Raw genomic sequence first — 72,089 nt, forward strand, 5'->3', positions numbered from 1 at the left:
ATAGCCAATCCGACATGTCCTGGTAGCTAACCATTGGACAGAAACACCCATTGCGGAGCAAGTAGGTTTAAGCTACAACCCCCTTGCTACTACCTGCTCAACCCAGAGCCAGTGGAATAACCACTACTGCGGCTACTACCCAGGCGGGTGTTTACAAGCTCAACCTGGAGCGAGTGGATTCACCACTACTGCCGCTACTACCCAGGCGTCACAATCTCTGACCTGGAGCAAGTGGGACGAACCACAACCCTTACTACTACCCAGGATCTCAAAACATACATTCATTCAGTTTAGAAACAGTCATCACTATTATCAAATCTCAAACATTAACCTGGAGCAAGCGGAATGAACCACCACCCTTACTACTACCCAGGTATCACAAATACACATTTATTCAAAACTCCATAATTAAACTCATTTATCATAAACATCATTTTCCGTCTCATACCCGGAGCAAGTGGACAACGCCACTGCCTACTACCCGGGGTCACACATCACATTTCAACCTTTTTCATTGTTATCCATGTAACACATTCATTAATCATATATGCATTTATACTCAGCCATAAACAATAATGGCTTTGCCGTAACCCGGCAATAACTCAGCCATCCGGCCCATGGTTCAATCAAGAACCGGCTATTTATCAATAAATATATCCCTCCGGCTCATGGCATACACGGTACTTCCACCGTCATCCTCCATATCTCATATAATCATATTTGATCATCATTGATCATAACTTTTCTCCTTGCTTCACTCGCAAGTTACCACATCCCCTAGCTCCTTTATCATTGCTAGGCATATCATAATGATTTAATACATAAGAGGTGAAATCGGAGGCTTAGAAGTATGAGATTTGGCTTTTAAAACTCAAAAATCAACTTTGGCATGAAAACAGGGCCACGCGTACGCGTACTCCACGCGCACGCGTGGATGGCCACAAAAATCATCGACACATATGCGTCATGCACGCGGATGCGTGGATTGAAAATTTGCCAAACGACACGTACGCGTCAGCCACGCGTACGCGTGGATACATTTGTGCCCCAGGCACAAAACTGGCACAACTCTCGGGAAAATGGCTGGGCATTTGGTGCAGCGCATCAACGCATCCGCGCACACCACGCGCACGCGTGGATGGTGCTTTCTTGAAGAACGGCGCGTACGCGCCAAGTGCGCCTACGCGCGGAGGGTCATTCTGCTAAAAATTTTCTAAGTTAAAAGCTGCAGAATTTACAGATTCAACCCCCAATCTTCCGACGGACATAACTTTCTCATTTTAAATCATTTTTCACCCGTTCTTCGAACGGCATGGACATCCCGGATCCAATTTCATTTCTAAACAAATTTGGCACAAAACAGAGATCTGTAGTCCAAGTTATGTCCCGTCAAAGTATGCCCAAAAACCATGTTTTCATACAAAACCACAAGGTGCCATTTTCAAAACAAGCCATTTTTAACTCTTTTCAAAATCAACCAAAATATGCCAACTTCAACCCTTTTTGAAATCAATCAAAATGTACCAAAATTCACATCAAGCCATCCTCAACTCACACATTGACACTTTCTCAAACTCAAACACATTTACATATCATATACTCTTCCTCATGCCAAATTTCAACAACACTATTTCCAATCAACCATCATTATACATAATCAATATCATACTCACTATCACGTGGTTTCACTCACAAATCAACCTTAATCATTCCTCAAGCATATATCACGACATACATATCTCTAATGCATCATCATAACATCAAGGCATCAATAGTCGTAATCACATATATGACCATATAATATGTCTCAACCAAAACCAAACATACCTCATCTATATAATTTCACCCAAATTTACCAAATTCCACACTTCAACTCCTCAAACCTTATTATTCAATAACCAACCCAATCATTCATATATTCATTATCGGAAATTCATCCAATCACTTGTGTCATCATACAATGCACACATCACTTACCTTTCTTACCTTCTTCCGGCCTCCGGCCCAAAATTCACAGCCTCCGGCCCAATTTTCACAATTTAAATGCATAAACCACAAATCAATACTCATTACCCAGTACATCAAATTCTCAATACACCAAGCATACAAGGTCACACAATTCTCAACCCAATCATTAATTCACATTACATATCAACTATGCATATTAGCACCAACCATTTACACAATCCAAACTTAATCCTAGGGGCATCTAGCCTAGAAATTCTCATCACAACACACGGTACTTAAATGAAACTTAAACCGTACCTCTTGTAGCCAAACTAATTGAGCCTCTTCTTTGGAAGTCTTCACCAACCTTAGCTCCAAGCCTCACCAAAGCTCCTCAAGCAATACCAATCTCCCAATTGTGCACCAACATCACCAAATACACTAACATAACCAATATCACATACATACATCAACCTAGGGCTCATAAAAATGACAAATCACAAGGGTTTGAGCACTTCTTACCTCAGTCCATATGAAGTAGGGATAGAACCCACTTAGAATCCATGTTGGAGTATCCCTAAACACCCAAAATCACAAGATTTCAACACTAACTACCCAAAAACGTGTAACAGTAGAGAATTTCGAAAACTGGGCAGAGATAAATGGAATAATCACCACCAAACTTAGATAGAATTGTAGAGGATAAGAAGAGCGACGCGTGGTCGCAAACGGCTCGTCAATCGGAGCTCCGTAGCTCATGTTATGGTGGTTTGAAGATCAAAGAGAGTTAGGTTTTCTCTCTTCTCTTCTCTCTTCTCAAATCAGCGCCCCAACCCTTCTTTTTAGGGTAAAATGAGCTGAAATGCTCACAACTAATGTTTATATATGTTGGGTCTTGGGCCCATTTAGGCCCGGTTCACTTATTTTTGCCCATTGGCCCAATTTTGGGCCAAAACCTTTAAGATTAGCGCTCTAAATCGCACTTTAAATATTTCTACCTTCCCTAATTATAATTCCTCATTTCTTAATCTCATTTACTCATAATCAATTTCCTCAGCTGTAGTACCAGACAGATCTCAGCCGGTACTGTCGGTCAAAATTCCACTGCGCGCTTTTACGCAGAAAACTATGTTTTCCGACTCGGAAAAATTTACTGAATCCAAATATCATATTTAAATTATCAAATTCTAATTGCCAAATCTTTCAACCATATTCGCTCCTATTTAACTTATTATTTAATTAATTTCGGTTAGACTGGATATTAGATTCTACCCCCCTAACAGAAATTTTTTGCCCTCGAAAATTCCATCCATTACTGCGAGTACGCGAGTGTAGTCTGCCTCTGTATCCAACGCATAACAGTTCCAAGGTCCTTTTACTCTGCGTGCTTCTGTTGCCGCGCTCTGATTTCTCTATATCCGAGGTTCTTGGTCATTCATCCAACGCCGACCAATAGCCTCGTTCCTTACTTTTATCGTCTCATCAACTCACACCCTATTAAATCTCAAATCATGTCATCAATAGTATTACCATCATCGTTAATCATAGCCATCGTCCCACATCACTATAATCAATCAAAGATCATCACCACACCTTAATGATACTCCATCACTATCCCCTCTCTCTGCCAAGCCAATTACCACTAATCACAGCTCAACTCCAAGCATAGCCTCCAAACTTATTTTCTTATTCTCAAACCCTCGAATTTCTACATGACTTGCTGTTATAAAGTCTCTGACTCATCAATCAAAAACCCCTTTCATTTCTAGAAAACAAATGAGTTTGAAATAACAATTTAACAAAAATCATGAGAATCCGCTTTCCTTTAATAATCTATAAAAACATTCGAGACACATCTCTTTCATTAAAGTTACTCATATCAAAAATTATCCTCAAAACCATAACCAGCACTCTTTCAATTTTTTTTTTTTGGAAAAAAATTTTCAACAGTACCTCCCTAAAAATTGGAGTTAACCACCTGTCACGGGCTCCCTCAAACCAATTTCAGTACCGCATCTGTATTTCAATTTAGTGGCTTTCACATTCGTCTTTCAAAACCAATCATTATAAATCTCAATCTAATTCCAAGGTCACTATGACCAAACATCATGGTACTCATCTCTCAAACACGACAACTTGCACTCTCTCATCATCTAAATCAAATTATGCATCAATGATAATTTCCTCATCCGCTTTAGAACCATCAAAGCTCGCAGCCGCAATCAATTCCAACTATTTGGGGATCATTACTTGCAGTAACCCACTTAACCCTTCTAGTATTCAAACTTAAGATATTATAGTAAACTTTTACAGCTCCTATTTGTAGCTATCCTGTGTTACTGCTTCCGCAAGTTTCTGCTGCTTTATTCTGATCTCTCGTCTAGTACGAGCTCTATTACTTACTTCCTCAAGTACTCAACCACAACTTAGCATGACTAGCATTTCAAATCAACGTTTCCAAATCCCTCATTTAGGACCATTCCTTATCTATTTAAATCAAAGGAACTAAAAGTCACGGGTTCAATTCGTTTCACCAAAAATCCAGAAATCAACCAACTACATAACAAACACAACACATCATTCTCAACAGAAAGTCATTTACATCACAGGCATTTATCCATTTGTATTAAGGCAATTACCTCAATCTTACTGTCGCAATCGGCCCGCATCCTGACTCTCTCCTTGTTGGCAATTTCTTGATACATGCCCTGGTAACCCGCACTTGTAACATACACCTAACCCCAATCGGCACGGCCTATTTGGGTGATGACTACCACATCTCTGACAGCTCGAAACATCAGAAGCAGCCGCTGCCCGTTTTCCCTTACCATTCCTTTGGGACTCCTCACTCGTCGCAAAGTTATTCTGTCCTTGGAGAAAGTGTTGTACGTATCCTCTCTCCTTAAACTCTCGACCCCTTGGTGCGAATCCTTGGTTGTGCTCTCTATGACTTTCTTTCTCTGCAACCCTCCTTTTCACACACTCTTCAGCAATTCTGCTCTTATTCACCAACTCTGAAAAAGTTCGGATCTCCATTGGTCCCACTGAACTTAAGATGTCGCTCTGAAGCCCTCCTTCATACTTAATGCATTTCCATTCCTCGAAGTCTCCCGGAGCTCCTTGACACATGCGGGAAAACCTGAATAGCTCCTCAAATTTGTCTGTATACTCAGATACGGACATAACACCTTGCTTTAGCTGTAGTAACTCCAATTCCTTGGCTGTCCTGGCGAAATTCGGAAAGTACTTCTTATAGAATTCCACCTGGAAGGCATCCCAAGTGATAGGATCATTCCCCTGTTGCAGGAGACGTCGAGCCCCTTGCCACCAATGCGATGCTTCTCCCATGAGTAGATAGGTAGCAAATTCAACACACTGCTCTTCAGGCACCAACTGCGCTTGCAGTGCTCGCTCCATGGCCTGAAACCAAGTATCAGCTTCAGTCGGATTGGTGGTTCCCTTGAACTTAGGTGGATTAACCTTTAAGAAGGTTGCCAGTGTCATCGAGCCCTGAGCTTCCCTTCCGCCATTGTCATTATTGTTTATCTGTTGCCCAAGAGCCTCCGCAGTGGCCTGCATAGCAGCAGCCATATTCTCCAACGCCGCCATAAGGTTTACCGGGTTATTCGGGTTGATTTCCGATTTCTGCGTATTAGTACAATCTCTTTCACGTCCCTGACCGGGTCCACGAGGCGCCATCTGATTCCTATACACACCAAACAATCGATATCTAGTTGATCAGTCTCAATATCGGAAGTATAGTACTTCAAAGTACCAAAGGTACACTCATGGACTTCATGCTAGATGTATCGGTTAGATATCCTAACTAGCACAGGCACAGACTCAGAGTATGCATTGAAGCATAAGCAGTTCCATCCCTCAGGCTCACGAGGACGAACTGCTCTGATACCATAATGTAACACCCTAATATTCAAATCCTTATGCTCGAGTCATAAGTCAATGATATTACGGTGGTACGACTCTCAGGTGGATTTTTAATATATATAAAAGTAGGTAATTTCGAAAGGAGTATTAATCGAGAAGCCTGAAAAGAGTAGAAATAAAATCGCGAAGACGTGTCACTCACGTTTCGACAACAAAAGATAAATCGTGAAGCCAAAAGCGATATACGGACAAGGCGTAGAGGAGATTAAGAGGTAGATAACAGGTAGATATATATAACATAAGTAAATAGCCACTAGTCGCGACCCGCGAAGTTTAGGCCGGCTAGGGTACAGTATGAAAGTAGTTGACAACAGTATATCCTAATCTCTCCCGAAGGAAACATGAGAGCCTCTATAGACAAATTCAAAGAGTTCAATACATAATATAAACTTTCCAAAACAAAGGTGGAGAGATTCTAATCAAAACACAAAGTAGAGGAAATAAAGATCTTCGCCGTCTCTCAGACGACCCACAACTCACTTCTGAGCACCTGGACCTGTATCTGAAAAACAAGAGATATATACGGAGTGAGAACCCCGGGCCCATGGGTTCCCAGTACGGTAAAAGTGCCAAATAAATACAATGCACTGCAATAAAACTCACTAAGCATCCTAAGCTTCTTCACCAATTATTCATCTTAGGTTCTCGCTAATCCATGAATAGGCAACTGTCAGAAGGGAATGCTAAATCTAATTCATGTTTCACATGTTTCCCAACTCGCTGACTCTTCCACGAATCAGACTCAGAATCATAAGCAAAACCATCACCAGTTGTTCTATCTCAACAATTCTATATCAATACATCATACTTTCACCTGGAGCTAGTGAAACAACATCACTGCGTCTACCCAAGGAGTTCAAATTATCTCATTCAATAATCATCATCATCATGCAATCGCATCATCAATTCTTCCCATCAAGAACAACCCTCAACACCCATCGACACCAGCATGAGGGGCCTCTCAGTTGTACAAACACAAGCAATACAGGCAAGTAATACACAAATATGGTACAAGTAGCATATAGTATAAAACAAGTAGAGCAAGTAGCATATAGTCAGGTAACATGGAATATATGATGTAGAAGTCCAAAACAAATGGCAAACCCAAACAATTCAAACATATGCAAATGATGAATGCTTGCCCTATAGCTAATGATATCATCTGTCGGTTATATAGCCAATCCGATATGTCCTGGTAGCTAACCATTGGACAGAAACACCCATTGCGGAGCAAGTAGGTTTAAGCTACAACCCCCTTGCTACTACCCGCTCAACCCAGAGCCAGTGGAATAACCACTACTGCGGCTACTACCCAGGCGGGTGTTTACAAGCTCAACCTGGAGCGAGTGGATTCACCACTACTGCCGCTACTACCCAGGCGTCACAATCTCTGACCTGGAGCAAGTGGGACGAACCACAACCCTTACTACTACCCAGGATCTCAAAACATACATTCATTCAGTTTAGAAACAGTCATCACTATTATCAAATCTCAAACATTAACCTGGAGCAAGCGGGATGAACCACCACCCTTACTACTACCCAGGTATCACAAATACACATTTATTCAAAACTCCATAATTAAACTCATTTATCATAAACATCATTTCCCGTCTCATACCCGGAGCAAGTGAACAACGCCACTGCCTTCTACCCGGGGTCACACATCACATTTCAACCTTTTTCATTGTTATCCATGTTACACATTCATTAATCATATATGCATTTATACTCAGCCATAAACAATAATAGCTTTGCCGTAACCCGGCAATAACTCAGCCATCCGGCCCATGGTTCAATCAAGAACCGGCCATTTATCAATAAATATATCCCTCCGCTCATGGCATACACGGTACTTCCACCGTCATCCTCCATATCTCATATAATCATCTTTGATCATCATTGATCATAACTTTTCCCCTTGATTCACTCGCAAGTTACCACATCCCCTAGCTCATTTATCATTGCTAGGCATATCATAATGATTTAATACATAAGAGGTGAGATCGGAGGCTTAGAAGTATGAGATTTGGCTTTTAAAACTCAAAAATCAACTTTGGCATGAAAACAGGGCCACGCGTACGCGTACTCCACGCGCACGCGTGGATGGCCACAAAAATCATCGACACATATGCGTCATGCACGCGGATGCGTGGATTGAAAATTTGCCAAACGACGCGTACGCGTCAGCCACGCGTACGCGCGGATACATTTGTGCCCCAGGCACAAAACTGGCACAACTCTCGGGAAAATGGCTGGGCATTTGGTGCAGCGCATCGACGCATCCGCGTACACTACGCACACACGTGGATGGTGCTTTCTTGAAGAACGGCGCGTACGCGCCAAGTGCGCCTACGCGCGGAGGGTCGTTCTGCTAAAAATTTTCTAAGTTAAAAGCTGCAGAATTTACAGATTCAACCCCCAATCTTCCGACGGACATAACTTTCTCATTTTAAATCATTTTTCACCCGTTCTTCGAACGGCATGGATATCCCGGATCCAATTTCATTTCTAAACAAATTTGGCACAAAACAGAGATCCGTAGTCCAAGTTATGTCCCGTCAAAGTATGCCCAAAAACTATATTTTCATACAAAATAACAAGGTGCCATTTTCAAAACAAGCCATTTTCTACTCTTTTCAAAATCAACCAAAACATGCCAACTTCAGCCCTTTTTGAAATCAATCAAAATGTACCAAAATCCACATCAAGCCATCCTCAACTCACACATTGACACTTTCTCAAACTCAAACACATTTACATATAATATACTCTTCCTCATGCCAAATTTCAACAACACTATTTCCCATCAACCATCATTATACATAATCAATATCATACTCACTATCACGTGGTTTCACCCACAAATCAACCTTAATCATTCCTCAAGCATATATCACGATATACATATCTCTAATGCATCATCATACCATCAAGGCATCAATAGTCATAATCACATATAAGACCATATAATATGTCTCAACCAAAACCAAACATACCTCATCTATATAATTTCACCCAAATTTACCAAATTCCACACTTCAACTCCTCAAACCTTATTATTCAATAACCAACCCAATCATTCATATATTCATTATCGGAAATTCATCCAATCACTTGTGTCATCATACAATGCACACATCACTTACCTTTCTTACCTTCTTCCGGCCTTCGGCCCAAAATTCACGGCCTCCGGCCCAATTTTCACAATTTAAATGCATAAACCACAAATCAATACTCATTACCCAGTACATCAAATTCTCAATACACCAAGCATACAAGGTCACACAATTCTCAACCCAATCATTAATTCACATTACATATCAACTATGCATATTAGCACCAACCATTTACACAATCCAAACTTAATCCTAGGGGCATCTAGCCTAGGAATTCTCATCACAACACACGGTACTTAAATGAAACTTAAACCGTACCTCTTGTAGCCAAACTAATTGAGCCTCTTCTTTGGAAGTCTTCACCAACCTTAGCTCCAAGCCTCACCAAAGCTCCTCAAGCAATACCAATCTCCCAATTGTGCACCAACATCACCAAATACACTAACATAACCAATATCACATACATACATCAACCTAGGGCTCATAAAAATGACAAATCACAAGGGTTTGAGCACTTCTTACCTCAGCCCATATGAAGTAGGGATAGAACCCACTTAGAATCCATGTTGGAGTATCCCTAAACACCCAAAATCACAAGATTTCAACACTAACTACCCAAAAACGTGTAACAATAGAGAATTTCGAAAATTGGGCAGAGATGAATGGAATACTCACCATCAAACTTAGATAGAATTGTAGAGGATGAGAAGAGCGACGCGTGGCCGTAAATGGCTCGTCAATCGGAGCTCCGTAGCTCAAGTTATGGTGGTTTGAAGATCAAAGAGAGTTAGGTTTTCTCTCTTCTCTTCTCTCTTCTCAAATCAGCACCCCAACCCTTCTTTTTAGGGTAAAATGAGCTGAAATGCTCACAACTAATGTTTATATATGTTGGGTCTTGGGCCCACTTAAGGCCCGGTTCACTTATTTTTGCCCATTGGCCTAATTTTGGGTCAAAACCTTTAAGATTAGCGCTCTAAATCACACTTTAAATATTTCTACCTTCCCTAATTATAATTCCTCATTTCTTAATCTCATTTACTCATAATTAATTTCCTCAGCTGTAGTACCAGACAGATCTCAGCCGGTACTGTCGGTCAAAATTCCACTGCGCGCTTTTACGCAGAAAACTATGTTTTCCAACTCGGAAAAATTTACTGAATCCAAATATCATATTTAAATTATCAAATTCCAATTGCCAAATCTTTCAACCATATTCGCTCCTATTTAACTTATTATTTAATTAATTTCGGTTAGACCGGGTATTAGAGTAAGCCGAAACCATATTAGTTGACTTTTAACTCTTTTTTATAGATGTGCATACTTTTGGTAAGCAGTTCTCAATCTGTAGGCGTTCTCACTATACATTTGGCAAAGCTCGGTCAAACATTCAATTTTCATTTACCATTCCCTTTATCCTTTTCAATTTTTGATTGCAAAGTCTTATGGCATAGCCATTCAGTCTGACTTCCATTACTCAGTTATCCTTTCTCAATCTTCAGTTCTCTGTTCTCTGTGAAAGAGATCTTTGCATTTTAGTTCTTTTCAAACATTCGATTAAAACAAACCAGATCACAATTCAAAGTCATGGATATTAATCAATCACACAACAACCATCAACTATTTGCAAGTATCTACGAAACTTTTCAGGCATTCATAATTTAAAGTCTTTAATTTCTAAAAATATTCCCTACCTCAACGTTGTCGCAGTAGCTAGAAATCCCTCGGCGGTGTCCCAACCACTTCTAACCCGTAACGAGACCTTTGTGATAAGGACAACCTTTGACCAGAGATGGTGATTCTGTCAACAGCAACGATGCCAGAGCAGGGTCACGCGTATGCGCAAGGCATGCATATGCATGGCCATGAGTTACTTCAATCCTTATTTCTTCATGAATTCTCCATTTTGCATACTTTTTCTTCATTTCTTCAATCTAATCCTTGCCTTCTAAGCCTGAAATCACTAACAAACACATCAACGCATCGAATGGAATTAAAGTAAATCAATTTTAGTAAATTAAGAGCCTAAAAAGTCTGTTTTCACTCTTAAGCACAAATTAGGGAGAATTTACAAAATTATGCTATTTTATGGAATAAATGTAGGAAAATTTGATAAAACCCACCAAATTCAATACAAGATAAACCATAAAATTGTGGTTAATCATAGAGAGGAGACCAGGTAGTATGGACCAGCAGCTCCAGCAACCTCTTGTAGCAAGTTCTCCTCCTTCGATTGCGACACAGCAACTCGGCGACGGCGACAACCGTGGTAGGCGAACTCCAACGGCAACGACTTTGGGTAGAAGCGACAGAGAAACGATTCTCTCTCACTTCGGACTCCTCGTTTGTTTCTCTCTCTTCGGGTTTGCTCTAATGTGACGGCGGCGACTGCAATCGACAACGAGGCGATGCTACCGGTGATGAGCCCTAGCAGTGGCATCGACAGAGACACGATGGCGCGGGACAACATCTCCCCTTCTCTCTCGCATCCTTCTCTCTTCTAATCGGTCTCTCCCTCTCTTTCTTGCGATAATGTTGACGGTGGTAATGACACCCACCGACGTCGTCTTTCTCTTTTTCTTCTTCTTTGGTCTCTCATTCTCTCTTCTTCCCGTTCTGCATGTGTGTGTATTGTGAGTGCGGGGTGTGAAGGGTGAGTGGCGGCTGAGAGTGAAAGTTAGGGTTAGGATGAGAGTGTCGTAAAAGTTAGGGTTAGAGTTAGGAATTTTATAAATGGATAAGGGTAGAATAGGTAATTTGATAAAATTGGAGGGTAGAATAGTAATTTAAAACTAAATATAATCCATTAAAAATATTTTTAAGGACACTATTTATCAGCTTACTAATTAGTTTAAAATAAGCACTCTAATTTTAGAATTAGAAATAATCTAATTAATTTTTTTAGTTCATAAAATTATACTAAAAATTTTAATTATTCAAATTAAATTATTAAATCCTCATTATATCTTGATTACTAAAACTTTAAATTTAAAAAAATACCCAATTATTATAAAAATTACATATGAATCCTAATTATTTTTAAACACAACGTATCATAAAATTTTATTTAATTACTTTTAGTAAAATAATTTTCTTAAAATAAATTTCTCAATAAATATAATAAATCATAAATAACTCATTATTTAATTTTTAAAAATTCAGGTTGTTACAAAAAGTATTAGTCGCTAGGCGGTAGCTAATCTGTCATAAATTATATTTTGCGTTAGATTAGCGACCAATTATTATAAAAATTACATATAAATCCTAATTCTTTTTAAACTCAAAGTATCACAAAATTTTTATTTAATTACTTCTAATAAAATAATTTTCTTAAAGTAAAATTCTTAATAAATATAATAAATCATAAATAACTCATTATTTAATTTTTAAAAACTCATGTTGTTACAAAAAACATTAGTTGCTAGGCGATAACTAATCCGTCTCAAAAACTATATTTTGAGTTAGATTAGCAATAATTTTTTGACTATTTTTGTGATAGCTAATCGATCTTATTCTTGTAGAGGTAGATTATTATATTGAAAACAAAAAATAAATATAATATATTATTTTTTAAATTTAAAAATTACTGTTTTGTTTATATCTCTTTTTAGAAGTAGATAGAAACGGCTAATTTTCGATTTGTGTCCTTGCTTTTAAGAACCCAGACAAATAACTCAAAACATGAAATAAATACTTTTCTTTTTTGAAACAAAAAATTATTCAGATCTTTTAATTTATCGTCGTAGAAGCGCAAAGAAATCAACCCTAAATTAGTCAATCGTTTTCTTCGTCTGCCGTTCTTACATCAGCTCACATTTTTTTCTACCAAAGATAGGAGATTCGAACTCACAACCTCTTAATTGAGTATGGAAAGACTATGTCATTTGAGGTATAACTCATTGGCTACATCAGCTCACATAAGTATAACAATAAAATTCTTTTAAACTAATTATTGTAATAAGATAAGTTTATCCGAGTGCGTTTTAAGCATTTTTTTTTCTCCACTCACTCACTTATTTGTATTTCCAAGTTGCTGTTATATTTTCCAGCTACAATTTCACCTTTTTTTTTTAATGTCATTGCTCAAAGTCAGAATTTATAACTCAGCAAATTCACTCTAAATACTATATGTACATTAAAAATTAATTATTAAATTATATATATATATATAGTTTAGTAACTGATTTTGTGTGTATACATAATATTTAAAAAAAACGCATATCAAAGTGTTCCTTGAAACAATTCCACAAACAATATATAATTATATAAATTTATTGTGATAACAATGTGAATGACCATGACTTAGGCGGTCAATTTTTTTAAGATTGAAAGAATCAGTTTTCAAGATAGAATCAAATAAATGAAAGTTGAAAATAAGAATCTCATACATGTATAAATAGGGGTTCATATACGAGGCATGAGATAAAAGCAATAAAACACCCTTCTCTCTCTATATTACTAATAATTTTTCTCTCTTGCTTTTCGTTATTGCATATAAATATATGAATAATTTTATTGAGCTAATTATATTAATACTAGAGTGTTCTATTTACACATCTTTATTTTATATATCTTTATTTATTTTACAACACGTTATCAGCACGAGACTCTGATCAATTTTTTAGGAAGACTTAGGTAACAAATTTTCATTATGTCGAAACTATCTCATCTTGAATTCAATGCTCTTGATATATCTGGAAACAATTATTTATCATGAATATTAGATGCTGAAATTTATCTTGATTCAATGGATCTTGGAGATACCATTAACGCTGAAAATAATGTATCCCAGAAGGATAAAGCCAAAGCAATGATTTTCCTTCGTCGTCATCTTGACGTATAATTGAAAAATGAATATCTCACATTAAAAGATCCTGTAGATCTATGAAAAGACCTTGAAGAAAGGTACAATCATCAAAAGACGGTGATACTTCCTCAAGCCCGATATGTTAGAGAAAATTTTCTTAACCTTCCATGCCTCGAATGTGCTCCTGCAACAGCAATATCGAGAAAACGGATTTAAAAAATATTCTGAGTTAATTTCTTGCCTTCTTGTTGCTGAACGCAACAATGAGTTGCTCTTAAAATATCATGAAGCGCGCCCAGCTGGCGCTGCCCCATTTCCTGAAGTAAATGCGGCTAATTACCCCAGAAGAGGTAAATGGCAAGGTTTTAATAAGAAGAAAAATTATGGAAGGAAAAGGAATTATGTTCAAAAGAGAGGATCTCACCAGAATTGGGATAAAGAAAGAAATATTGGGCAAAATAAATCAACAGAGGATAAGAGTTTCCGTTGTGGTGGAAAGGGCCATTGGTCACGTACCTATCGTACCCCAAGGCACCTAGTCGATCTTTACCAGGCATCCTTGAAAAAGGATGACAAAGGAAAGGAAACAAATTTTGTTTTAAATTATGAAAATTTCACCACTCATTATGATGTATCTAATTTCTTTGAGGATCCTGAAGGAAATATTGGCTATTTGATAAATGATGGAATAGTTTAATATGTGTGTTTATTAAGTATTCATGTGAATAATTTTACTGTGTATGTACTTCTACTCATTTTATTATTATTATTATTATTATTATTATTATTATTATTATTATTATTATTATTATTATTATTATTATTATTATTATTATTATTATTTGTCTTTGAAGAAAAATGGCAAGGACATATTCTGAAGATATTTTCCTTGCGGATAGTGCAAGTTCGCACACTATTCTTAAAAGTGATATATATATTTTACCCATCTTGTGCCAAAACAAGAGTATGTTAATACTATTATTGGCTCGGACAATGTGATAGAAGGCTCCGGAAGAGTTATAATTTTGTTTCCTGGAGGAACAAAATTTGTAATAAATAATGCACTATTATCTACCAAGTCTCTGAGGAACTTGTTGAGTTTCAAAAATATTCGCCGAAATATATATCATATTGAAACAATGAATGAGGGAAATCATGAGTATTTATGTATCACAACTCATGATTTAAATAAAAAGGTCATATTAGAAAATTTACCCACACTTTCATCTGGGTTGTATTATACCAAGATTAGTGCAATTGAATCACATGCCATTGTAAGCCAGAAGTTTACTAGCCCAAATGAGTTCATAACTTGGCATGATAGATTGGGTCATCCGGGAACAACCATGATGCGGAGAATTATTGAAAAATCCCATGGACATTCACTAAAGAACCAGAAGATTCTTAAAACTAGTGAATTTTGTTGTGCTGCATGTTCTCAGGGAAAGTTAATTTTAAGGCCATCACCAGTAAAGATTGGATTTGAGTCCCCTGAATTCCTAGAAATAATTCAAAGTGATATATGTGGACCTATTCATCCATCATGTGGATCTCTTAGATATTTTATGGTCCTGATAGACGCATCTTCGAGATGGTCACATGTGTGCTTATTGTCTTCTCGCAACCTGGCGTTTGCGAGATTACTGACTCAAATTATTCAATTAAAAACACAATTTCCAGAAAATCCAATCAAAATAATTCGTCTTGAAAATGCTGCTGAATTTACTTCCTAAGCTTTTGATGCTTATTGTATGGCTAATGGAATAAGTGTTGAACATCCAGTAGCTTATGTTCACACACAAAATAGGTTAGCAGAATCACTTATTAAACGCCTCCAATTGATTGCTAGACCCTTGCTTATGAGAACAAATCTCCCAACCTCGATTTGGGAGCATGCTATTTTACATGCCGCAGCACTTATTCGTTTGAGGCTAACGAGTTACCATCAATTCTCTCTTATGCAATTAGCTTTTGTCCAGCAGCTAAATATTTCCCATTTAAGAATATTTGGGTGTGCGATATATGTTCCCATTGCACCAACTAATCGCACTAAAATGGGACCCCAAAGAAAATTAGGGATATATGTTGGATATGATTCTCCCTCTATAGTGAGGTATCTTGAGATACAAACTGGAGATGTATTTAAATCCCGATTTGCAGATTGTCATTTTGATGAATCAAAATTTCCAACATTAGGGGGAGAGAATAAGCTTCCTGAAAAGGAACTTAATTGGAATTCATCATCTTTGATGCATTTAGATCCTCGATCAGGGCAATGTGAATTAGAAGTTCAAAAGATTATACATTTGCAAAGAATAGCAAATAAATTACCTGATGCATTTTTCGATACAAAGAGGATAACCAAGTCTTATATACCAGCGGAAAATGCCCTAATTTGAATTGATGTCCCAGTTGGACAAATTGCCACCGAAGTAAATACACGTCAGAAGCGTGGCAGGTCTGTCGATTCCAAAGACAAAAAATCCTCGAAAGCGAAAATAGGTAAATACTATTCCTATTGATAAAGACATAGTAAAGACACCTATAGTTGTCCAAAATTCTGATATAGTTTTAACGCCAGAAGACGTTCAGGTACCTAAAAATTGCGAAAAGGATGATATCTCGATAAATTATATCTTTACAGGAGAGAAATGGGACCGAAATAAGACAATTATCAATGAAATATTTGCATATAATGTGGCATTAAATATCATGCATGAAAGTAAGGATCTTAAGCTAAGATCAGTCGAAGAATGTCGACAAAGGAATGATTGGCCAAAATAGAAAGAAGCCATGAAGGCTGAATTAGACTCACTTGCAAAACGTGAAGTCTTTGGACCTGTAGTCCGTACACCAGAAGATGTAAAACCTGTTGGATACTGATGGGAATTTGTGAGAAAACGAAATGAGAAAAATGAAATTGTGCGCTATAAAACCCGACTTGTGGCACAAGGTTTTTCACAAAGGCCCGGTATAGATTATGAAGAAACGTATTCCCCTGTAGTGGATGCGATAACATTGCGTTATTTGGTCAGTTTATCTGCATATTATAAACTGCATATGCATTTAATGGATGTGGTAACAGCCTATTTATACGGCTCATTAGATCGGGATATCTATATGAAAGTCCCTGAAGGACTAAAGATACATAAACCATCCAATGAATATTCACAAGGATTATACTCAGTCAAATTGCAAAGATCTTTATACGGTCTAAATCAATCTGGACGAATGTGGTATAATCGTCTTACTGAGTATCTGGCCAAAAATAGATTCAAGAATGATGATATCTGTCCATGTGTTTTCATAAAGAAAACTGCATTTGGATTCATTATAATTGCTGTGTACATTGATGATCATTAGAACTCTTGAAGAGATTCTAACAATTATAAAAACTCTAAAAGAAGAGTTTGAGATGAAAGATCTTGGAAAGACTAAATTTTGTCTCGGTCTACAGATCGAGCATACAAAAAATGGGATCTTTGTTCATCAAACAACATACACAGAAAAGATCTTGAAAAGATTTTATATGGATAAGTCACATCCATTAAGTACCCCAATGATCGTAAGATCTTTGGATGTGGAAAATGATCAATTCTGTCCTAAAGAAGAAAATAAAGATATCTTTGGTCCTGAAGTACCATTTCTTAGTGCCATTGGAGCACTAATGTATCTTGCTAATAATACACGACCTGATATATCATTTGCTGTGAATTTACTAGCAAGATATAGTTCCTCTCCAACCAGAAGACATTGGAGTGGAATCAAACAAATCTTTCGATATCTTCATGGAATGGGTGATATGGGATTGTTTTATTCCTATGGATCCAAGTCACAATTAGTTGGCTATGCAGATGCTGAATATTTGTCTGATCCACACAAAGGGAGATCTCAAATAGGATACATGTTCACATATGGTGGAACAGCTATATCATGGAGTTCCACGAAACAGACGATTGCTGCAACATCCTCTAATCATCGCGAGTATTTTTAGCTCAGGAGTTTGATCCAATATATTTTGTCATCATGTGGGCTGATTGATCATAAGATAGCTCCAACCGTTCTGTTTAAAGATAATACAACATACATTGCTCAACTTAAAGGTGGATACATCAAAGGTGATAGAACAAAGCATATTTCTCCCAAATTCTTCTTCACTCATGATCTTCAAAATCAAGTGACAATTAACGTCCAACAGATCCGCTCAAGTGACAATCTGGCAGATTTATTCACAAAGTCACTTCCAAAATCCTCCTTTGAAAGATTGGTACATGAGATTGGGATGCACCGATTTCGAGACATCAACTGATGTCGACAAGAGAGGGAGACTGTACTCTTTTTTCCTTGGTCAGGTTTTTTTCCATTGGTATTTCTTGACAAGGTTTTTAATGAGGTAGTCCTCATCACTAAAGGATATTGTACTCTTTTTCCTTCACTAAGGTTTTTTCCCACTGAGTTTTTCTTTAGTAAGGTTTTAACGAGGCAATAATCCTAAATGGTCATCCAAGGGGAGTGTTGTGATAACAATGTGGATGACCATGACTTGGGCGGCCAACTTTCTTAAGATTGAAAGAATCAGTTTTCAAGATAGAATCAAATAAATGAAAGTTGAAAATAAGAATCTCATACATGTATAAATACGGGTTTATATACGAGGCATGAGATAGAAGCAATAAAACACCCTTTTTTCTCTATATTACTAATAATTTTTCTCTCTTTTTTTTCGTTATTGCATATAAATATATAAATAATTTTATTGAACTAATTATATTAATACTAGAGTTTTCTATTTACACATCTTTATTTTATATATCTTTATTTATTTTACAACAGAACTTACATTATTATATTAACCTCCATGGGACCGAGGTGAAGTGGCAAGAATAGACTTCTCACTATCTTTAATTAGTTTTGACGATTTTAATCATATCCTAATTAAGCATGATGTAATTGAATAATTGATATCCGGATGTCTTAATTGATATAATAATTGTTGAAACTAATTGCTCAACACATGCTTCAGTTGCTTTTATATTGAAATTAAAAAATTATTTTTATATTTTTATTTTTAAAATTATAAATTTAATATTAATAATTAAAAATAAATTATAAAAAAATAAAATATTTTAAGTTATTTAATAGGTAAAATATATAAAATAATTCAATCTAAATTAAAAAAATAAAATTAAAAAAATTATGTTATTATTATGTATGTATAATAAAATCAAAATAAAAATTTACTAACATTATTTATAGATTAGTTATTTATAAATATTATTAAATTTATTTATTTTTTAAATTCTATTTAATTTAAAAAAATTTAAAAATTTATATTCAAAATATTCTTTATCTTTATGTATAATTTTAATAGATAAAAAAATTATTTTTTTAATTTTATATTGAACATCTTTAATTATCTTAATTTTATTATTCTTTCAAAATTATTAATTTTTATTTTGATAATATCATCTCACCATATCATACGCTATCCTTTTCTCTTATCACTACCACAAATTCGGATTGAGGCAACCCTTTAAGAACGTTGCCTATAATAAAGAAAAGTGTTCCTTTGATTAAAGACAATACTTTCCGATAAAATCTAATACTTTTTAGGGGTTGGCTATACGGCCATTATCTTTAGTCTAAGGCAACGCTTTTGTGTATTAAAGAGAATCCCTTTTTATAGTAACCTTCAGAAAACGTTGTCTTTTCTATTAAAAAAAAAAAAAAAAAAAAAAAAAAAGCAACTCCACCTAAGGGTTACTTTAGAAGACCCAAACACAACGCTTTATATAAGACTTTATGGCAACACTTTTTACGAGTTGTATTTTCTAATATATAAAGCAACACTTGTCCAAATTTTTTTAAGTTGCCTTTTTATATACCTAAAACAACACTTGTATAAGTTTTTTTCTGGTTGTTTTTTATATACCTAAAGCAACACTTGTCCAGATTTTTTAAAATTTCCTTTTCATAGACCTAAAGTAACACTTATCTAAGTTTATTTGCAATTGTCTTTTTCTAATATCTAAAGCAACACCTTATTATTGAGTTTTTCTTAGGTTGTCTTTTTTATATCTAAAGCAATATCTATTTTACCTTTGTTATATTTATATGATATTTGAAGGATATATAGCACACACTAACAATATTTAAATATTTAAATTTAATTTAACCAATATAGGAAGAATAAGCTAATAATATATATTGCACATGTATATAAAAAGATGTTCCAAGTGTCAATTAACATACTTGCTAAGTTACCAAGTCAAATAAATAATAAATACAAGTAAACAAAATACATGTTTTTCTCATTATGAACTTGAACAAAAAAGAAATTAGTTTTTTCATTTGAAATAAAAAGAGTTTGTGCTTTACCATTGTGCTAAGAATCGCCTTTATCTCTTCAGAAAACTTCATCCAACCGTAAGCAATCTGTAGACAAATCTAAATAGACAAAAAAATATAGTCAAAATATCATCTTAATAATAACATGTATACTCAAGTGTTACAACAATTTAGCACACATATACCTAATCATAATTTGGTATATGAGTCGATGGAGGAGAATGTCGAGGAATCAAATTTGGATCTTCTGCACTATTTGTAGACGATTGCTTATATCGCAAGAGAGAAATTGTCTCATCAACATTCATGCCAGGAGAAGTTTGTTACAACATAAGTTTCATAATATCTTTCAATCCTTGCAATCTTTGCTTATGGTCGTCTAGTTCAGGTTTTAAGGCTGTTACCTGCTCTTCACTTTGTTTCTTGATTTCATCTATTTCTTTATATTTTTTAAGAGAAGTTTTTGTAATAGTTCTTCCAAAACATCAAACTCTTCCTGGATTCTCTTTACCAAACACTTTTGATGAAAAAATGAGTCAAGTCGAATCAAAGGAACTACAACTTGGTCTGGAAGTATTCTGTTGATAGGAATTTGTAAGAAATAGTGAAGCATGAAATGAGCATCATGAGTCTTATAATCAGATATTCTTCTCTCCAAAAGGTTCACACACTAAAAAATATTTGAAGCTGAGCCATCTAGCAACTTTGCTGTCTTCAAGACGTCGCAAAAAATTGACTTTTCAGCATTAGTCATTGAGTAGCATGCCTTTGCCAGCGTCACCTTTTTTCTACCATTTGTTTTCTTAGGGGAAGGTTCTTTCGAATGCCCATTTCTTGCAAGTCATATCGAGCATTTGTGTGATCTTTTGTCTTTCTAGAAATATCCAAGAGAATTCTAAGAATACTGCCCACTATGTTTTTTTTCTATGTGCATCACATTTAAGTTGTGTTGTGATGTGTTATACTGCCAATAAGGTAAATCAAAGAATATTGACCTCTTCTTCCATAGACCATCTTTCTTTGGTTTTAGTTTCCCAAATGAATTCTCCATAGACTCCAACTGGTTTAAAGCTTTAGTAACCGTCAAAAATGGTGGAGCTTGCCTGTGTTCTACTATTCCATTGAAAGATCTCTTGTTAGCTTTCCATGAATAATCCTCAGGCAAAAGGACACGATAAACCATGTAGCATGTCTTGCGACTATATGCATAAGATAATTAGAACAAGTCCCATGGTTACAACAAGAGCAAGCTAGCTTCCCTATTATACTCCAACCAGATAACATTGCGTAAGCCAAAAATCACTTATTGTCCACATGAGAGTTGCATACATTTGGAAGGTTTCATTTTTTGATGCATTGTATGTTTCCACCCGACCTCCCACAACTCCTTCAACTCCTCAATCAAAGGTTGCAAGTAAATGTCTCTATCATTTCTTGGTGACTTTGGTCCAGGGATTAGCAATGAAAGCATAAAGTACTCCTGTTTCATAGACATGCATGGTGGCAAATTATAAGCCATTAAAACAACAAGCCACGTTCTATGAGATATGCTCATTGTTCGATATGGATTGAATCCGTCGTGTGACAACCCAAATCTCATATTACAAGGTTCAAGAGCAAAATTTGTATAATGATTGTCAAAGTCCTTCCATGACTGACCGTCTGCAGGATGCCTTAACTTTTCATTCTTTTTGCGTTTCTCGTCATACCACCTCATGCTTTTAGCTATTGCTGAGCACATGAATAGTCTTTGAAGCCTGAGAATTAGGGAAAAGTGTCGCAACGTCTTCACAGAAACACTGTGAGATATTTTTGAAGGCAAAACATCAGCTTCAACTACAGGATGCACAACCCAATGCGAAGCACCTCATTCATGACAAGATGTGTCCTTCTCATGCTCTTTCCAATATAGCATGCAATCGTTCAGACATGCGTCAATCTTCTTATAGTTAAGACCTTAGTCTCTCACCATAGTCTTGGCTTTATTGAAAGAAGTAGGAATATTCAAGTTAGGAATAGCCTCTTTTAGCAACTCCAAGAGAGAAGTAAAAAAGGCATTACCCCACCTATGTTGACACTTTAACAAGTATATTCGGATGGTAAAAGACAACGTATAAAATCCCTTGCAACCGAGATATAGTTCTTTGTTAGCCTCTTCAACCAAATTATAGAATTTCTTTGCATCTTCATTTATACCTTCTTTTATTCATTTCTCTTGTGCCACATCCCTAAATCTATCGTTCAACAAGGCATCCATGTCCTCATACGAGTTAATCTCACTCTCACTATCACTATCATTATCACTATCGCCATCAACATCCATGCCAACTACACTTTTTCCATGATAAATCCATCTCGTATAGCCATTAACAAATCCAAAGGCAATCAAATGGATATAAATTGTTTGCCTTTGGTGCCACAAGAAATTACAATACTTTGCACAAGGGCATAAGATTTTCTCTCCTTGCGGGTTTTCGATAGCGTAAGAAAAGTCTAAGAAGTCATTGACACTATTACTAAACTTAGCTTTATCTCTCGGTAAACTCATCCAATCTTTTTCTAAGTCTTGAAAAAATCAAATTATTCATATATTGTTACTACTACTTAACCAAGCATGTAAATAATAATGTTCATGCATAATAAGTATATAAATTCATCAAATGGCACACTACAATACTATTATTAAAATTAAGAAAGAATTATATTACTTATCCAAAAGTAGACTAAATATCAAAAGACATTCAATATGAAAAACAAAACTACACAAAGGTACAAAATATACGTATCAAAGCATACAAGTATAAGCGAGATAGAAAATTTACCAAGTCATTGCTCAACAAATTGCAATCTTCAAGTCCTAGAATGTCCATCAATATTTCGCAAACTCCTTCGAAGCAATCTTTCTCTATAAAAGAGTAAAGAATTACATTATTCTCTATGAACTATTTAACTCAATCAAAGTGGCCAACAAAATAAACAAACAAAACATTATAATCGATTCTATATGAACTAGTTAACTCAGTGAATTATGAAAATTAAACATTCTGTAATTTACATTAAAAATGAAGAAATCAAAGAAAAAAAATACTAGAATCAGTGTGAAAAACCAAAGGAAAAGTTAGAAATTTCATAATGTTTTACAAAAAGAATGGAAAGGTAAAGTTGACATTCAAGTTACCAATTATATTCAATATCTCTATGGATATGATAACCAAGAAATTTAAGCCTCCGACTATGGAATAAGCCTAAAATACCATTACTCTCTTGTGAATAAACTAAATATACAAATATTTAATATTTGCATAGAGCCATATACTAAAATACTGAATTTAATTAATACAACAGGAGCACTCTCATCAATCATCATCATATTATATACAGAGTAACAAAACCAAAGAAACAGAAAAATCAACATAAATGAATCGGTTAAACACGTGATGGTAATGAAGGAAGGACTAAGATGAGAGATTTTAGTCCCATTGAGACATGTATATGATGCAGCAGAATTTGTGTAATGGAATGAGTGAGAGAAAAGAAAAGCATAATTTGCTTCATCAAGACTCGAGTGTATTAATCAAATCATGAGCCGAAATATTATAATTAAAAATAAGAAATATAGACAACAGATTCTTCAACTATTTTAGAATTATATCTGCCTCGTAGACAATAATAGTCCAATGTTGAGTTTTTCTATTGTAAAACCTTTCTAGGATCATTATGTAATAAGTGAATTTTTCAAGGAAGTTCTTCTCTAATTCATCCACAATGTCCATCATACAATTTTTTTCAGGGGCTTCATGTCTCAAGTTTGTTGAACTTAGTGTGTTATATTTTTTGTTTAGTTCTTATATCTTAACCATGAATATAGACTCGAGTGTATTAATCAAATCATGAGCCAAAATATTAGAATTGAATCATACATGCTCTGTTAAATAATTAAAGAAGGGAAGAGAGAAAGTAAAAATAAGAAACATAGACAACAGATTCTTCAACTATTTTAGAATTATATCTGCCTCATAGACAATAATAGTCCAATGTTGAGTTTTTCCATTGTAAAACCTTTCTAGGATCATTATGTAATAAGTGAATTTTTCAAGGAATTTCTTCTCTAATTCATCCACAATGTCCATCATAAAATTTTTTTCAGGGGCTTCATGTCTCATGTTTGTTGAACTTAGTGTGTTATGTTTTTGTTTAGTTCTTATATCTTAACCATGAATATAGACTCGAGTGTATTAATCAAATCATGAGCCGAAATATTAGAATTGAATCATACATGCTCTGTTAAATAATTAAAGAAGGGAAGAGAGAAAGTAAAAATAAGAAACATAGACAACAGATTCTTCAACTATTTTAGAATTATATCTGCCTCGTAGACAATAATAGTCCAATGTTGAGCTTTTCCATTGTAAAACCTTTCTAGGATCATTATGTAATAAGTGAATTTTTCAAGGAAGTTCTTCTCTAATTCATCCACAATGTCCATCATACAATTTTTTTCAGCGGCTTCATGTCTCATGTTTGTTGAACTTAGTTTGTTATGTTTTTTGTTTATTCCTTATATCTTAACCACGAATATAGACTCGAGTGTATTAATCAAATTGTTCGTTACCTTGAGACCTCGGGTTCTCGTAGGGTCGGGTGGTGATGGAAGGGTGAGTGAGTGAGACCCCGGGTAGACCTGGACCGAGCGTGGAGATGGGAACTGAGAGTTGATGATGCCGAAGGGGAAGAGGACGAGGGGGTGGCTACCTGCAAGGACACTCCGACGATCAAGTCAGTGTCCGTACGAGGTGATAGCCAAATTAGGTAAAATGCGACGTACCTTGGGGGGAGAGTTGACCTTTCCCCTTATATACTGTGCTGGGTGGGCCCATAAATGACCTAGCGCATTGGCTAAGAAGCTTGTATGAGCTATCCTAATCCACGTGGGAGGAGTTGGTCGTTCCGGTTTTCGGGTCGGGGCTTCGGGTGTTGCCCCGAGGATATCAACCCGACCGGCTTTGCTAGTCAGTGACTTAAGCCGCGTAATGGCAAGTCGCGCGGTCCTTGGGTCGGGCACGGGGGGCCGACCCATCGGACTTTCTTATCATGGTGGCTCGGGTCTTGGGTCAGAGGCGGGGCTTCCGACCCGTCGGGTAACCGGGTTGGACCATGTGAGTTCGTAACAGTGCCCCCAATGCGCCAGTCTTGAGGTTTGAAGCTCGTGGCTGGGCGCGTTTGACTTACTCGCCGAGTTGGGATGTATTCCTCTTCTCGGGAGCTCGCTGATATCATCCGTGTTCCCCACGCGTGGTTACCTCGTCTCTCTCTTTATGCTGTCTCCTTGGCTTCTATGCTGGGCATTAAATGTCCATCATTTCATGATTTGAAATTTGCGTAAAATGACAAATATGCCCCTACCTTTTAGCGCTCCTCCTCGACGGTTACGCTCTTTGCCTTCTTTTTACTTTCACAATCCCCTCATTACTCCATTCTTCTATTTCCTTTTCTTCTTTTCTCTCAAACAGCTGCCACCTCCATTTTCTTATCTGCTTTCGCTGCTTGTTCGTTGTTCGTCTTGCTTTTGCTGCTGCTTCATCCTACGGCTTATTTCTTCACCTTTTCCAAGTGCGTTGATTTTACAGTTTTTCTGGCTTGCTTTTTCCCTTTTGGTATTTTCTTGTGTGTCTCCCTATGCACACCTGGGTTTTTGCTTGTCTTTCTTGCTTCTTTTTCTAGAGAGGGAGCCACTGGATTTTTCCTGGGTTTAGCTTAGATTCTGGGTTAGCATAGGGGTGTCTAGGAGGTGGTTTTAGGGAGTTGTAGCTTATTTTTACTGCTTTTAGGGTTCCCGACCTCCCGTTCTAACTAAGTGGTGCCCCCGCTGTAGGTATGGCTGATCGCCCCGTACTTCTGAACCTGGCTTAGCGGCCGCTAGCCGATTTCGTTGACCATTATGCCTGGGTTACTTCCGATGTGAAGGACACCCCATCCAAGGTCACCCAGGAGAGCGTCCAGGATCTTGTGTGGAGGAGGCTCCGAGGAAGCATTGTACCAAGTTTATGTTCCTGCTGATCGGGAACGTGTCCGTCAAAAGAACTTGGTAGGTCCGCGAGTTGTTGATTGGTTGTGGGTTTATAAACCCATGTTCACGACCTTGGGAGTTTGTTTACCCTTTTCTCCCTTTGTCATGGGTTTGCTAAACCGGTGTGATGTTGCTCCATCGCAACTGCACCCGAACAGTTTGGCTGCCATTCGATGCTTCGAGATGGTGTGTGAGTATCTGGAGCTCCCGATCTGCGTGAATGTTTTCCTTTACCTTTTTCTTCTTACGAACCCTTCTCGGGAGGGGAAGACGAAAAAGGGGTATATGTCCTTCTGGGCTCAACAAGGTCGCAGGATCTTCGGCCGTTTTTAGGACTCCTTTCATGGCTTTAAGTATACTTTTTTCAAGGTTAGGCCGATTGAGGGTTATCAACCCTTCTGGCTTACTGCCGAGGGAGAAAGGTGGATCCCGACTTATTGGAGCTTTGGGGCGGGATCTGATTACTTAATAAAAATATCCTACGATTGGTTGAGCTTGGAAGAGCATAAGATCGCTGACATCTTGTTGGCCATTTTTGGTGAGAAAAATCTTAATCCCCACATGGTTATGGGGGATCAGGAGACCGGTCGGTCGTATGTTGGTGAGTTCTTCATTTTACTTGCATTTTTTGTTTAGTATTTCACTTTTCTATTGCTCACACCTTTGCTTTTGCTTGCAGTTTCCATGGCTGGCGGAAAGACTACCCTGGCTGAGTTGATGAACCTTATTCATGATGGTGATGAGGGTGATGAGGGTGATGAGGACTCCTCGATAACTCCTTCGGCTAGTCATGGCCAAGGGAAAGTCGGGGAAAGTAGTGGTCGGGTCGAATGGGTTGACCAAGGGCAGGCGGAGATAGTTGAGGTCCCCATTGAGAATGCCCAGGGGAACCCAAGTATGGAGGAGGAGGTTCCTTTTGGGGAAGAGGATTTGGGGCCTGGGGGTAACGACCTCCAGGTCGTTGGCAACCCGAAGAAGAGGAAGCGGGACTCGGGAAAGGCCCTTTTCGTTATGGAAAAGAACTTTAATACTGGAGGTTTCATCGAGTCTCAATTGCTTCCTGGTATTGAAGAGTTCTTCCGGGATGCCGATCTTGCAGGTCAGGCAAGGTGGATCTATTGCAGTCTCCTCCGAGCTGCCGTTATCGCCAAGAAAGTGGAACCTGTCTTGCAAAACATCCATGTCATGGAAGGGAAGCTTCGAAACTCCCAAAAAGATTTGACGGGTTCAAGATCTCGGGAGGAGTCTCTGAAGACAAAGTTGGCTGAGCAGGAAGAGAAGGCTAAGGGGGATGCCAAAGAGATCAACAGGCTGCTGGAGCGGGACCTCTCCCTGATGAAGGATTAAATGCTTCCCGTGCTGAAACCGCTGCTGCCGAGAAGAAGGTCAAGGAATTGGAGGAAAAGCTGAAGTTGGCTGAGAGCTCGGCTGCAACTGTTCGTCAAGAGGTGGCCTCCTTGAAGAAGAGGAATAAGGAAATTGCAAAGGGGGCCCGGGAGGCCGTGAAGCTAACCGAGGATGGGATAAAGCTCCAGGTGGCTGTGCTGGCTCCCGACCTCGATCTTTCCCAGGTTGGTGCTCTCAAGACGGTCGAGAATGGGAAGATTGTTGATATCCTAAAGTCTTAAGATGGACACCTCTTCTTCAGCTTTTTGTATTCCTTGCCTTGCCTTCTGTAATTTTTTGTTTTTACTTTTGGGCCTGTTTAAGGCGCCTTTTGATTGTAATGAATACTCTTGGTACTTTATTTTGATTAAGCTTTTTATGGTTGTCATTGTTTACTTCCTCGGGCCATCATGGCTTTTGTTTACTTTATCGTTTCCCTTATCTGGGCCGTCGCGGCCTTTATTTTTACGTTTGCTTTACTGTTTTTATGGTATCTACTATTTTGTCGCTTGTTGCTGAGTTGTGCGTTTTACTTTGGGTCCCTTTGGTTCCCGGGGTGATCAGTCCCGGGTCTCCGTTAGGTCGACTGCTTGTCATTTTGGTCGCTTTGTCGTATTTGACGTATATCTTGCAAAAGACAAAATTATTTTGCGTGTATATGTAGAACTTAAGACAAATGAGTGATGTAATACATAATTAAAGGAAATAGAAATGAGGGGAAATAAAAAGAAAATTAAGGCGGAGGTGGCGGGGTCGTCAGGCCATCAGGTCGTTTTCTCTTATGAGTAAAATCTTTTCAGATTTGTCATATTCCATGTCCTCAGCACCTCGTTTCAATCCAACTTTTCCAGCTTGTACGCACCCTTGCCGAGGACTTCTCTTACCCTGTAAGGTCCTTCCCAGTTTGTGGCCAACTTGCCTTCTCCCGGAGTTGGTGGTCCTATGTCGTTGCGTCGTAAGACCAGGTCGCCTTCCCCGAGGCTTCTTTTTAGAACTTTACCGTTGTATCTTAGGGCTATCCTTTGTTTGATTGTTGTCTCTGTCAAGTGTGCCATCTGTTTTGTTTCGTCAACTAGGTCTTTCTCGATTGCCTCGTTTCCTCCTCCAAGAAGTAATATTGGACTCGGCTCCCCTATCTCGACTGGGATGACTGCATCGACCCCGTATGTGAGTCGGAAGGGGGGTTTTGCCGGTAGATGATTGGGGAGAGGTTCTGTAAGACCATAAGACTGAGGCTAGCTCGTCTGCCCATGAACCCTTCTTCCCTTCAAGTCATTTCTTTAGCCCTTTTAAGATGACTTTGTTGGCTGCTTCTACCTATCCGTTGCTTTGGGAGTGCTCGAATGACGAGAACTTTTGCTTAATTCCTAGTCCTGAGAGGAATTCTTTGAACTTCTTGTCAGTGAATTATGTCCCATTATCTGATATGACGGATTCCGGGATTCCAAATCTGGTGACTACTTGCCTCCACATGAATTTTTGGCAGTTTGCTGAAGATATGCTGGCCAGTAGTCTATGGCTACTATCAAGTATTTTACTTGTCCCGGCCCGGGTGAGAATGGCCCTAAGAGGTCGACTCCCCACTGGGCGAAGGGTCGGGGTGCCATTATCAAGCTAAGTTCTTCAGGTGGGGCTTTATGGAAGTTGGCATTTTCTTGACATTTTTTGCATTTTTTGACGAACTCCTGAGCGTCTGACATCATTGTGGGCCAGTAATATCCTATTCGGATGATCTTCCTTGCCAACGACCTTCCTCCAATATGGTGACCACAACACCCCTCATGGACTTTGCTTAGGACATAGTCCGTCTGGTCGGGGCGTAGGCAAAATTTGAGCAGGGGTTGGTAGAGCCATCGTTTGTATAACTGCCCCGGTATGATCACATATTTGGGGGCTTCCCTCCTGGTGGCTTATGCTTCCTTCTCGTCTTGGGGTGTTTCGCCATGCTCCAGGTATCGGAAGATAGGGTCTATCCATGAGGGGGCTTGGAGTTTGGGTTTCGCATAGATGATTGCTGGTTCAGTTGCCAGCCCTTGGATTAGAGACTTGTTCCCCGTCCCAGGCTTGGTGCTCGCTAGCTTGGAGAGGAAGTCTGATCGGGAATTCCTTTCCCAAGGGACATGCTGGATTACGACTTCTTCGAAGCTTTTGCATAGCTCTCTTACCTTCTCCAGGTATTTTTGTAGTAGTGTGTCCCTGGCCTGGTAGCTGCTGTTTATCTGGGACGTGACAATCTGAGAGTCACTACTGACTTCAATCCTTGACGCCCCGACCTCTTTAGATAGGATTAGCCCTCCTATCAATGATTCGTACTCCGCTTGGTTGTTGGAGACTAGAAAATCGAACATGATCGACTGCTCGTAAGCTACCCCTGCCGAGTTCTCGAGAATGATCCCAGCCCCTCCGAACACTTGGTTGGAATCTCCGTCGACGTGGAGTTTCCACCGTGTGTTCGGTATGTCGGGTGTTTCTCCTGTGACTTCTACTAGGAAGTCCGCCATTGCCTGGGCTTTGATTGCCTACCTGGGCTCATATTGCAAGTCATATTGGGACAGTTCTACTGCCCATGCCATCATTCTCCCCGCGAAGTCGGGGTCTGGAGGACTTGCCGAATGGCCTGGTCGGTTCTTAGGATGATCACATGCCCTTGGAAGTATTGTTTGAGTCTTCTCGACGAGGTTAGTAGGGCATAAGCCAATTTTTCCAGCTTGGTGTATTTCAACTCCGCCCCTTGGAGTACCTTGCTGATGAAGTATATTGGGCGTTGAGTCTTATCTTCTTCTCAGACAAGAACTGCCGCCATGGCCTGTGTGGTCACCGCCAAGTATAGGTACAGAGGTTCTCCTTCTCTGGGTTTGCTGAGCACAGGTGGTTCTAAGAGTATCTTTTTGAAATGATTGAACGCTTCTTCGCATGCCGGGGTCCACTCGAAGGCGATTCCTTTCTTCATTAGGTTGAAGAATGGGAGGGCCTTTTCTGCTGAGGCTCCGAGAAACTGGGATAGAGTCTGAGCTTCCCGGTGAGTCGCTGCACATCTTTAACGCACCCTGGGCTTGTCATCTTGAGGACGGCTTCGCACTTGTCTGGGTTAGCCTCTACCCCCCGTTGCGTTATCATGAAGCCTAGGAACTTCCCGGCCTCCATGGCAAACGCACATTTGAGTGGATTGAGCCTCATCTTGAATTTTCTTAGTGCTTTGAAGACAGCTTGGAGGTCGCCTATGAGGCTGCTTGGTTTTGCTATTTTTACCAAAATGTCATCGACGTAAACCTCTACTGTCTTGCCGATGAGGTCATGGAAGACTTTGCTAATTAGTCTTTGGTAGGTGGCCCCTGCGTTCTTCAATCTGAACGGCATTACCTTGTAGCAATAAGTGCCTCCTGGCATTATGAACATCGTTATGTCCTCATCGGGTTAGTGCATCGGGATCTGCTTATAATCGGAGTACGCATCCATAAAGCTGAGGAAACGATATCCTGCCGCCGAGTCTACCAAGGTGTCGATGTTGGGGAGGGGGAAAGAGTCTTTAGGACATGCTTTGTTCAGGTCAGAATAGTCGACACACATCCTCTATCTTCCGCTGGCTTTTTTGACCAGGACGACGTTGGATAGCCACATCGAGTACTCGAGCTCTTTGATGAACCCGGCTTCCAGTAGTCCGGCTATTTGTTTGGCGGCCTCATTGGCCCTTTCTTGGGACATCTTTCTTCGCCGTTGTGCTACTGGCTTTGTGTCTGTTTTGACGGCTAGTCGGTGAGACATGACTTCGGGATCCAATCCTGGCATGTCTAATGGCGTCCATGTGAGAGGTCGCCGTTTGCCCTTACGACCTCCATGAGGGGGCTCTTGAGTTCATGGGGCAGATTTTTGTTTATGAAGGTAAACTACTCTACCGACTTCCCTATCTGGAACTTCTCCATGTCCCCTTCTGGTTCTGGTCTCGGCTTGTCTTCCATCCTTATATCCAGGTCTGCCAAGAACATGCCGGCTGCCTTCCTAGACTCTTTCCTTAGGGAGAGACTGGCGTTGTCACAGGCGACCGCCGCTTCTAAGTCTCCCCTAATGGAGCCAACAGTTCCTCTGTCCGTCACGAATCTCATTGTTAGGAATTTGGTACATATCACGGCTGAAAATTCGTTGATGGTTTTTCTTCCTAGAATGATGTTGTAGGCTGTGGAGTCTCTAAGGACTACGAAGTCCGCCATAACCGACCTCCTAGCGTCACCGGCTCCAAGGCAGATTCGGAGAAAAATCGTTCCGTCGGGCTTTATATAGTTACCGCCTAGCCCCATGACTCCGTGCTGGTGACTCTTGAGGTCAGACTCCCTGAGTCCCATGGCGTCAAACACGTTCCTGAATAGGATGTTGGAGTCGACCCCAGTATCGACGAGGATTCGCCGGACCAACCCGGTCCCAACCATTGCCGTGATTACCATGGGGGTTTTCAGGGAGGTCATGAAATCACTGATCTTCTGGACCGAAGGATATCATGGGGGGTCTTTCGCTCGAGGTGGTGGGACCTCTTGTCGAGATAGAGAGGATCCGGGTATCCTTCTTTGCTGCTGACTTGGATTTTTTTTGGGGGAGGGGGGGTATCGCGCCTAACCACAACTTAACCACAAAAGTTGGGGGGTTGTTGGTGTTCCCTATGCGCTCTTGTCTTGCCTTGACAGCCCGGCTACGATCTTCTTCTGAGCACTCCCGTTCCCGTCTCCTTGGTTCTCGGATAAGTCGGGAGAACTCACTCAACTTTCCTTCCTGGATGGCCTGTTCTAAAGCATCTTTGAGGCCGAAACTCTTGTGATAATCACAGTAGAGGCTTTTGTTGCCTCCCGTTCTCTCTTTTAATGGTCTGGGTCTGGATAGGATTCCCTTGTCCGTAATTTGCTGATAGACTTCCACTATAGGCTCCATGAGTGGCGTGTAGTTTGTGAACCTCCCCACCCATGGGGGTTGTTTGTGTTGCTTGGCTGGGGTTCCGTCCCTGGGAGCTTCTTTATATCTGTCGACCTAGGGGGGTCTGCCGAGCTGGTGGGTTTGAGAGCTGCCGTTTATTGGCTGCTACAACCTGACTTACTTCGTCATCATTGATGTATTCCTTGGCCACGCTTTGGATTTCCTACATGGTCCATACAGGCTTAGTTGTGAGGTGCTTTCTAAAGTCCTCGTTTAGCAGGCCGTTTGTTAGGCAAACACTAGCAACCGAGTCCGTGAGGCCGTCGATTTCCAAGCATTCATCGTTGAACCTGTCCAGAAACTTTCTGGTTGGTTCCCTGGGCTTTTGGGTGACCCCTAGCAAGTTAATCGGGTGTTTGGCCTTGTCTATGCGTGTTGTGAACCGAGCTAGGAAGCTTTGGGAAATGTCTGTGAAGGTCGTGATGGACCCTTGTGGGAGTGCGTTAAACCATCGGATTGCTGGACCGGCCAGCGTTACGGGAAATGCTCGGCACCTAACCGCGTCACCTACCCCTTCCAAATTTATTCGTGCCTCAAAGGCTGTGAGGTGCTCTTGGGGGTCCTTAGTCCCATCGTACCTCATGTTCGTTGGCTTGTCAAAATTCCTCGGAAGCCGGACCTTGAAGATCGAGGGGTGGAAAGGGGTTGCCCACATGATGACGAGTTCCAGTCGTTTCTTGGCTTTCCCTTTTCGAGACTCCCGTGGCTCTCGGACCCGCCTTGGGTAGGTCGAGAGGTCGCTTGTGTGTGCGCTCCATCTTTGCGTCTTGTTGGGCTCCTTTCTCGGCTCTCATGTCTTCGGGAGGGGGAGCGAGTGGGGTGCGGGATCGGCTAGCGTCACCTCAGGATTGGCTGACGTCTCCGTGGGATCGGCTCCTCGTTGCCAGCTCCCTTTCAAGGTTTTGCACTCTGTGCCTGAGTTCCTGCATGATCTTGGGGCTATCGGCTCCCATCCCTCCGAAGGGACATCTTTCGGGCGTCTTGGTGTAGATTGGTTGGTTTGGCTGAACAGAAGACCGCGGGTGTTCGACGGCACGAGCCATCAAACTTACCCTACTTAGGCGGGCCCCTCCTCCTTCGTGAAGCTCCTCCGACGTGGGGAGTCGCTCCATGTCTGCTCCAGGGTCCCCACAGACAGCGCCAATGTTTGTTACCTTGAGACCTCAGGTGCTCGTAGGGTCGGGTGGTGATGGAAGGGTGAGTGGGCGAGACCCCGGGTAGACCTGGACCGGGCGTGGAGATGCGAACTAAGAGTTGATGATGCCGGAGGGGAAGAGGACGAGGGGGGTGGCCACCTGCAAGGACACTCCGACGATCAAGTCAGTGTCCGTATGAGGTGATAGCCAAATTAAGTAGAATGCGACGTACCTTGGGGGGAGAGGTCACCTCTCCCTGACCTCTCCCCCTTATATACTATGCTGGACGGCCCATAAATGACCTAACCCATTGGCCAAGAAGCTTCGATGAGCTGTCCTAATCCACGTGGGAGGAGTTGGTCGTTTCGGTTTCCGGATCGGGACTTTGGGTGTTGCCCCGAGGATATCGACCCGACCGGCTTTGCTGGTCGGTGACTTAGGCCACGTAATGGCAAGTCGCGCGGTCCTTAGGTCGGGCGCGGGAGGCCGACCCGTCGGGCTATCTTATCATGGTGGCTCGGCTCTTGGGTTGGAGGCGGGGCTTCCAACCCGTCGGATAACTGGATTGGACCATGTGAGTCCGTAACACAAATCATGAGCCGAAATATTAGAATTGAATCATACATGCTCTGTTAAATATTTAAAGAAGGGAAGAGAAAAAGTAAAAATAAGAAACATAGACAACAAATTCTTCAACTATTTTAGAATTATATCTGCCTCTAGACTAATGTTGAGTTTTTCCATTGTAAAACCTTTCTAGGATCATTATGTAACAAGTGAATTTTTTAAGGAAGTTTTTTTCTAATTCATCCACAATGTCCATCATACAATTTTTTTCAGGGGCTTCATGTCTCATTTTTTTATAAATATTTTTAAAGTCATACTCCCACGTTTTTCGGATGCTCATGTTAACTCCAAAAAAAAGGGGGCCTTACTCTGTTTTAGATAAACTTAAAGCCTTAAAAGAATTTTCAAGAATTATAAATGAGAACTATAAAGGAAAATTTAATTTTTTTTTTACAAGAATTATAAGTGATATCTAAAATTATTATTAATATGAACTTTGAGACACACTTGAATATGTACAAATTTATTATACGGGTTTGGGACAAACAAGGTTCAATAATATGATGATAAAATATTTAAATTATGCTTATTCTAACTTCTAAGTACAAAAACAATTGGGACCGAGAAAATGACATTTTTTTTATGCTTTAAGAGGTCTAATAAAACTGGATATCAATAAACAATTATAAACTTACCATATTAATGATGAAAGGCCATCTCTAGTTCATGTCTTAGAACTTGTACTTATTAACAGTAAAAATACAGAATACAAAATGCATAATGTATAATCAAGTTTTTTCAAAGAACAGCAAATCACAGAATAACAAATCAGAGAATAACAAAATAATTTACTAACTAAAAATTAAAATCTAACTAAGTTGTAAAATGAATTAATTAAGAGAACGTCAAAATCAGTTTTCTTAAATAGCTGAAAACGGAGAAATAGAAGAAAAATGAAAAGGAAAAGATTTTTTTTAAAGTTTTGTTTGAATTTAAAATAGAATAGCAACTGCTATATTGTTAGTTTTTATTCTAATATTTTTAGAAAATTAATTTTTATATTTTTAAATTATTAATTTGAGATAAAAAAATAAAAAATAATAAAATAATAAATTATTGATAAATAAAAGATATAAATAAATATTTTATAAGTTATATAATTTTTTAATGTATAGAATAATAAAATTTGAATTAATTTAAGTTTAATACTAAAATCATTACATTGTTATTATGTGTAACAATCAAGATAAAAATTTATAAATATTTGTAATTTTTTTATTTTCTCAATGTTATTTAATTTGAAGCAAATATAAAATTTATATTTAAGGCACTCTTTTTTTCATATAATTTTAATGATTAAAATTTTTTTATTTCTTTTAGTTTTATATTTAATATCTTAAATTATCTTTAGTTTTATTTTTTTTTTTAAATTTTTTTATTTTTATTATTCTTTTCCCTATATACATATATATCATTGTCTACTACCGCTATTATATTGAATTATTCTCTTTTCCTTCCTCATTTTCTTATTCTTCTTCCACCTTGTCTTCTTCAATAGCAATTAACTACCATTATGTATTAGTTCATAATTATTACACCCAAAAGTGAGCACTACTTTAAAAATAAATTAAAAAGGTTTCATAACCTTTATGTTAATCATCTACACTCCTATAAATATAATAAATGAATAAATTTAACTTCTTCTATTATGAGTATTTTTTTATTATCCAGTTACGTCTTTTCATTTGTGATAAAAGTTAAAAATTAAAGTTGCTCTTGTGTGGATGAACTTCCGAAATATATATCTCGCCTTAGAGAAAATCAAACTTGTCTCTTCTTCTCCAAATAATGTATACTTCATCAAGAAGACCACAAAGGGTGGGTTCCTGCAAAAGGCACTTCGACGTTCAAGTCAGTAAATATTTAAGATGTATATAATAATTCTTTGAATATAGAATGTTAGACATGAAATAGAACTTATCATGTGATCTCCTTTGAAATATAAAAATTGGTGCCTTTATAGACATAGAGTTGATGAATAGAGTTGATGTTATGACCATTTGTCATTCAGTCAGAATAATAATTATCTCATAATTCACAATAGAGACTGAACTATAAGGTGGCGGATCAAAAGTTAAATGATATTAATACTTTTTACTTTAATAAAATTAAAATAAAACACAAAGATAAGCATAAAAGCCAACAAAAGTAAAAGGCCCTAGAGAAGGATAATATTAAATTTTATGTCATCATGTATAAAAACAATATGATCTATTATATATGTCTTTTTTATACCACATAACAAAATAGTTAAATTTTATATTTGATTTTCATTACTTATTTTACTTATTTATGGTATTTTAAATTAGACTTTATAATTATTGAGTCATATTTTGTTCAGACACAAAAAAATAGCTATCGAGTCATTTTCATTTTTTATAGAAATATATCTATTACATTATAATTTTAATAATTAATATAAATTTCAAAAAATTAAATAAATTTATATTTATTTTGTTTATATTCAAAATTAATCATATATATTTTTATAGTCAAAAAATAAACTTAATTTTTCTATAATAAGTAATTTTTCAATCATCTAATTTATAAAAAGGTCACATCTTTTTATTTATTCTAAAATTTAAAAATTGAAATTAATATTAATAATTTTTCATTAACAAAACTAAAGTAAAATACAAAAAAAAATATGATATAAAAATACAAAATTTAGATCCCAAGACATAAAATGGTTATAAGATAAAAAAAATTACTTAAATATAATTTTTGTAAGGTAATCCACGAATAAACTTAGATAAATAAATTTAGATGCAAAATGAACTATGATATTTTGGTGTGAGATTGCTATTGTGTCTACCACAAAACTAAAACGTAACACATAAATACACATATTTTTTAAAAGAAAAAAATTCAATAAATGACGTACCTAATACTTAAAGTTAGATACTCACATTCATTCAAATCTATTCTCTCAAATCACTTGTTGATCAAATAGCTGTAACTACTCAAATAATTAAATATATTCTAAAGTTTTACCTTTATAAAATGTGATAGATTTGTGATCATATTAGTGGACAATTTGTGACGAGTTAGGTTCGAAAAAATTCCTCGCTAATTAGCATCAACTAAAAATTCTATTTTGTTTACGAAGTTAGTTTAGATTTAGCGATGAGTCTGCTACAGTAGAGTTTGTTTCTAGTTAGCGATTACCGTTTAGTCTATTTCTTCTATATGGAATTAGCTTTTACTTTAATAATGAATTTGCGACTATCTATTCGGTCGTTAAAAAATTTTCCGATAAATTAGTTATTATTGTGTTTGTCTCACTGATCTACAACTTGTAATTGACGAGAAAAGTATTAGTTATTAGACAGTAGCTAATCCGTCACAAATTATATTTTTCGTCAAATTAGTGATAATTTTACAACTATTTTTATAATAGCTAATCGATCTTATTCTTGTAGTGATACCTCTAGTCAAATTTTATTTTGTACTAATACTAGTGCTCATCAAAACATTTGTCTTCATCCGCATGGGATGAGGGTCGTCTATAGGTAGTAGTGGATCACCATCTTGAGACTTACATTTACTGCCGTCATCGGTTGCCATCAAAGGGAGATCAGATTTTGATAGTACTAGAAGAGTTTCTTGAAATTGCTAAATGTGCATAAGGGAAGTCAAACCGTGTTTCTTTTTCCAAAATTTAAACACATAACTTAAAAAGCATTTTAAGTTTTTGGACATGTATACAGTAGGACATATTAACATTTACATTTATAGGTCTTTGTTTGAAGATCTTTAAATAGATTTTGTGATACCATTCTTTGCTAAAACAGTTTTGAGATCTTGACACACTTCAAGTTGTGCATTGAAAACAGTTTCTAATGCATCTATGTAGAAATTAAAGACAAGTATGAAAGAAAACTTCCAAACAAAGTGTACACAAAAAACTTCGGAAAAAAATAACGATTCAAAAGATGTATATAAACAATATATATTAGTTTGAGCTCAAATGCCTATGTCCAATAAAGTTTTAGAAGATGTCACAAGCAATATATATTAGTTCAACCTCAAATATCTACATCTATCATCAAAAGAATTTTAAAATTTCACTAATAGAATAAGTGTACAATAAATAATTTCTTTTCAAACTTTTTTATCAGCTTAAATCTTAATTCATATTGGATTGTAATCTAATTTAAAAATTTTAGAATTATTTTTTGATATCTTTTTAAATTTAAGTAGTAGTTCAGATTGACTCATCACCAATTTAAGAATTTTAGATATCTTTTTCTCAAACCATTCTCAAGATTAAGTGGTTACTCAAATTGATTTCTCACTAACCTAATATAACTTTAGATATTAAATTAATCTTCTAAGACAAGACTTATATTATTAACCACCAACCAAAGAACGTTTTTTAATTTTTTTAAGAAAAAAAGAACAAATAGGTCCTTGGTATTTTAATTTGCGAACATTTTAGTCCTTCAAGGATTTAAAAATACATTTAAATGTCTGACCTTTTTAAAATTTAGACATATCGATCTCTCATATTTAATTGGGTTTGTCAGACCCAACGGAAAAATCAAATGTGACTTCCGTTGTACTGACTTGGTTGATACGGATGCACACGTAAGAGAGTTTTTAAAATGGAACAAATTAGACCCAAGAATCGATGTGTCCAGATTTTGAAGAGGTCGGAGACTTAAATATATTTTTAAATTCTCAGAGACTTTTCTGACTTAAATATCTGTAGACCAAAAAGTCAGAGATTGATTTATCCTTTTCTCTTTTTTTCAAAAAATAGAAATTACTACTGTGTCAGTCTACATGGTAATTTATAAAAAAAAAAATTAAGATCTAATCCAAACATATATTCTAATAAAGGTGAAATATATTCGGAGTTATACAAATGTAATATGGACTAAGATGTTACATGAATCTGCTTCTATTACAAATGTTAAAATCGATTTTAATTAAGATGAAATAAAAAGTTACAGAAGAAACAAAAGAACTTGAAGAAAGCTAGATAAAATTTTTTAGTACTTCCTTTTCTTACACGAATTCTTCTTTTTCTTTTAGGGTTTAAAATTTGGGAGCTACTCAAATGAAGATGCAAAAAACATCTTTTTATGAAGATGCTTTGTATAAAAGTGTGATTTATTGATTTGGCCACACTTCAAATAAAAACAACACTTTTATAACATATCAAAATCTAACCCTACACTCCATCATCTAAGGGTCAAAAAGAAAAATCATCACATGAAGACAATTATAATATCTTCATGGGAGTACCCACCTTAAAATTTTATATATATAGCAACTAAGTATTTAAAGATATTTTAAAAATTCTTCTTCTTTTATTATCACTTTGTTAATTAAAATGAGTATAAATGACAAGTGTTTTATATTTGTAGTGCTTAAGGAAAAATTTTGTAGTACTTTATACATCTAAGAAAATGTTAGGTAGTAATTAATTAATAAAAGTATTGTTATATTTGTGAATGGTTGGGGATATTAATCCTTATTTATTGTTAGTTGCTCGTTTAATTTAGTGAACTCGTCATCAAATTAAGTAGAGGAACTTAGCCGGAAGCATCATATCATTTATCATTTATTATTTTACTACAATTGACTTGACTTTTAGTAGTTTTGGTAGTTAGAGATGATGATTGATTTTATCAAAGCTAGGTTATCCTATTCTCCCCCATTTTCATGACAGCGCATAAAATACATTAATTTTAGTTTTAAATTTTGCCTCAAGTCTGAAATTTCTATCAAGTCAAAACCATACTGTGATCCGAGGAACAATTCGAGTTACACTCATTAGACGGAACACCATTTAAGAAGCAATTATCATCACTATGTTGGAGAAGAGATTAATATTTTTCTCCTCAATAAAAAAGAAGATACCAGTTGTATATGTTATATGTACATTATTAATACTCTTTTTCTATACTTTTATTAGTTTATATGCATTTTTTTCCTTTACTATCAAAGTGAATATGTTAAAAATAATTAAAAGTATGCATTTTATGTTATGTTAAAATGAGACATATACAAGTATTATCTTTTAAAAAGAAATTATTTAATCGGTATCCATTATAGATGCAGAAGAATGATTATTTATTTGGTGCTCCAAAAACAAAACGAATTGAATATTTCTGGCATAATACATTACATTATTGAACCCATATATTTAATTTTAGTAATGGATTCATAAATCATTAAACAGTATCTATTTTGATTTATTAAAATATAATTTTAAATATATTTTACTTATCTTTTTATAATATTTGCAAAATTAATATATATATATATATATATAACAAATTAAAATCAGTAAGAACAAAATTGGACCAACAGATCAGATTTAACCAAATATAATTAATCAGAATCAATTGCCTGACCAATTTAGTTTGTGCTAAAAATTTTGTAGGGTCGTTAAAATGGGTTAAACCCATCGAACTAGCCCGTTTACCCATTTAAATGGGCGGGTTTTGTCTCCAAAATTAAGTCCATTTATATTTTGGTGTAAACGGGCTAGCCCGCGGGCTAAACGAGTGGCCCGTTTAATTTTTTTTATATATTTTTTTAAAATAGTATTTTTAGTCAATATTTTTTTCGATTCGACCCGAAAATCCGATTCATCAACTAAAAAAATATTATTTTTTAAAGGTTTTTGACCTAAAAGTAATATTTTTTGTCAAAAAATTTTTTAAAAAATAAAATAAAAGGATAAACGGGCTGGCCCGTTTAACCCACGGGCTGACCATAAACGGTCCGGACCAAAAATTATAGCCCGCGAATAAAGCGGACTTAAACGATTCAGCCCATTTAACCCACAAGTTTAATGGGTCAGGCCTAAATGGACCAGATTAGTCCGTTTGACAGCCCTAAAATTTTGTTGTCAGTGAACTAATAAAAGACAAATAAACTAATGAATCATTTTCTAGAAATAAAAAAAAACATTTAAAAAAATATATATTTTACATAAAAGTTTATTATTATATTATATCAGATTAATTTAAATTAAATTGATTGTAAACTGGGATTTCTAATTTTTACCGAGTTAATTACCAGATTTTCATAACCTTATTTAAAACAAAATGATTACTTAGTCGATCTTAAGACACTAATAGTTTTCCCTATATATATATACCCGCACTATGTTAGACCAAAACATATACTTAGAGATATTGATCATCGTCTGAGACCCACCAAGTTCTCTCTCTTTTGGGGGAACATTCTACTTGTCCCGTTCCGTTGAAGGGACTACTACATACAATATATATGGGGTTTCTTGATAATATTCCAGAATGTTTCGGTGCTTACTCAACTAAGATTAAGAAGAAACGCATGCCCAAGCAGGTTATTATATATCCACCAATCCACCAATGGAAACATTTCAAGTACACCGGGGAGTACCGGTGCACCAATTGTTTTAACAGTTAATTTTAATTAATATATATTATATATATTTTTTATAATTTAGATCAACGGTTAAAACAACTGGAGTACCGGTACTTCCGGTGTACTTGAAATGCTTCCGTTAGTATATATATGTATACCGCTTGTTACATATACATCATATCATCCATGTCAAATCTAATTTCAACCCTCCTTCGTTTTCTTTTTACTGTTTTTAAAAAACATAATCAAACAGACAGTTAATATCAGGGTGAAAATGGACTGTGAAGGCTGTGTCAGAAAAGTTTCAGATGCGTTGGAGGACTTGGAAGGTGAGCGCATATGAATTCCCGAGCAGATTGATTTGAAAAATACAAGTGAAGAAGTGTTAGGAATGGGATAAAATATAATTTTTTCCTTAATATTTGTGACGAGTATAAAAGGTATATTTAGTGTTTAATTTTGTCGTACTATTTTTTCATACAAAAATATTTAGAAGACAATAAAAATCAGTTTAAAACGAGAGAAATGCTAGGGGTCAGCAATTTTTGGAATTTATAGTCATCAATGAGGTTTTTAATGGTGTGAGATTGGTGTGAGATTTTATCTAATGACTCAATTTTCTTTGTTGGTTATATGCTGGCCAAAATTTGATAAAGTTGCTGCCCCTAGACTTTAAAATTATATTATTTTATATTTATTAATTACTTTTAAAATAAATATTATATACATAAAATTATAAATATTAAATTAAATAAAATCATTTTAAATTATTATTTTTTAAATACTGCTCTATTTCATATATCACCCTTAAACCATTAATGCCATTCCCACCATTACCCCTCTCCTCCTTCCTTTTTCCTTTTCAAAAAACAAATCACACAAAATTAGCTTAAAAACTTATTTTTCTAGACAAATTGGTAAAAAATAAATAAGATTAAAATTTGATTTTTTTAATTTATTCTGAGAATATATTTAATATTTAATTATTTTATTTTGTCATATTTTTTATATTAAACATTTTAAAATTTTATTTATTATTTGTATTTTTAAGTAATTTTATAATATATATATATATATATATATATATATATATATATATATATATTTGGTTATTATTTTAATAGTTTTTTTTTTGCTAAGTTCTTTTTTGCACTAGAATAAGGCCTGTATCTTAAGCTGGGAGAAAATTCAATCTTACACTTTCCTTTTTGAAACAAGTTTCAATAGAGCTTTTCTCGGACTCCCTAGTAAGGCTCGAAAAGAAGACCTAGTAGAAAAATTGGTCTACTGGGTTTGAATTTTTATTTTTTATATTTATTTTTAATGTATTTTAATTTTAGAATTTTGTGAATTAAAAAAATAATAAAAGAACAAAATTTTATTTTCTTATTTTCAATTTTTATTTATTTTTTCACAAAATTTTAAAAACAAAAAATATTAAAATAAAAATAAAATAAAAAATCCAAACCAAACACATCTTAAAATTTCACTCTTTCTACTATATTTAAAAAAAAAAAAAAGACTATTTCACTCTTTCTACTATATATTTTTTAAAAAAAGACTATAATTTGTATCATAAATTATAAATTTGAATTTGATTTTTAAAAAATTAAAATACCTATTTACTATATTTTTAAGATACAAAATATAAAATAGCATATTAAAAGTTAAAACAATATAAACCAAAAGATAAAAATAAAAATCTAAGCTATGAAAAAATAAAATAAAAAAGAATGATTTGATGCATGTATATCAGGGGTGGAATCCGTGGATGTAAACAAAAAGCAGCAAAGGGTAACGGTGAGTGGATACGTTGATCCAGAAGAGGTGTTGAAAGAAGTGAACAACACAGGAAAGAAAGCTGATGTTTGGCCATTTGTTCAGTACAACTTGGTAACTTTTCCATATGTTCGTGAGGCTTATGACATCAAAGCTCCTACTGGTTTCGTCAGGAACGTGCCTCAGGCACTCGGTGATCCCAAGTCTCCTGAAATGAAGCTTATGACCTTCTTCAATGATGATAACCCAAATGCATGTTCAATCATGTAAATCAAAATTTTTCAGTGGCAATGACGTCTGTGAATACTATGTTTTCATGTTTGTAACTTCTTTATTCGCTAAATCATGGAAGCATAACATTTATATATTCTTTTTCAATTCTGCTAGATATAGTGTGTGTTTGGATGGCATAAAATTGATTTTGTAAACTTGATTTTGATGAAAAGTAAGTTTGGGTTAAGGTGATTTATGTTTGGCAATTTTTATATCAAAATTGATTATAGTAAAACAAATGTTGTTTGGATTATACTACTCAAAATCACTTTTAGATGAAAAATTACTAAAAGAGACATCAATTTAAATAATTTTTTTTATATGTATGCAAAATCAGAACACTAACAAAAATAATATAAAAAATATTTATCATATAAATAAAATAAATACAATAAAAAAATATGAAAGAGAGTACTATAAATTTTATAATATCAAACAAAAAGAAAATATTCTATAATTTTTCTAGTACTATTAGTACTCTTTAATTTAGTATTATTTTGGACTATAAATTTTTATTATTTATGGCTTTATTGTTATTTATAATTAATTTTTTATTTATTTTGTCCTTTTTTACATGATCATAATTTATATTATACAAAATTTTGATAATAAACGTAGTATATAATAATTACAATTACAAATTTTATAAAGTCATAATAAAAAATAAAAAAATTTAATACAAAACAAAAATAGAGTACATCAAAAAATAAAAAAAAAATCATACAGATAAGAAATAATAAAAATTTCATAAAATCAACAACATATATCATATGAACAAAAAAATACAATAAAAAGTAAATAAAATTTGTATGAATAAAATCAAATAAAAAATAAAAAAATTCCATACACAACATAAATATAATGCAAGAAAGGATAAAAAAAAAAGAATTCATATGAAAAAAATAATAAAAATATCCTAAAAAAAAGGTCAACAACATTTGTCATATGAATAAAAGAAATACAATAAATAATTATATGAACAAAGCCAAACAAAAATAAAAAAAAAGATTTTATAAAAAATATACCTATAAAAAATAGTATAGTAAATAATAAAAAAAATTATAAAAACATAACATGAAAAATCAGAACACTACACAAATAATATAAAAATATTTATCATATAAATAAAAAAATATAACTAAAAAATATAATAAAAACATAAAAATTTAAATGTGAAAATGAGTATTAAAAATAATAAAAAAATTAAAATATTCAATTTGCTAGTGATTAAAACAAATTTGAACTATTTTAATGAAAAAAAAAATTGTAACTAAAAACTATGAAGAAGTAGGAAAAACTACAAAGAATTATTGTGAAAGTAATAGTTAGTGATATCCTTTTTATAGAAGAAAATGAAGGGTAGGGTTGGTAAAAAAGAAATAAATTTTTCACCTAATTTTCCAAAGACCATAAGCAACCACGAACGTGAAACGAAGAAGTTACAAATCTTAGCTTCTCCTGAACATGCGTATAGAAGCAGAATCAATTCTGCGTTCAGTAAAATAAAAATGGCCAAACATAAAAGTGAAGCTTTCAAGAAGCTCAAACGTACTTCTCTCCTCCCCAACGTGTTTGCCAAACACACCCATATTCTAAAATCAACTATTAAAATTAGTTATTAGTATAATACATATTAAAACATACTATATATAAATATATAATGATTAATTTTTATAATTAATTTTGTTGTATAAATATTATTTTTTATTCTTTTTTCCCTCGTATATTTTGTAATTGTAACCTTGGGGTCCACCAATATCGTTCGGCCTCTCACCGCCTACTGGCTACTGAGTCTGTGCATTGGATTCATCCATCCATGACTACATTTTGGCTTGTATAAAACCGTGCTATGTGGTTGGATGGCAAAAATCCCTGTGAGACGGGTATACACAGGGATTTACCTGTTAGGAGCAGATATAGGGGATTTCTGAACTCACGGAGATGGGGTGGGAACCCGTTTATTATATGGGGTGAGGGCGAGGGCGGGGATAGTGGTACCCGCCCCGTGAGAATCCGTTTAATCCCCATTTATGAAAATATTAAAATGCCCCTGTTATATATATAAAAGATACAAGAGTTGGAGCAAAGTCTAGCCGTCACTCATGTTACGCTCCTCTCTTCTGTCCTCTCTTCTCCTCTCTTCAACTCTATCACTCTCAAACCATTTCCTCTCACGGATTTATTACTGTCGACCGCCGAACGCCAATCGCCGACCGCCACCTCCTACCCCTCAGTCCCTCACTGACAACGTTAAGATCCTCTCCTCTCAGTCTCGACGTCACAGCTGCAGTGAGTCGTCGCCGTCGGAGCGTCTGAGCCTCTGTGCCGCTTCTCAATCTTCGCCGTCCTCGCTGCAGGAGCGTCCGAGCCTCTGCGCCGCCTCTCATCTTCACCGATCTCTGAGCCTCTGCTCTTTCTTCCGGTAAGTAGCTTCTGTGAACTCTGAATTTTTTTTACTTTGATTTGAACCATTTGTGATTTTGATTTTGATTTGAAGCATCAGAAATTTTCAGTTTGTGATTCTGATATTGATTTTTGGTTTATGGTTTGAAGCATCAGAAATTTTACTTTTTTTTTTTACTTTGATTTGAGTTAGGTTAACTATAATTTATGTTTTTTATTCTGATTCTGATTTTTATGATTTATGTGATGCTTTGTTAATTCTGTTATTTATGTAATTTTATTTGTTTATGTTATAATTTCTTGTTTTGATTCTGATTTATATAATTTATGTGATTGTGTTATAATTTTTTTGAGTTAGGTTAATTATGATTTATGTTTTTTATTCCGATCCTGATTTGCATGACTTATGTTTGTGATTTCTGTAATTTATATTTGTAGGATTCAAGTAAATCGGAATCTACCATCATTACTATTACAACTATTACAACTATTACAAGATGAAGAAGGCTAGAGAATGATTGAGAATTATATTTCTATGATGTGATGAATTATGTTTGATTGTTTATGAATTATGGATATGATATTATGTTTAGTTGTTTTTTAATGTAATTTGGAATTATCTTTGTTTTTTAAAATTTTTTCTATTTTTTTTATTTTTCTTGATTTTTATTGTTTTTTACAAAAATTTGTGGATATCCGCAGAAACTCCAGTCCCCGACGGATACGGAGTCTCGTTACCCGTTACTCACTACGGGAACGGGACGGGGACGGGGACAGATTTTGGAGACGGGAGACGGGGGCGGGGGGCATGTCTCCGCCTCCATGGGGACCTGTTGCCATCCCTAGGTTCAATGCATCCCAAATAGCTCTATCTGGAGAATTGAAAAAAAAAATTAAAAGAAAAAAGAGGGGGAAGGGAAGGTGTTACATTGGTGATAGTGTAACATTCCAAACCTTACGAACTTTAACTATAATTTAGTTATGAATGTTTCTAATAACAAACATGTTTTATGAACACAAAATTTGTTGGGGCTTGATTTTTCTCTTTGACGAGGTTTAAGTTTGATTTTTGAGGGTATCTTCTTGTATCTATTTGTTAATAACCTGATTAGATTATATTTTTGAATGTTATTGGAAGAATGTGAGAGCAGCCATAAAATGAAAAGAAAAGAGAAAAAAATTTCATTTGTTTATTGTTGAATCAACCTGAATTTGGACTGTAGATTTTTTTTTCCATTTTGTATGGTTGAGATGTTAATTTAAAGTTTGTAGTGGAAAAACTTATTATCGCATAACCGTTCTATTTTTGAAATTTTTTTATCTTCTTAGTTTTTATTTGTAAGTTTTAGTAATTTGGTGTTTTGCATAGTTATAGTATAATTTATGTTTTGTTTGAAATTCTGTTGTACTTCCAATTTGATTATAGTAAATTTATTTTTTTGGTACAAATAATTTGTGATTTTTATCTCTCATATTAAAACATTTTTTACACTAAAATTTAAGTATATATTTGTTGTTATTTTATTTAATATATTTATTTGTTAATAGTTGCTATATTATATTGAATATTTATATTGTTTTCGTTACTCAGTCTCTGTCACAAAATTAACTCGCAAATTATTCACCATTATTTTTAGGCTAATTTTTGTTTCTTTTAACACCCTTTTGTATAAACTTTTATATTCACACCTTAAGGTAGCGTTTGTTTTGAGGTACTGAGACAGAGAATGAGAGACTGAGACTCAGTATCTTGTTTGTTAGTTCAGAGACTGGTACTAAAATTTCTGTCTCAGTCTCTAAAATTTCAGTATTTCAGTACCTCCAAAAAGTAGGCACACAGGGGACTGAAATTTTTAGAGATGGAGACTGAAACTTTAATAACATTTTATACCTAAAATACTTTCATTTCAATTAATTAATTCCAATTTTACCCTTTGTGCAAATTAAATTAGAGTTTCATTCTTGTTTTAATTCCTGTCTCCCATTTTGCACCAAACAGAATATTGAGATTTATTTTAATCCATGTCTCTTAGTCTCTGTCTCTCAGTCTCAGTCTTTCCATCTGTATCTCTCCACCAAACGCTACCTAAGAGATCATGTCAATATCTAGTAGATATCATTTTGACATTGATATTTTTTTAACAACACACATAATTTTTGTTTTGTAAATTTAAAAAAATCAAAATACATCATTAATGAATCACAACTATTTGTTTATACGGGTGTGAGAAATACTTAGTGTATGAATAGAGTATTACTAAATAACCAACCAGTTTTGTCCAAGAATTAGCAAATACTAATTATTGTCCTACAAATAAGTTAAATTAAGGTCAGTTTGATAAAAGTTTTATTTTTTAGAAGTATCTTATTAAAATTGACTTTTAAAAAATATTTTTTTGACAGATTGTAGCACTTATATTTAATAAAATCAAACAAAAAATACTTTTAATAAATATTATTGTATTTGATAACATACTTTTAAAAATTTTAAAAATATATATAATAAATAATAACATTTTGTATTTTTAAAATTTAAAATTTTATATAATATAAATATTAATATTTATTTTATTATAAATATCATATTACAAGAGACACACTGAATAGCGGCGGTTTTTATAGCGATTTGCAGCGTTTTTTAAGCGCCGCAAAAAAATTTACCAGCGGTTTCACAAACATTGCAGTTTAGGAGATGGAGATTTGATTTTGCGACGGTTTTAATGAACCGCTGGCACAACCGCAGCAAATTAAAATAACTGATCTTGCTGCGGTTGCAAAACCGCCGCTATTTAGTCAGTGGATTTTAAAAAAATTTGCGGCGATTTTAAAGCGACCGCAAATCTATGTAGAGTTTTTAAAAAAAATGCGACGGTTTTGAACCGCCGCAATTTCATACATGGACTTATAAAAAAACTGAATAATTACAATAGTTTAGGCCATTTTTCTTTGCTATAACCTATTCTCTTTACAATTTTTTTTATTAAACTTGAGATAAATACCAAACCACCTAAATAATCATCAAAGCCTAATTTTTTCCCACAAATCAAACTTGTTACTATATTATTTCCATCCATTTTCACGGTTTTAAAAAAACTTATCCCATCGTATTCTTCATCTTCATTGTAATCTTCATCTTTACACTACAAGAAAAACGTTGAGTACCATCGAAAAAAAGAAAAAAACTCGAATTTACTGTTGAAAGGAATCAGACAGTATAAATATTTACTGTCAGAATTTTTTCGTCCAACGGTAATTACCGTAAGAATCTACGACAGATTACCTGTTCGAAAAACCATTTTGTTACTGGTGGATTTTTTCGATGAAAATGTTGGCGCAAAGATATGTTGTTTCCTATACACTATTACCGTCGGATTATTCCGTTGATAAATCCGATGGTAATGTCAATTTTTTTAAAAAATAATTTGAAATAAATGGTCAATTTTAATTTTTTTATTTAAATTTAATTTTCACACAATTAATGCTCAGGTCAAAGGTCATTTTCTTTTATTTTTTTATTAAATAAAATTATGATCAGTGCTACAAAAATTAACAATTATATAACTTTTAAACACATTTTTATCATTTTTTCTTTTTATTGTTCTTTTAGATATTAATTTTATTTATTTTATTTTACACTTTGATATATATGCTCAAATTATGTGACTTATTTCTTAAAATAAAGATGATTTTATTGACAGATATTATTTTGAACATCTATTGAAATTAAAAATTAAAAAATAGTAAAAAATTGTATTTAATTTGACTATTTTTAATTTGGTTTTTAAATTATTAATTTTTATTAATTTAAAAAAATAGTTAAGCATGCTAGCATTTTGAACCCACTTTACTTGGCAGGATGGGCTGACCCACCCCTTTTTGGTATCGGCCCTGGCGGGGTAGATTATCTGCTTTGTCATCCCTAATAGCTGATACGTACTCTGTAATACCCTACCATTCATGGCCTTATGCTTAAGTTATAGTTCAATTATGGTTTGGTGCTACGACTCAAGCTGTGATATAAAATACTTATGTATAGAAAGGAATATTATACTAAAAGCCTGTGAAAAGATTTAAAACTGGAATAAATGACAATTCGTTAATCGTTCACACTCAATAGTAAACATAAGCGCGTCGGAAAATATAGATAATCAAAAGCTCGAAGGAAGAGTAAGAGTAAAAAGACATCTATATGTATGTATGTATGTATGTATGTATGTATGTATGTATGTATCTACTAGTCTCAGCTCACGAAGATTAGGCCAGCTAGAGTTACAACATTAAAACAGTTGGATAGACATACCCTATCTCTCTAAAGTATATTATAAGCCTCTATAATCAAGTCTTCAAAACAAGTGCATAATATAAGTGTTTCCAAAAGAAGGAGATAATTTAAAGTTAAAGCAGAATAAAAGGTCTTCTTTGCTATCCTTCAAGATAAACATCCTGCTCACTGAGAAGCACCGGGACCTGCATCTGAAAAGTAATAATTTCCAAAACGGGTGAGAACATCATCCTTTACGGGGTTCGCAGTATGGCAATAATTCCAAATAGAGACTATGTAAAATCACATGAACCCGCTAGGCAATCCTAATCTCCAATCACACAAAATTCAAGCCTAGGGTTCTTACTAATCCAGTTAAGGTAGATAAACAAAATCTCAACTATATTAGTGATTTTTAAATCTCAATTTTCCCTTATACAAATCATCATCTCTCTCAATATCATAGATTCTCAACTCATTTAATAATTCATTAAAATTTAGTTTCAATATTATCAATTCATTCTCAATTTTTTCACAAGCCTCAATTACCACCTCTCATCAAGAACAACCCTCAGCGTCACCACCGTCAGCATAAGAGATTTCTCAATTGTGCAGATACATACAAGACAATACAAAGAATACACAAATAGAGAGAACAAGTAAAGTAACTAGTTCAATTAGTATATAGATACAATTATTCAAAGAGACAAGCCAGATACAAGATGCACACCCAAACAATACACACAAATACAAATGATGTATGCCTGCCTATGGCCAATGAGCTCATCTGCCGGTTATATAGCCAAACCCCACATGTCCGGTAGCTAACCCTAGACAGTCCCTTGGTGCGCACATCCCCAAGCTCAAATTCATATTCATTGATCAATATCCATGAGGAAAACATCCTAGAAGGTATCAGTGTCCGACCACATCTTGTGATGGAGGATCAAAAAAGTCTCAATTTCGACTAGGAGCAAGCAGGACAAAACCACCATCCTTGCATATTATTTCGGAAGCTCAAATACCGACTGGAAGCAAGTAGGACAAAACCACAATCCTTGCATCTACCCCAGAAGCTCAAGTACAAACTGGAAGCAAGCAGGACAAAACCACAATCCTTGCTTCTATCCCAAAAGCTCAACTAATGACTAAGAGCAAGCGAAACAAAACCACAATCCTTGCATCTATCCCAGAAGCTCAATTATCAACTAAAATCATTATATTCTCATTATCCTCTCAAATCAATTCAATCTCATCATTCAATCATATAGTCTCATTCTCATTATTCTCTCGATTCAACTCAATCTCATCATTCAATCATATCGTCTCACCCTCGTTATCCTCTTGAATCAACTCAATCTCATCATTCAATCATATTATCTCATTCTCATTATCCTCTATACTCATTATAGAATTTATAGAAGTTTGAAACGTTAAGAAAACATCTTAGAGGAATAAAATTCATTTCAAATCATAGAAAATAGTTATCGAATCTCAAATAGGGGTTACAGAAGTGAAACAGCCGAGTGAAATGGGCAAAACAGTTAAAATAAATATTTTCAGCAAAACAGGATAGTCATGCGTACGCATGCCTTCCGCGTACACATAAGTTGAAAATTTGGAAAAGTCACATACGCGGACCACCTTCGCGTATGCAGACTACCTTCGCGTACGCGAGATTGCTGAACAGAAATCTTTCCTCGCGTACGCAAGCAACTTCTGCATACGCATGCGTCAAGACTTGATGGTGCTGTGTATGCGAGCCATCTCTGCGTATGCATGAATATAGCTTTTCAGAAAAGCTGATATGTTGCAAAAAACTTAATTTTTCATATCCATTTTTAAACTTTCATAACTTCCTCTACAAAATTTTGTTTTTTCCTCATCTTTATATGGTTTTAAAGGTCTTTTAACAAGCTTTAATTTAAGAAAATTTTCACTCAATTTCAAATCCCAAGCGCCAAGTTACGGCCTATCGAAGTTGGTTAAAAATTTGTTTTTACCAAATTCTCATAATCCGTCAATTTCATAAAATCTCAATTCAATTCAATCATAAACCATTCCAAAACCAGTTATACACATCCCAAATTCTCATTCATAAATTCTCAACCATTTCAAACGTAAATTTACCCATTCCATCAACATATTCATATCCATTAATAACACACACACACACACACACACACACACACACACACACACACACACACACACACACACACACACACACACACACATATATATCCAAACTATCTATCATTCAATAATCTAATCATCTCATTTTCATACAATAATTCACACTACTTACCTCAACTTACCACATATGAAATCCCTCATCCTATCACGGCCTCCGGCCCAATTTACATAATTTATGATATTCATACACCCTCGGCTCTCGATTAAAACTTCAACATACATACTCATTTTCATGCAACATAACACCAACATATATCACAATTATCCAATTGCAACAATATCACATAGCGCTTCTCAATTTCATGAAAAATTCATTATTTTCACTCTCAATTTCATGCCAAAACACATCAACTAACTCAACACTCATACTAACCATTATTCAAGCATACCAACAATCAATTTCATTCAACTTATCCTAGGACAAGTAACCAAGGTTTTCACATAACCTTACATAATGCCTACTCAAACCTACCACCCATACCTTAATGTTGCAAATTCAAGCTTCCAAACTCTCCTTTTCAAAATTTCACCAAACTAAGCTTCTAATTACTCAATTTAACACCATATTATATAATTTGGCACAATATTAAAAATTAAGATTTTCATAAATTAATAAACTAAGAGGGGACAAGGGTTCCTTATCTTTACTCACTAAAACTAGTGATGTATACCACCAAGAACATAAGCTAGGTGACCCCTATAACATTAAAATCACAAAAAATCCTCAATATCCAAACCAAAAATACAATTTCATCATTGAATGAGAAACTGGGGCTAGAATTTCAAGTTACTTGCCAAGTTATTTAGATAGAATTGAAGAGGAGGAAGTTAGGGTTTCATCCCTCTTTTTCTCTCATATCTCATTTTCGTGTGTAACACCAAATGGAGAGAATGATGCTGAACTTTCATTAAGTGTGGGTACATATATGTGTAGGCTTGGGCCCGGTATGGCCCAATTTCATTTCTTTAGTCCATTAGTCCAATTTTGGACCAAAACCTTTAAGATAAGCATTTTAATTAGTACTCTAAATATTTTTATTTTTTCAAATTATAAATATTAAATCTTTAATTCTTTTTTCGCTCTCATTTAATTTATTTATTAGTTATCAATTAATTACTTAGTATTTTGCGGAGTTTTTACATACTTCAAAGGACATTTTCGCCATTCTAGGAGCAAGGATCAAATGGTAATCTTGTCATGCTCAAGGATTTGATAACTAAAAGAATTATACTATGCCAACTAATGAGCGAATATTTTATACGCTTTTTGCCATCATTTTCATATAGTTTTTATTATGTTTTGTTTAAGTTTTATTATATTTTCATAGGTTTTAGTGCAAAATTCACATTTTTGGATTCTACTTTGAGTTGTTGCATTTTATGATGATTTCAGATAATTTCTGGCTAAAATTGAGGAGCTTTGGAAAAGTCTGAGTCAGAGACAGAGAAAGGACTGCAGATGCTGTCGAATTCTGACTTCCGTGCACTCGAAGGTGCCTTTTTGGAGCTACAGAAGTCCAAATGGTGTGCTCTTAATGGCATTGAAAAGCTAACATCCAGGACTTTCCAGCAATATATAATAGTCCATACTTTGCTCTGGAAATGAAGTTCCAAAATTGGCGTTCAACATCGGCACTTTACCCTCTTCCTGGCGTTAGACGCCCAAAAAGGAGTCCAAAGCTAGCGTTCAACACCCAAGAAGGATACTAGCTCGTGGAGTCACTCTTAGATCAGCCCAAACACTCTCTAAGTGGGCTCCAGAAGTGGATTTTCGCACTATCAACCTAATTTATCCTATTTCTGTAATCCTTAGTTACTAGATTAGTATATATAGGAGAAGATCACCCATGTTTATGATCTTCTACCTCATCTTTGCCCATTCAAACCTTTCATTACTTTTCTGTAAGCTATGAGTCACTAACCTCCTAGGTTAAGGTTAGGAGCTCTGCTGATTCTTATGGATTAATAATATCACTATTCTATTTCAATCTATGCTTGATTCCATTCTAAGATGTATCTTCATTCTTCATCCTAATGAATTGGGAGTGTAACTTGACCGTCATCCATATTCTACATGAATTCCTACGAGTCCTTGACGGGATAGTACTGAGCCACAAGCTTTATTATACATCTCTTAGATGGCTAATCCATGACTTCGTTGGGGACTTGGAGACATCAGTTCAGCCGAGGTGCGGGGCGATTAGGGCCTTTGTGGTATAGGCTAGAATCAATGGAGCAGCATTCTCTGATCCGGAAGATTCGACCTAGTCTGTGGCGCTTTGAGTAGGATCATCAAGGGAATGGACTGTTGGAGCTTTACCCCCGTTCAGATTGGATGACCACTGACCTGGTGTTTAATTTGAACCAGAGGAGATTAATGACCACTAACCCGGCGTTAGTCACTTACAGCCTGCCATGGAATGAATCATCAGAAGTTGAAGATTCAAATGTAATTCTATCTTTATTCTGTCTTTATGCGTTTTTCCACAACAACTATATTTTTTATCCTCTTAACTAAGATCTACAAGATAGTCATTGCTTGTTCAAACCAACAATCTCTGTGGGATCGACCCTCACTCACATGAGGTATTACTTGGACAACCCGGTGCACTTGCCGGTCTATCTATGCAAATATTGCGGAGTCAATTTCGTGCACTAGTACACGGAATCGTGATCTCAACACTTCTTCACAACTCCGTGCAGCTGACCAGCAAGTGCAATGGGTCGTCCAAGTAATAAACCTTACGTGAGTAAGGGTCGATCCCATGGAGATTGTCGGCTTGAAGCAAGCTATGGTCATCTTGTAAATCTCAGTCAGGCGGATTCAAATGGTTATGAGGTTTTGATAATTAAAATAGAAATAAAACATAAAATAAAATAAAGTTACTTATGTAATTTACTGGTGGAAATTTCAGATAAGCGTATGGAGATGCTTTGTTGCTTCTGAACCTCTTCTTTCCTATTGCCTTCATCCAACCATGCGTTACCTCCTTCCATGGCAAGCTGTATGATTCTCTCGGATGAAAACAAATCCATGTACGATCTCTGTACGGCTAATCAACTGTCGGATTTCTCGTCTCGGATGAAAAAATACAATGTACAGCTACCGCACGTCTAATCATCTGTCGGTTCCCGTTAGCGTCGGAATAGGACCATTGTCCTTTTGCACACTGTCACTGCGCCCAACATTCGCAAGTTTGAAACTCGTCACAGTCATCCCTTCCCAGATCCTACTCGGAATACCATAGACAAGGTTTAGACTTTTCGGATCTCAGGAATGCTGCTAATGGTTCTAGCCTATACCACGAAGGTTCTAATCTCAGATCCAGAGGCTCTGTTGTCAGGAGAGACGATGTGAATCGTTGATTAGAAACCCAAGAGAATATACTCCGACTGTCGTCCAATGACTACGTTGAACATCATGTAGACCGCTTGTGGTTGTCAGGCACGCGGATCTTGGCTAAGCGAGTAACGAAGATTGGATGATTGTTACGGGTCACTCCTTCATTCTGACTTAACTAAATTAAGTACGAGAGTATATCTTGGAGAAGAAGTAGGCGTGAATTGAATAGGAAAACAGTAGTAATTGCATTGATTCATGAAGAACAGCAGAGCTCCACACCTTAATCTATGGGGTGTAGAAACTCCACCGTAGAAAATACATAAGTGAAAAAGGTTTAGACATGGTCGTGAGGTCAGCCTCCAAACGTGAACAATGGTCTAAGGACTAAACGTCCAGAGATATCAATACAATAGTAAAAAGTGCTATTTATACTAAACTAGTAACTTAGGTTTATAGAAAATGAGTAACTAAGTGTAGATAGTGCAGAAATCCACTTCTGGGGCCCACTTGGTGTGTGCTTGGGCTGAGCCTTGAGCTTTACACGTGCATAGGCTATTCCTGGAGTTAAACACAAACTTTGGTGCCAGTTTGGGCGTTTTACGCCAAGATGTTTTAGGCTGACTTTGAACGCTAATTTGGGCCATCAAATCTCGGGAAAAGTATGCACTATTATATATTGATGGAAAGCCCAGAATGTCTACTTTCGAACGCAATTGAGAGCACGCCAATTGGGATTCTATGGCTCCATAAAATCCACTTCGAGTGCAGCAGGGTCAGAATTCAACAGCATCTGCAGTCCTTTTTCAGCCTCTGAATCAGATTTTTGCTCAGGTCCCTCAATTTCAGTCAGAAAATACCTAAAATCACAGAAAAATACACAAACTCATGGTAAAGTCCAGAAATATAATTTTTGCATAAAAACTAATAAAAATATAATAAAAAATAGCTAAAACATACTAAAAATTATGTAAAAATAATGCCAAAAAGGGTATAAATTATCCGCTTATCATGCACCACCAACCATAGAGATCAAGGAGATTAAAGAGAGTAAGAGTTCATCTCAAAAGCAATGGTCTTGACTTGGCGAAACTCATATATGAAGAAATACATCAATTTTTAGTCAAGGAAGAAAAGACAATGTCCATTGGACTAAATGAGAATATCAAGAAGCCCAATAGTTCTTTTCAAGTTTATTGGGAGGCACAAGCTTATTATTAAATTTGAAATTATTTAGTTAGATTTAAATTTGATTTGTTGTTAGGATTTGTTAAAAGATTTGATTTGGTTTTGATTTGTTTAGACTATCTTTAGGTGTTTAAAATTTAAATCAAACTTGATTGAATCTATGAAGATCAATCTGATTTAAATTAATTATCAAATTATAGGAGTTCAATATTTAAATCAAATTCTATCTAATCTAAAAAGATTAAATCTGATTTAAATTAGTTAGGATTAATTCTGGAGTCATTTTTAGTTTAATTTCAGATTTTATGCTTTATTCTAGAAAGATCTGACCCACGTTTAGATTGATCAATTAAGAAGTTTATTTAAGCAAGTTTGTGAATATTTTATACAATTTTTTATGAATAAATTTTGTGAATGCTTTTGTGCATATTTTTATGTGTATATTCAAGTGAAGTGAATGATTTGCTTTACTTGTTGCATGAAAAAATTGAAAGATCCAGCTTAAGGTAACTTTTAGCGTTAGTTCCTCTAGTTTCATTCATTTGATCTAGGTTGTCATTGATAAATTCTTTGAATATCTAGTAGAAAAAACTCTTCCGATAACCTAAGTTGCTAAGAACATGTTTTTTAGATGTCTAATAGAAAACTCTTATCTTTCTTATTATTTTCACTGTATCTTTTATTTCTCTCTTTTTTCCCTCTTATCAGTGGCTATAATTGAATTATTTTAGAGTAAAAACTGATGCTTAGTTTTAATTTACGGTTCTAATTTTATTTTTTTTAATTTTATTGATTTTTTTAAGGCAAATCTGATTATGGCTCCTTTTGTTGTTTTTTTTTTTTTTTGAAATTTTAAATTTTCAAAATCTTTTTGAATTTTTCATTATTTTCAGATCTTTGGAATAATTTTTTTTTAAAACAGATATATCCAATATCCGATGTAATTTGCAAAGGTGTAGATAATGAACACTACCAACTTTCTTCACTTTTTTGTTAGCATTAGCATTTATATATATATATATATTGTAATGCTTGTGATTCTAGATTTAGGCTCTTTATCAGAATCTTCACTATTTTTGAATTGTTTGTTTTTCTTAATTTGAGAAGGAATCACTCTAACGAGAAAGTCCAAAAATCTTTTCTCATTGTATCCGATTTATGAAAATCCTGTCTAATATAGTCTCAAAATTTAGACATAAACTTTTTAGCCAATATTTATCTGCTATATATGTTAATATATTTACAAAAACTAAGGATACTAACCACTAATTTTTTTAGGCAACCACTCCCCAGTTGCATGAATTGCTTTTTTAGTAAAAACCTATCACAATATTGTCTTATCCTATTGTGAATGCTATGATAGATATGATCCATTTATCGTCGCACTAAATGCAAGAAAAATTTCTTAATTGGATGTAATATCTTGAGAGTCTCAATCTAACCGGTGAGATGTGGTTAGACAAGCAATTTATGAATTTTTAAGCAAGGCAAGTTTTCTGTCATTTCCAGAAACATCCCCTTTTAGTGTTCAAAACACAAAATACAGGGCATGCTTGTTACATGCATTTTTCCTTGTCATTAGGAATTACTACCTTCTTTTGAATTGTGCAATTGAGTGGACAGATCTTATGCTAAGTTGCAATTATTCCATGGAGATACTTTTGGGAATTTAAGGGTGTATTTAGTATGCATTTTTATTTTCTGTTTTATTTTCAGTATTTTCTATTTTTTAGATTATGTTAAAGAAAAAGTGAAAACAGGATGTGAAAACAGAATTTTATTGTTTTCATTGTTTTTACTTTTTCTTTTTCAAAATTCAGAAAACAGAAAACACTGAAAATGAAACTAGAAAATGAAAACGCAAATCAACCACACCCTAAACCATCCAATTCAATCCAATGGTTAAAAGTACATTCTCCATAAACCTACAATTCTCTTATGAGATATGATTATGAATATGATACATAGAATCTCTTATAATGAACTTGCTGGTCCATCTTCCGATGGCGGCGTCAATTGAAAATCTTGGATAGCTACAAGTTTTGCTTTCCCACCATATTCTTCAGGAAGAACGTCTTCACCGACCTCTCTTATAAATGCCCTTTCCTCATTATCATTGCTAACGATTACAATCTGCATTAAACATGCAAAGCCCATGAACGTGAAGCTAATAATAACAAAATTTATGTTAGATTCATAGATAAGTAGTCCAACAAAATTGGTTAGCAGCTAGAAAGCCTTGCTCTTCATATGAGTAAAAAGCTTACTGTGGAAGCTTGTAAACAAATGTATCATTATCATATCATATATATTATTAGCAATTAATTACTCCAAAACAAACTAATATATACAAACCAATAATAAATATTCTTTCCTTATGCAACACTAAGTTTAAAATGGTTCAGTTTATTTATCAATGAAGCCTATTTTTTATCAGATTCATCATCAAACTTTGGAATATATACTCAAGGATGTAACCAGCGCGAGGTAAAAATTCTTGCAATTTATAATTTAATTTTTTGGAAATATATACTGCTTGTCCTAGTTTGAAGACCTGACTGATGCGGGATTCAAATCAGAGAAATACTTTTTTGTTCTATTCAACTCTTTGGTGGATTTAGAGGGATAGAAACAATGATCTCTTCAACCCTAATGATGGCTGGTGTGATAATAGTGGTTAGTATGATTCGGAGCTCAGCTAAGGAGATGCATACTATTTTTAATATGCACATTTCTTTATTTCCTCCTTCAGCTTTGTTTTCCTAGGTCCCCCCTTCTATAAACTCGGTGAAAGTGAATTGTGATGCTAGTCAAAATCCTCTTAGTGGAACAGCTAGTTTCGGTTGCCTTATACGCAACTCTGATGGGTGTTAGGTGAAAGATTGCTCTGGGAAACTAGAAAACGCTAGTGTTCTCCAGGCTGAGCTTCATGCTATTTGGAGAGGTTTAATCCTTGCTTGGGAATGTGGCTTTCACGATGTTCTTTTTGAGACAGATTGTTTGGAATTGGAAGACTAATATCACCTTAATTCAAAGATTAGCCAATCATGCAGCTGATCTTATGGCTAAACATGCGGTTTCAATTGCGAAGGAGTATGTGGAATGGCTCCAACTTTGGAATGAGCTTTATCATTTCATATGCTTTGATAGGAATCCGGCCAATTAACTTGACTTTTTTTTTTCCCTTTTTTCTTTCATTTGTAGATACCCAAAAAACTCCGCCTATGTTACACTTGCGGTACATAAACGGTCTCAAGCCCGGATAAAGGAGGAGGGTTGTATTAGGTCTTCGACAACCAACATAAAAATATAGTTGAATCCCCATGACATGTTGTTGTTGTTGTAGATACCCAAAAAAAAATCATAAGCTAGAGAAGCTTAGACACTGGTATTTTTAGCCAATGAGCTATAACTCAAACGGCATATGTCTCCCTTCTCAAATAGGAGGTCTCAGATTCGAGTCTCCCCTAATGTAACTTGACCAAAGAAAAAAAATAGTTGGAGATAAAACTAAAATTTAAGCACGCCAACAAATACGAAATAATGACTAGAAGGAAATTTTACGTCAGCCACAAGTTTCGCAAATTGTGAAATATTTTCCACACAAACATGACACAGCTATCACCACCAAGAAACCATTTCCATCTTACTCTCCTAAACCTCTACCTCTACCTTTCTTCTCTCACTATTTCTCACGTTTCCTCCCTCTCATATTCTATCATCCCCTCGTTCTTTCTGTTATGAAACAATTTCTCTCAAAAACTTAAACTTATAAGAAAAGACACCTGAATGGTTATATCTCTAACACGTCTCCTCACACAAGAGCCTCTTTGGAGTTTGCGTAAATTTTTGCATAGGCTTTCTTTTTTGTTATTGGTCTTGTGCTAAATTCTTTCTTTTGGGTTCAACAAGGATCGAACTTTAGACTTAGGTAATAATGCTCTAATACTATGCCATGAAACTACTTTTACCAAAAGCTTAAGCCGATAAAAAAAGGCACATGAATATTTATATCTCTAACACTCAGTCTCTCACTCTTTTCAATTCCATTCTCTCGTTACCTCAAAAACAAACACACATCCCCCCCCTCCCTCTTTCTCTCAACATACGAACACACAACAAGGGGGTTGTTATAAAGGGAAATAAAATAAAAGGGTAATTCATTTCATAGATGAACTAGTTGCATAAATAGCTAGGGCTATCTGCATTTAATTACTTCATGATCAATTTCTGTGCAATAATCATAATACTAAAGAATATTCTATTTTGAAATTAAATAAAGAATAACTTTTCTTCTTTGACATAGGTAATAGGTTTATTTGATTATGACTTTCTAACTTCTGTGACACATCTTTAAAGTATATAAAAAAGAACTTCCTTAAAACCTAACATTTCAATCGTTAGATAACTTTCAAATTTTTATTTAACATTTTATAGTTAAAGATTTTTTCTTGGTTTTCCAGTACAACTCACTCCAGATATAATACATGATTGTCTAAGTTAATATTTTACATATCAAATTCATGATAAGCCCGTAATTCCTAATTTATCAGTGAAAATAAAATCCATATTGATGGGTTCTGAATCTAAGTGGCATGAAGCAAATGAATTGCTACTGTTCAGTCGTATTAATTTTAAACCCAACACACATATAATTAAATATGTACCTTTTCTAGTGTTGCCTTCTCGAGAAAGCGAGAAACTAGTCTCCAAACGCTAACAAAAAACCACGGCATATGTAAGAGGTAGCACTTGTACAATCGTTCAGGGTAATAAGCCTGAAATTTAACCAAAAACCGTTAAAATGAAATGAGAATATAAGGGTCTGTCGTTTGATTGTATTTTTATTTAATTTATTTTTGTTATTTTTTGTGAAAAAAAAAATAAAAAGTTGGAAATAGAAAATAAGAAAGAAAATAGAATTTCATTGTTTTTCATTATTTTTGTTTCTTTTCTCCACAAAAATAAAATAAAAAAATATTAAAAATAAAAAGAAAAAACATTTTCTTAAACCTATCAATCCATGTCTTTACTAATCCAAAGAAATGTTGATATAGATTCAGGCATGACATGAGCTGAATGGTAACCCCACAAGCAAAAATTTTCTTAAAGAAAAGGATAAATTACTAAAATAGTTGAAAGTTCAAAATAATTCTAAAAGATACAAACGACAAATAAGTTCCTGAAAATTTAAAAAACGTGACAAAAATAACGAAAAAATATCTTTTTCCTTTTATAAGTGGTAGACTGAATTTTATATTTGGCAAATGACTTGCGCGTTTTATCTGAATTTTTGTGAGAACATTTGAATAAGTATTTTAAGGTGCATACAAAGACTTGGAGTAAAATTTGATCACTAGACATCTTGTCACAATTTTAAATCTTTCGAGAATTTGTTTCTCATTTGTATCCTTCGATGTTATTTTTATTAGCAATATGAAATTTTAAGTAACATTTTTTTTACTTTACCCAAAAAAAAATTCATAATCAAGAAAATGATGTCATAGGTTGGCTTTTTTTTTTTTTTTTTCTTGAGGGGTTGGCAAATATTTACATGCATGAAAGTTTCACAGAAAAAGATAAAGCTTACCTGTAAAAACTGAAATCCAGTGATTAATGCACGTGCATCTACGTTTTTATATGAAATATTCTGCAGATCAAGAATCCCAATCAACTTTTCGTTACCTATCTCCCTTCCTTTGAAACCACTGAAGACAAAAAGAAATAACTATTAATTTCTCAGTTTTACATGAAAGAGAGAATGGAGCAGAAGAATATAGTAGAGAATAGAAAAAGATAGAATAAAAGATGTATTAGAAAGTGTAAGGAATATGAAGAAAAGGAGGATATATATAAGTACTATTCAGAGGCTACTACTCTCCTTTCAGTTATGTCCAGTTTAATTTTCGAGATAAACACCTCTAATTCTCCTCTTATGTAAAATCTAATTCTCTCTCCTCTCTCCTCTAACCAAATGGCCACACATCACTATTCTACCAGTTTTGCAGATTTCGTTACAAATCTTTTCACCAAAATACCCTTACTTCTATTTTTCTCCCCTACATATATGAGGGACTGAGGTTACATAACATAAACCTTTATGGCCTGTTGTAAAGCCAAATAATTACACGATATTTTCGACATCCATTTTTATTGGTATATAACATGCAACAAGCATAAGCAATGTAAAAATTCTTCATTTTCTATGTTTATGCCTCTGAATAGTCATTTATCATGTTTAAACCAAACGGAACAGAGTAACAATCATCAGTTTATATAAAACAAGAGAAACTATTGAGGGTAATCCTAAAACAAGAGAAAGTTCCTGCAGATGGATTATTATTTGTTCCATTGATTAAAAAGAATCATTAGAAGGGAGTGAGAAAGCACAAAAGAGGTAAAGGAATCCTCCAAACAGAAAAAATATCATGTTCTTGCATTTGTATATTATATCAGATAAAGGATGTTAAAAATACTTAAAGAAACTAGGGGGTAACCAGGTGACGAAAGTGTAATCCTATGTGTGGTAAAAAAGAAATCACCTAAAACCTAGATATCCAAATATATTTTCCCACAGTTAAACCACTCTCTGTTAGGAGAGGATATCAAGAAGAAAAAGTAAGATTTACATGACACCTCCAAACAAAACAATAGTCGAAGTCCTTGAATGTAGGATATCAGTGAGATGAGTTAAATAGAATCAAGAAAATGCAGAAGAGACTAACTTAGTTACTTGTTGATCATGCAAAGTTTCTGAGAAATGTGGAATTTCTGAGAGTTGTTTTGAGGAACATAAAATAAAATAAAATAAAAATCGAAAAGTAGGATGTAAGTTGTTGCAAGACCATAAGTTTGGGAACATAAATTAGCATTAGCCTACTTACAATGGCGACAAAGTATCCATTGCATGAATTATGAGTTAGAAAACCTGTACCATACCATGTTTTGTATCAATGGAAAACTAGTTGCTTTACCATAGGTAAAAGCATCATGGCAGTAGTAAAATTAGAGTGTACCTTGCAATTGTCTTGTCCAGAAGATATACAACAAATTCTGAAACAGTAAACAGAACAGTAATCAGTTTGCTAATGTCAATATCAAGTAATTGTTTAAGAAAGGGGGTTTCAAGATAATTTATTATCTTATTCCTTTCAAGTTAAAAATTTCCTAAATTAGAGGATATGTTTATTTTAAATGAAAATTTTACTTTCCTTTTCCTTTCTCTCAAAAACTCTCCTTCCCAAAAATATGTCCTATAAAATTTTACCTTGGCAGTGGCTCCAAATCATTCAAGTTTAAACGTTTACTTTTCTTCTTTTTCTTTTTGTGGCTTCATTATTTGGGAGCTGGTTTAGGAGATGAGAATTTAATTGAGACGAGAGAAAGATCAAACGGTAGATGGAAAAGATATCTTCCTAACCAACCTTCAGGGCCCCCACATATATAAATGATTAATTTATTATTACCTACCTTCAAGAACAAAAGTTTGAGCCATTGATTAAAGTAGCTAACTACATGTTCCTGGATCACGTTCTACATTAGCAAAGTCAATTTCAGTAACTCTCATCAGATGGTAATAATTACAAACTTACGAAAAAAAATATTTTAAAGTGAGGAAATTAGTAAAGTGATAAAGTAAGGAATTAATTACCATTAAATTTATAATTTATATTACGTCTAAGTTCCACTATTTTATTAATTTAAGGGTGATTAGGTTCTTACTTTCTCAGTTTATCAACTTTCTCACTTTAGAATAGCTTAATCCCAAAAAAGCATGGCTCTTTTTAACTTCTGGGTATAGCTATCTTTTTCTTGTTCTTTGAATTCATAATATGCCAAGTAAAAGCATCTAATTTTCAATTTTAATAATGATTTTATAAAATGAAAAGAACACAAATAAGATGAAGAAAAAGAAATAAAGAAAACACTAAGGAAACCATTAAGATAATGTAATTTGTGAACGCAATTGACCTTAACCGAATTTGGCTTTAAGCTAACAGAATAATGAAGTTTGATCCACATATATCAAAAGAAAAAGTCAAAGAAAGTGAACCCAAATAACTTGGAAACTCTTTCTTGGCGAATATTCCCCCATGAAAGTGAACCATGGAACTAACAATTAAAGAATCAAAAGTTCGAGGACCACACAATAACTAAGTGATAATAACTTTAAGAGAGAGGAAAAAAATCAAGACATTAAAAAAAATAAATAAGTAACAACCATGATGAACAAGTACTGCAATTTGAATAAGTGAGGTAGTGAATTATTACTTTTGAACTGGATCTGATCCTTGGCAGGGAAATGGTTTCTTGTGAGGACAATCATGACAGGGTATTTACCATGAGACAAGCCCTGCAAATAGATCTTTCTAGCTTCCAACTCATCTGGAACTTCGGATTCTGGAATGGATCCATTAGGAACCATGGCTGTCCTCCATTTCCGCCATTGCACAAACATCTTTGCAGCTTTATCCTCATCCATTGAGCGAGCAATCAAGAACCTCATCAGCGTGGTGTCACTATACCCCTGAAAGAAAGAAACAGATCACAATAATAATCATAATCATAGAGTAGATATAGTGGAATTTGGAACACATAGCAAGTGCATTCAAGAAGAGTAAAGATAAAACAAAACGCCCTGGACAGTTCAAAAATTCCTAATTAGTCTCAAACATTCAAGTGACTGGTCTAAGCGGTCCTGACTACTAGTTTACTTCGAGCAGGACCGGAAGAACTACCTCTGCAGTAGAGCCATGCTTCTCAACAGATTTCCTCATCTCGGTCAGTTCAATATCTATTTTCTCATCCATTTGGGGCTCCATCAAATGACCCAAAACTGACACCAGAACCAGTTTTCGGAGGAAGATGATGATGAAAAGAAGGGGAGGAGAAAGAAAGAAAGAAACGAAGATGCGTTGACAAAACGGCAGAGAAATCAGGCAAGAGAGAAAAGGGGAGTATGTGGAATTGGCATATGAAAGTGACTACTGCCAAATGTGGAAAGGGGCTGATACGGGAAAGTTGAACAATAGAAGCTCCATACTGCTATGAAGTGGCAGAATGGAGTTGCCTACTTGAAACGAAACATGTGAAGTTGAAGAGTGTACACATGGGGGTTGACGTCAAACTTTTTGAATTTTCGGTTTGGCAAAAAGGTAAAAGGCGCCGTGGAGATATAAGAGCAACTCTTACTCTTGCGGGGAATTATCAGATGGTGGCTTCTCACGTTAGAAAGGGATCTTGGGTAGATGAACATGGTTTTGAAAGCACGATTATTTTTTTTAAAAAAATATTTATTTTTACATCTAGTTATTATAGACTTGATGATAATATTTTGTTAAGATACAATAAAATTAATAAATTTTTTAACTGTTAGGCTATACATTCATGTAATTTTTCATCCAAGTCCATTCAAGTTGATCCAATACTAAAAAAGTCCAATCTAATTAAATAAAACGTGAATTCCACGCGCCCCAAACTTCCGAAACGTTAACATTCATTCGCGCCTTGAATATGAAACAACGTTCTTTCTTTAACCTTGAAATCATTACTGGAGAACTTCGAATCTCTCTCAAAATCACTCAAAGCTCGATTGTTTTCTCTGTCGAAACTGGTTCTACTCAGGAATCGCGAGAAGATTTCGAAAGAAATAAGAAAAAACAAACGAAAACAAGAACAGATACTACGAAAGGTATGACAAAAACTACTGTTCATTTAAAATCTTGCAATCTCGCGTTTCTCCTAGTTGCATTTTAAGTTTACTGGATTGAGTTGCTTCGTTTAGTAGATCAACTTATTCTGATTTTTTTTTTTTTTTTGCATAACTAGGACATAGGAATGGAAATGTGTTATTATTTACATTCAGTTCAGTGAAGTTGGTCATTTTGATTCACTTGATTGTTAGCGTATTTACTTGAGTTCTTTTGTATGCAGAAAAATACTTTTCTTGCTGATTGAATGTTTATCATATTTTATTAAGAACATGAATGGTGTTCGGTTCAGTTGAGTTGGTCATTTTCATTCATTTGATTGTTAAGTGTTCAGTTGTGTCCTTTTGCATGCAGAAATATTTTTCTTGATGATTGAATATTTATCGAGTTTTATTCAGAACATGAATGGTGTTCGGTTCAGTGGAGCTGATCATTTTCATTCACTTGATTGTTAGTGTCTTCAGTTGGGTCCTTTGGTATGCAGAAATATTTTTCTTGTTGATTGAATGTTTATCATATTTTATTCAAAACATGAATGGTGTTTAGTTCAGTAGAATTGGCCATTTTCATTCACTTGATTGTTAGTGTGTTAAGTAGGGTCCTTTTGCATGCAGAAATATTTTTCTTGATGATTGAATGTTTATCGAGTTTTATTCAGAACATGAATGAATTTTAGTTCAGTGGAGTTGGTAATTTTTATTCACTTGATTGTTAGTGTGTTCAGTTGGGTTATTTTGCATGCAGAAATATTTTTCTTGATAATTGAATGTTTATCACCTTTTATTCAAAATATGAATGGTGTTTGGTTCAGTGGAGTTGATCATTTTCATTCACTTGATTGTCAGTGTCTTCAGTTGGGTCCTTTTGCATGCAGAAATGATTTTCTTGATGATTGAATGTTTATCACATTTTATTCAAAACATGAATGGTGTTCAATCCAGTGAATGTTTATCACCTTTTATTCAAAATATGAATGGTGTTCGGTTCAGCGGAATTGATCATTTTCATTCACTTGATTATTAATGTCTTCAGTTGGCTCTTTTTGCATGCAAAAATGATTTTCTTGATGATTGAATTTTTATCACATTTTATTCAAAACATGAATGGTGTTCAGTTTAATGGAGTTGCTAATTTTGATTCACTTGATTGTTAGTGTGTTCAGTTAGGTTCTTTTGCATGCAGAAATGCTTTTCTAGCTGTTTCAATGTTTATCAAATTTTATTCAGTACATCAAGGGAGTTCGGTTCAGTGGGCTTGGACATTTTCATTCACTTGATTAAAATATGCATGCTTGTGCTTGTCGGTATATTGAGTGAAGTATTGACCAAATTTTTTTGTCCTTACAGCAAAAATGAAGAAGACAATGGTAAGAAAGAAGGAGAACCACGCTATAACGTAAGCATATGTACACATTAAATATATTTATCGCTTTCATTCGAATAAACTCTATTTTGTATTATAAATATATCATGACCTGTTTCGAAACCTTGCAGAAAACTCACGATTGCAGATGCTAGACAAAGGCAATAGCAACCGTGTTCAAGGCAATGAGTCAGGAAAAGAAAAATATTATTGAAGAAATGGGATTCGGTGCATTGGCACATGTCCCAGAAATGAACGTCTCCCACAGCCTCTTGAGAGAGTTGATTGATTGCTACGATGACTATAACAGATGCCTGAACACTCTCCATAGGAAAATATATATAACACCTGACAAGGTAGCACTTGCGCTGGACATAAATCACGACAGTAATATACTTTCCACCTTGCGCTTATTTTGATTCATTGCTTGCTTTATTTTCGCTTCATTTGTGTACAAAAATAAAACTAAGCCTATGACTGGTTAAAATATTGTAGGGGATCGTTTTCCTGAAAAAGTTGAGTACGGTAGTCTGAATGAGGCAGACAAGCAGATAATTGACTGCTTCAAATGTGTTACGTTGGCATTTTTGACAAAATTTGTCCTCGATACGAGTGTTGAAAGGGAGGAGAACCGGTAGAAATTCCGGAGGGCTTTTATCGTTTTCGTCAGAAATGCTTCTTGCTGCCAACGACGATAAGCACAGCCTCCCCAATCCATAAACCGCTGCCCTTCGTGTGGACAACATCTGACAGTGGGATTCGGCAATTCATGTCCTGAGCTTCTTGAGGAAGAGGATTGAAAACAAGAGAAAGGGAAAGAAACAGTCCGTTGACGGCTGTGTGTTTATTTCGATGCTGATTTATTTCCATGAATCCAACTTCCCTCGCTTGGATGCAGCTGATGCTCTCGGGCCACCGTGGGTGGCCCGCTAGACACGGAAGATGATGCTCAACTGGATTTCTCAGGAAGCAACTGATATAATGGTAAATTAAACAAAAATTTCCCTTGAAATTTTGGTTCAGATGCTTCTAAAATACTCTGCTAACTAAATAAGCTTGTGTTTTAGGGACTTCTGTACAGAGCACAATTAAGGGAGGAAAAGACAAAAGAAAACATTTTTTTCTGAAGGGGGATGAGAAGGGAAAGCGGAAGAAAGAAAAAAAAGAAGATTGTTGTTATGGATTCATCTTCAGAAGAAGACCGTTTTTCTTAATCCGAATCCGAATCTGAATCCGTGAAAACACCACCAGCCAAAAGAACAAGACAACAGAGGCTGGTGAAAAAATAAAAGATTGTTCTGCGGATTTGAAAACAACAAGTGAATTTGAAAGCAGTCCCACGGATTCAGAAGGAACAAGTGAATCGGAAAGCTAGTAAGTTTGATATTCATTTGGTTTCGTTTCGCTTGTATTTGGTTAAAATTGTTCTTATACGCTTGTTCTTATGTATTGCAGAGAAGAAGAAGAACTTGATGAAACAAGGACAAAGAAAAGAAAATAACCACAGAAGGTGGTTAAAAAAGAAAGCAAAAAACGGAAGCCTGTGCCGACGGATTCAGAGAGCACAAGCGAATCTAAAAAATAGCAAGTTTGGGAATTGATAATTTTCGGTTCATTTCTGTGATTGTATAATGTTCATCTGGTTTAGTTTGTCTTTTCTTTGCTGAAAATTGTTTGTGTGTGCTTGTTAAGTAAATTACAGTTGTGATATTATTCTCCGGTATAAATTCGATGTGTTTGCATGTGTTGCAGAGAAAAAGAAATGAAAAAAACTCCAACAGTGAAAAGAAAACAACTGAAGAAGGGTGCAAAAAAACAAAGCAAATCAAGCAAGCTTGTTCTGACAGATTCAGAAAGCAAAACTGAATCTAAAAGGGAGTAAGTTTCTAAAATCATATCTTAGGTTAATTGATACTTTTATTTTAGCTTCATTGATACTTATTTGATGAATTTTCATAAGTGAACGGGTAAGGGTCAGCATTGCCAAAAGAAGAAGAGAGGCGTTGCAGCTGTTAAAAGAAAAGAGAGCAAAGAGAAGAAATGATGGAGCTCAGACAACAAACGTTGCTCCAGATCGCTTTGACTCGACAGAGGCGCAAAATGATTTATCCGAGATGTAAGATTTGGTTTCTTATATCAAGTTCTTTTTCTTTGTTTGCTAACTTTTCCTAAAACCTCTTCTAATTTCTCTGGATTAACTGAGTAATATTTACTTATTTTGCTTAGATTGCCGACTGTAAAGCTGGGCAGCAAACCTCTCTTACAGACTCAGACGAGCTCCACACCATCTGTAAATTTCCCGATCAATACCAGGTAAATTCGTCTATTCCAGGCTTTAAATTCAGTTCATCAGATTACTAAAATGAATTTCAGGTGTTTCTACACCTCTACTTTTAATATTGGTTGCTGACTTTAATTTGGTATCCCTTTTATTAGGAAAAATATCCCAGAAACCCCAGCAAAAGTTTTTAGAAGAAAGAAAATCTATCAAAAATAGAGTTTACAAACTCCATCTGTGTAAGTTAAAAATATTTATGTTGGTCTTTCAGATTTAGGTAATAATTTTTGTTTAATTAATCACACGGAAGTGGTGTTTAAATGTCAGTAGCACTAGACCTGATCCTGACCTACAAATCATTGAGGTTCGAGAAGAAACTCGTTCTCAACCTCTGGATATGTTAGTTTTTCAATGTGCATATTTCGGTTTCTCGGTACCTATTCTAATCATTCACCATTTACTTCTTCCTTGTTTACATTCCTTAGATTTCCTATTGTGTGTCTCTTCCGAATTCTCTTAAGGAAGAGCTAATAAAAGATCACTTTACATATGTCCCTTTCGAAATTCAAACACAAGAAACTTCTGTTAATGAGTAAGTTGCATATAAAATTATTTTTATTAGTTTTTATGGTATAGAATAATAATTTGGGGTCATTATTAAACTATTTTCCGTTTAATGCAGCAGCCCTCCAGAATCGCAACAGCAGCCATGTGAAGAAGCACCGGCACGACAATCAGAACAAGAAGCACCTGTCGATGTGTAAGTTCTATTGCATGTTCAAAACTGGATAATTTTGGTTCATTATATGCTTTACTTGTGGATCATTTGAATCTAGAAATCAATTCCATGTGTTCTTATATTGGACTCTCTTCTGTTTGTTATAGCTGCCCTCAGGAACCCAAAAATCAGGCCAGTGAAGAATCTTTCCCGACAGAGACAGAGCTAGAACCACCGTTGAATGTGTAAGTTTTAATTAATATTATTTTTATAATCTTTCTTTTTATATGATATTGCTTTTTCATTGTTCCTTTAAGTTGTAATTAGAGTTCTTTTTCTTAGTTTTAATGGTACATGATAATAATTCTGGGTCGTTATTGAACTCTTTTCTGTTTGATGCAATAGCCCTCCCGAGGAACAATAGCAACCGTGCCAAGAAGCTCCAGTGGCACGGCAATTGGAAGAAGAAGCACATCCTGATTTGTAAGTTTTCTACTTGTTCAAATTTGGATAATTTTGATTCATTACATGGTTTAATTGTGGTTCAGTTGAATCCAAAAATCAATTATTCTCTTCTGTTTGTTACAGCTGCACTCCGGAACCCGAAAAGCAGGCCGCACGAGGGATCTTTCCTAACGAAGATGGAGCCAGAACCTCCGTTGAATATGTAAGTTTTAATTAATATCATTTTTTATTAGCTTTCGTGTTATATGATATTGCTTTTTCATTATTGCCTAAAACTTTACTATGTCATCTTGCAGTGTTGCTCGTCCTTCTTTGTGAGAACATGATGCACCTTCATTCGACCTTGGCATAAGTCCCCTTACATCTCAACCAACTCTCCCGACCTCTCAGCCGACAGTGACACAGCTTGA

At 35.2% G+C, this 72,089-nt stretch overlaps 4 protein-coding genes across 4 annotated transcripts; 1 reads left to right on the forward strand and 3 right to left on the reverse strand.

Annotated features, from left to right (window-relative positions):
- Positions 1 to 28,449: 28,449 nt before the first annotated feature.
- On the reverse strand, positions 28,450 to 29,470 carry LOC140179306 (uncharacterized). The gene is made up of 2 exons (XM_072218025.1): positions 29,404 to 29,470; positions 28,450 to 28,829 (listed from the first exon to the last, which is right to left on the reverse strand). Exons 1-2 carry the CDS (start codon positions 29,468 to 29,470, stop codon positions 28,450 to 28,452), a joined length of 447 nt encoding a protein of 148 aa, XP_072074126.1.
- A 3,265-nt stretch (positions 29,471 to 32,735) lies between these two features.
- LOC140179307 (uncharacterized) lies at positions 32,736 to 33,227 on the reverse strand. The gene has a single exon (XM_072218026.1). The coding sequence runs from the start codon at positions 33,225 to 33,227 to the stop codon at positions 32,736 to 32,738; it is 492 nt and encodes a 163-aa protein (XP_072074127.1).
- An 8,238-nt stretch (positions 33,228 to 41,465) lies between these two features.
- LOC112747134 (heavy metal-associated isoprenylated plant protein 22) lies at positions 41,466 to 44,011 on the forward strand. The gene is made up of 3 exons (XM_025795145.3): positions 41,466 to 41,664; positions 41,960 to 42,035; positions 43,463 to 44,011. Exons 1-3 carry the CDS (start codon positions 41,587 to 41,589, stop codon positions 43,753 to 43,755), a joined length of 447 nt encoding a protein of 148 aa, XP_025650930.1. The 5' UTR covers positions 41,466 to 41,586; the 3' UTR covers positions 43,756 to 44,011.
- Positions 44,012 to 58,621: 14,610 nt separating this feature from the next.
- On the reverse strand, positions 58,622 to 66,402 carry LOC112750595 (sec14 cytosolic factor). Its single transcript, XM_025799390.3, has 6 exons — positions 65,885 to 66,402; positions 65,418 to 65,673; positions 64,163 to 64,199; positions 62,737 to 62,854; positions 61,814 to 61,924; positions 58,622 to 59,279 (listed from the first exon to the last, which is right to left on the reverse strand). The coding sequence occupies exons 1-6, from the start codon at positions 65,966 to 65,968 to the stop codon at positions 59,121 to 59,123; spliced, it is 765 nt and encodes a 254-aa protein (XP_025655175.1). The 5' UTR covers positions 65,969 to 66,402; the 3' UTR covers positions 58,622 to 59,120.
- Between the last annotated feature and the right edge of the window lie 5,687 nt (positions 66,403 to 72,089).

This window comes from Arachis hypogaea, chromosome 15, assembly GCF_003086295.3.
Source record: "Arachis hypogaea cultivar Tifrunner chromosome 15, arahy.Tifrunner.gnm2.J5K5, whole genome shotgun sequence".
In the NCBI taxonomy this organism is placed as follows: domain Eukaryota; kingdom Viridiplantae; phylum Streptophyta; class Magnoliopsida; order Fabales; family Fabaceae; genus Arachis; species Arachis hypogaea.

Bases quoted from the DNA above. Each gene is read 5' to 3' on its own strand.
- LOC112750595 (XM_025799390.3), bottom strand. From the start codon at position 65,968: ATGGAGCCCCAAATGGATGAGAAAATAGATATTGAACTGACCGAGATG. The intron at 64,200-65,417 runs GTAATAATTCAC...TTACTGTTTCAG, and splicing joins GGATCAGATCCAGTTCAAAA to AATTTGTTGTATATCTTCTG. The intron at 61,925-62,736 runs GTAAGCTTTATC...GTTAAATTTCAG, and splicing joins CTGGATTTCAGTTTTTACAG to GCTTATTACCCTGAACGATT.
- LOC140179306 (XM_072218025.1), bottom strand. From the start codon at position 29,470: ATGGCTCTACCAACCCCTGCTCAAATTTTGCCTACGCCCCGACCAGAC. The intron at 28,830-29,403 runs GTCCATGAGGGG...ATGGTCTTACAG, and splicing joins CGGACTATGTCCTAAGCAAA to AACCTCTCCCCAATCATCTA.
- LOC140179307 (XM_072218026.1), bottom strand. From the start codon at position 33,227: ATGTGGGCAACCCCTTTCCACCCCTCGATCTTCAAGGTCCGGCTTCCG.
- LOC112747134 (XM_025795145.3), top strand. From the start codon at position 41,587: ATGGGGTTTCTTGATAATATTCCAGAATGTTTCGGTGCTTACTCAACT. The intron at 41,665-41,959 runs GTTATTATATAT...ATAATCAAACAG, and splicing joins AGAAACGCATGCCCAAGCAG to ACAGTTAATATCAGGGTGAA. The intron at 42,036-43,462 runs GTGAGCGCATAT...CATGTATATCAG, and splicing joins TGCGTTGGAGGACTTGGAAG to GGGTGGAATCCGTGGATGTA.